The 71,048-nt window shown below is 45.4% G+C and overlaps 4 protein-coding genes across 4 annotated transcripts in view; all 4 read left to right on the plus strand.

The window, feature by feature from the left end:
• Positions 1-10,993, plus strand: part of erf (Ets2 repressor factor) — a 27,148-nt gene extending 16,155 nt beyond the window's left edge. The window contains exons 2-5 of the mRNA XM_030784209.1: positions 2,973-3,207; positions 5,921-6,036; positions 8,837-9,780; positions 10,070-10,993. Coding sequence (XP_030640069.1) covers positions 2,973-3,207; positions 5,921-6,036; positions 8,837-9,780; positions 10,070-10,579 — 1,805 coding nt within the window. The 3' untranslated portion in view covers positions 10,580-10,993. The remainder of the gene's footprint in view (positions 1-2,972; positions 3,208-5,920; positions 6,037-8,836; positions 9,781-10,069) is intronic.
• A 7,266-nt stretch (positions 10,994-18,259) lies between these two features.
• On the plus strand, positions 18,260-39,213 carry cica (capicua transcriptional repressor a). The gene is made up of 21 exons (XM_030784087.1): positions 18,260-18,334; positions 20,955-24,551; positions 26,689-26,820; positions 26,972-27,125; positions 27,326-27,425; positions 27,681-27,863; positions 28,271-28,403; positions 28,604-28,779; positions 28,983-29,112; positions 29,193-29,290; positions 29,712-30,624; positions 30,984-31,123; positions 31,307-31,467; positions 31,745-31,932; positions 32,061-32,468; positions 33,069-33,319; positions 33,683-33,816; positions 34,043-34,194; positions 34,378-34,509; positions 34,639-34,764; positions 36,275-39,213. The coding sequence occupies exons 2-21, from the start codon at positions 21,110-21,112 to the stop codon at positions 36,559-36,561; spliced, it is 7,440 nt and encodes a 2,479-aa protein (XP_030639947.1). The 5' UTR covers positions 18,260-18,334; positions 20,955-21,109; the 3' UTR covers positions 36,562-39,213.
• Positions 39,214-39,706: 493 nt separating this feature from the next.
• On the plus strand, positions 39,707-49,511 carry gsk3aa (glycogen synthase kinase 3 alpha a). Its single transcript, XM_030784445.1, has 10 exons — positions 39,707-39,998; positions 41,583-41,770; positions 42,140-42,223; positions 42,751-42,861; positions 44,260-44,390; positions 45,629-45,833; positions 46,824-46,919; positions 47,200-47,386; positions 48,776-48,850; positions 48,986-49,511. The coding sequence occupies exons 1-10, from the start codon at positions 39,824-39,826 to the stop codon at positions 49,042-49,044; spliced, it is 1,311 nt and encodes a 436-aa protein (XP_030640305.1). The 5' UTR covers positions 39,707-39,823; the 3' UTR covers positions 49,045-49,511.
• A 7,647-nt stretch (positions 49,512-57,158) lies between these two features.
• Positions 57,159-67,235, plus strand: LOC115828225 (zinc finger protein 497-like). Its single transcript, XM_030792214.1, has 7 exons — positions 57,159-57,272; positions 57,666-58,079; positions 58,308-58,551; positions 59,294-59,864; positions 62,914-63,005; positions 64,482-64,948; positions 66,720-67,235. Exons 1-7 carry the CDS (start codon positions 57,159-57,161, stop codon positions 67,233-67,235), a joined length of 2,418 nt encoding a protein of 805 aa, XP_030648074.1.
• The last annotated feature ends 3,813 nt before the right edge of the window (positions 67,236-71,048 follow it).

The following is a 71,048-nucleotide window of genomic DNA, read 5'->3' on the forward strand; positions in this document are numbered from 1 at the left end:
ATGTTTGGGAGTATTCAGTGTGTGTTGTCCCTGAGTTGGGACAGGTGATGGAGTGAGAGCATGGCTGGTCTACACTAATGATGAGGGCTGGAGATCAAGATGTCTCTTGCTTTACTCTCCTCTGGCCACTGTGAAGACTCTTTTTTTTGTTTGTTTGTTTTTAAACAGAAATGACACAGTACACAGAATTGACAATGCATTTTACAATCTATGTTTTTTTCCTCATAATTAAGTTGTCTGGATGACAGTTTTACTGATATTTTAACTCGGTAGATCAGCGTTTACTCAGTGTCTGTGATCGTTTTCCTTTTGAAAGTGATTCAGTGCGTCAGTGCTGAACAATGCTTTATCCTGGCTGTAAAGAGCTAGAGTAAAAGTTTCTCTCCTGCTTCTTTCTGCCTCCTCTGAGAATACATGAGAACAGTATCAATATCATACTCTCCTATACACTCTATGCACTCCCATACACCCATTACACTCTATGCACTCCCATACACCCGTTACACTCTATGCACTCCCATACACCCATTACACTCTATGCACTCCCATACACCCATTACACTCTATGCACTCCCATACACCCATTACACTCTATGCACTCCCATACACCATTACACTCTATGCACTCCCATACACCCATTACACTCTATGCACTCCCATACACCCATTACACTCTATGCACTCCCATACACCCATTACACTCTATGCACTCCCATACACCCATTACACTCTATGCACTCCCATACACTCTATACACTCCTAAACACTCTATACACTCCCATACACTCCATACATTCCCATACACTGTGTACACTCCTAAACACTCCCATACACTCCCATACACTCCATACATTCCCATACACTCCCATACACTCCCATACACTCCCATACACGCTATACACTCCCATACACTCCCATACACTCCCATACACTCTATACACTCCCATACACTCTATGCACTCCCATACACCCATTACACTCTATGCACTCCCATACACCCATTACACTCTATGCACTCCCATACACCCATTACACTCTATGCACTCCCATACACTCTGTACACTCCTAAACACTCTATACACTCCCATACACTCCATACACTCCCATACACTCCCATACACTCCCATACACTCCCATACACTCCCATACACTCTATACACTCCCATACACTCTATGCACTCCCATACACCCATTACACTCTATGCACTCCCATACACCCATTACACTCTATGCACTCCCATACACCCATTACACTCTATGCACTCCCATACACTCTGTACACTCCTAAACACTCTATACACTCCATACACTCCATACACTCCCATACACTCCCATACACTCCCATACACTCTATACACTCCCATACACTCTATACACTCTGTTGGATTTTATTGTGATTTTACAAGTAAACGAACCGGAGCAAAAGTGCGCTTGGAGAAAAGCTTTATTCGGTGGTGGTGGAACCCGGCAGCAAGTCCGCTTGTGCCGCAGCTTAACTCAGAGATCTGTTACCGTGATCGGCCTTTTATACCATGAAGCAAACAGACAACAGGTGTACAACGTTGCTTGATGCAAATCAGAATCTAGGTGTTAATGCTAAAGTCCCCTTTTGTCTGTGATGGCTGCCATTCGCCCATTACCGGTTGTATTTTGCCTTAATCAATTGTTCTTGGCTCCAACAGTAATGCGGCGCCAAAGGTGTGAAGCTTTCTTTGTACCTATGGTAATAAGACCATCAGGTTAAACAGTTCTCCTATCATGAACCATGTCTGTTCAGATGTCACTATAATCTTACAACTCCCATACACTCCCATACACTCTCTACACTCTCATACACATTAAAGTTAAGCCTCCTGGCTAGAGTGCCTGGACCACAGAGCCCCAGTGGTTTATTACACTGGCCTTCTACTGTAAGAGTGTTGAGTCTAAGACAGAGAACATGCCCCTGAATACACTTGCTCTCTCTCTCACACACACACACACACGCAAACACAGAGTTGTCTGTTCTTTCACTGCCTTGAGGTGTGTGTATTAGTGAAGCACTGCTCCTTTGTTTTGTCTGTGGCATCAAGGACACACTGAAGTGTACAGGTGCCCAAAACTGAGATGTTTTTTATTAGTACTATTTCGGGACAATTTTCACTTTTTATTATTTTTTTATTTTATATTTCTAATCATTGAGACTGATCCATAACCAGGCTTGAAGTGTTTCTTGTAAATGATCCCAGTTTGATCTTAGACACGCCCTTCTGCATGTCTGTTGACTACACACATCCACACACATACACATGCTGAGGAGACACACAAAATTGAATTGCTTGTGAGTCATCATGCAGAGACTAATGAGAAAGATTTGAGATCTCATGCACTTAGTAAGACAATAAAACTTCCAATGGCTAAGACATCGGTAAAGCCAGGATCCTTCACTTAAAGAGACTGTGTGTCAAAAGTCAGGACTTTTGCATGGAGACTTGGGAAGGAATGTTCTTATTGGCTAGTTCTGACACCTGCTGACACTGACTGACTGAAGTCCTCTGACGCACTCACAACACCTCTTGGTTTTGACTGTATGAATATGTTGTCAGGGATTACCTGAATGTTTGTGACAGTAACAGGACTGCTGATGTTGAAGGAGCTCTAAACTGTTGGCCACTTATTTCAAAATACCTCTGTGAAAAGCGTGGGACTGGGGAAAAGGCAGACACAGTTTGTTAAATGCTCCTCCTGAGGGTTTAATCCACTGTCCGTGAAAAACCCTGGGGCACCTTTCACAGTGCATAATGTTATTGTATTCTGAAAAACACACTCTCCACCACTGGACCACAGGATGTCTAACTATACTGTTTTATATATGTCTGTCAAAAAATGTCTGTATCTGTCAAAAAAAAAAAAGTATATAGAGCCTAAACTGTGGACCTGATGACTTTAAGGATAAAACATGCTAACTTGTTCTCTCTCTCTGTCTCTCTCAGGGTTTGCTTTTCCAGACTGGGCCTATAAGCCAGAGTCTAGTCCGGGCTCCAGGCAGATCCAGCTCTGGCACTTTATCCTGGAGCTGCTGAGGAAGGAGGAGTACCACGATGTCATTGCCTGGCAGGGGGACTACGGAGAGTTTGTCATTAAAGACCCAGACGAGGTGGCCCGACTGTGGGGCGCGCGAAAATGCAAACCACAGATGAACTATGATAAGCTCAGCCGCGCACTCAGGTACACACAGCTCGTGTGTGTGTGTGTGTGTTGTTCGTCTCTGGAATCTGTTGTTCATTTCTGCCTGATTCTGACTCTGATTTTGTAGTTATTACCCTCACTCCCCACCCCCCTTTTTTTGTCAGTATATGTACCCTTAACACCCTTAACTCTCACTTCCGCAACTACCTTTCTTTCTTTGTGATCTCTCTTCCTTTCGCAATCATTTTGACTATTTCTGTTTGTGTCTGTCTGACATTCGTCTGCGTATCTGCGACTTGCTCAGCTCTCAGTGCCCATTGCCGTGGCAACTGAGGACGCAGGCTCAAACCCACCGAGCCTGACATGACAGCCTATAATAGTCAGAGCCCAGTTGGCGCCCATCAGCGTAGGTAAACGTGACAAGCACACACATCTGCTCCTCCTGAGAAACACTTTCATTTGCAGACCGTGAGAGAGGGAGAGGAAAGAGAGAAGAGGGTTGTTATTCGTCAGGAGGAGCCCTGTTCAGATGTTGCTTTTATGTGTCGGCTCATTCTGAAGAACAGAGAGCCAGTTTCTCCCTGCTCCGCACATGTCTCTACCCCTCGCCTCACTTCCTGTCCTGCCCCTTCCCCCCCGTCTCTCTTACTCCCTCTCTCTCTCTCTCCCCGTCTCTGTCTGTCTCACTCTCCATCTGTCTCTCTCTCTACCCTTCTCTAATGCCGTCTTTCATTCTGTCTGTCTATCTACCCATCTATTTCCATGTCTCTCCGACTGTCTGTCTGTAGGTCTGTCTGTCCATGTCTGTCTTTCTCTCTCTGACTCACAGCCGCTAAAACAAGGTGGTTTATAGATGTTTTAATATGTCGATCACTGACGGATGTAGATCATGCCCAGTAAGGATCACAGACCCCCCCAATCCACATACATAGACACACACACTCACACACACTCAGTACACATTTACTAGACTCACTCACATTCTCTCCTCACCACTGACCCAGGCTAATGTTCACCAGCGTCAGCGAACCTGCCTTTCCTGTTGGCTCCAGTTCGTCACAACTACAAATGTAAAGGTCACCTGTGGATAATTTACACAGACTCAGGATCCTCAACAATCGTTGCTAAGTTACCAGCTCCGCCACCGGAACACTGGCTAACACGGGTTTCAATGGCTGAATTGTTGCCGAAGGTAGTAGGAGTTTCTAGAAATCCAGCTGCAGATTCACAGAAAAGCTTTAGTCTACTCCACAAACATATTTAAACACACTTCAGTTCTCACTGCAAAGCCTTAGTCTGCAAATGTAACACACGCACAATCATACACACACACAGAAGAATATAGTCTGACAGCCATTTACAACATTGTGTGTGTGTGTGTGTATGTGGCCTTTGTTGTCCTAAGGTAAACTCTGTGGTGTGCGTGACACATGTTGAGACGTGTTCACTGAAAAATGAGGCTTAATGAAGCCAGTGAGAGGAGAGGCTCACGGCTGAGGCTACTGTCTCTCCCTCTCACACACACACTGACACACAGCCCAACATATACACGCTTAAGAGCCCTTTGTGTTCTTTTGAAGTGAGTTCAAATGCTCTTCAAAGAGTATTTTTTGTGAGGCTCAGCATGTTTGACTGTGCATGCGTGCGTGTGTGTGTATGTGTCTCGTGTGTGTGTTTCTGCCCTTTTGTCAGTCGGGATAAGCGTGCTCCTATGTGTACAGCAACTGTGAACAGTATGTGCTTTTTTGGGGGGGGAGGGGGGACTTCACCTGCATGTCAAACAGGCACACACATCTCCTGATAAATCAACTGGGTGTCTGTCAGAATTGACCTGGAGCGCAGACAGACCTGTATCATCCTGTTGTTTCACGAAAACTCACGCAGGCAGATTCCAAACCAACACCAACATCAGCCCACTCTCAGCATGAGTGTACGTGTGAATAACTAGGCACAATCTCTGCTCACACCCTCTGTTTACCCAGCCACACTTTAGCTAATAGTCATTAAAAAAAACACACACACACAAATTGTCAGGCTTTTTGCTTCAGAGACAGGGCTGATTTTACTGTTCACGACTTTGATGAGTTTATTCAGGTCGGCTTCTATACTCTGCTCTCCTGTTCTACGTACGACGCTCAACTGTCTGTGTGGTAACTCTGAACTGTCTCTGTAACACTGGAAGCATTGACCTTATTTTAACTCATACATGTTCTGTTCATACCCCCCCCCCAAAACCGCTTCTACTCTGACTATAAACCTCCACCACCCCACCCTCTCTCTCTGTCAGTCGTTTCATCAGTCCATCACACAGAGGGAAGACAGCAGGGCTGCAGATGTGGAGAGATGGCTTTTGGGGTGGCAGCTTTGCCTGGCTAGTGGTGGAGTAGAGAGGGATTTGGTCTATTTGAGTCCCACACAATGTTGAAGGATGAACTGCTAGTTTAAAACTCAAACCAAGTTTCCTTCTATGTGTAATTTAAAAAATGAGTCGTAAAGACAAAGTGCTTTACCTGGTCTGCCCAGAACCTCCATATGCCTTCTCTGGTGGAAAAAAAGAAAAGAAGAGAAGAAGAACATAACTCAGTGCTCACAAGGTTGAGGAGATAAAGAGACATTGATGCAGGGTCATAAAGCCCAGCAGTACAGACAGAAGTCTCTTGAACTTTCTCTCCTGGCCTTGAGCAGTGTATTATCGTGCCAACGCTCACTCACTCACACTTTCTCTCTCTTTCTCTTTCCTTCCGTCATGCAGATACTACTATAACAAAAGGATTCTGCATAAGACCAAAGGGAAAAGATTCACCTACAAGTTCAACTTCAACAAACTGGTGCTGGTCAACTACCCCTTCATAGACATGGGCTCTGCAGGTAACCATGGCTACAGTGACTGTGACTTGGGGCATGATGCTTAGACTCTTGTCTGAGAGTCACAGATGTTTGAGCCAGTGACTGGAAGTCACTTGGGTGTCCTGCCGCAGTGTTTTAGAATAGTATAATCCACTAAAGCATTTCACTGCGACTGCACACTCTCAACTATCCTTGATTTGGAAATACAACTCTGTGTGTGTGTGTGTGGCAGTGGCTAGACAGATATTTTCCCATATTTAAGTTAGATGGTTTTTAAAATACCAGACATTTGAAAGTGCCGGAGTTTGGCAGACAGAGAGTGGATGGAACACAAGACAAGGCCTCTACTTTCTCTCTTTTCTCTCTCTCTCTCTCTCTCGCTCACAAAAATTTGAAATGGCTACAAAACACAAGTATACTATACACAAAACGCAGAGTTAATTGCTGAGGTTACAGATCTGGAGAGAAAAGATGACAGAATTAGATCTGGTTTTGTGTGTGTGTGTTCTTAGGTAATTCTGGATTGTGAGTTACATTTTTAATAGAACAGAAACAGACGTAGCTGTCGCTGAGAGTATTTCCAGTATAACTGTCATATTCTCATTTCAGAAATAGTCTGCTTGTTCACTGAGTGTCACAAGTGGGTATTTCTCTGTGATGGTGTAGAGTAATGTTGTAGGCCAGGTGGTGTAGGGTAATGTCGTAGGACAGGCGGTGTAGGGTAATGTCGTAGGACAGGCGGTGTAGGGTAATGTCATAGGACAGGCGGTGTAGGGTAATGTCGTAGGACAGGCGGTGTAGGGTAATGTCATAGGACAGGCGGTGTAGGGTAATGTCGTAGGACAGGTGGTGTAGAGTAATGTCATAGGACAGGCGGTGTAGGGTAATGTCGTAGGACAGGCGGTGTAGAGTAATGTCATGGGACAGGCGGTGTAGAGTAATGTCATGGGACAGGTGGTGTAGGGTAATGTCATGGGACAGGCGGTGTAGGGTAATGTCGTAGGACAGGCGGTGTAGGGTAATGTCGTAGGACAGGCGGTGTAGGGTAATGTCGTAGGACAGGCGGTGTAGGGTAATGTCGTAGGACAGGCGGTGTAGGGTAATGTCGTAGGCCAGGCGGTGTAGGGTAATGTCGTAGGCCAGGCGGTGTAGGGTAATGTCGTAGGCCAGGCGGTGTAGGGTAATGTCGTAGGCCAGGCGGTGTAGGGTAATGTCGTAGGCCAGGCGGTGTAGGGTAATGTCGTAGGACAGGCGGTGTAGGGTAATGTCGTAGGACAGGCGGTGTAGGGTAATGTCGTAGGACAGGCGGTGTAGGGTAATGTCGTAGGACAGGCGGTGTAGGGTAATGTCGTAGGACAGGCGGTGTAGGGTAATGTCGTAGGACAGGCGGTGTAGAGTAATGTCATGGGACAGGCGGTGTAGAGTAATGTCATGGGACAGGCGGTGTAGGGTAATGTCGTAGGACAGGCGGTGTAGAGTAATGTCGTAGGACAGGCGGTGTAGGGTAATGTCGTAGGACAGGCGGTGTAGGGTAATGTCATAGGACAGACTCTCCAGTCTCGTCTTCAGTGTCATTGAGCCGCCACTCAGTCATCACATGCGTATGTTTGCTTGAGTTTTACTCATGACCCTGTCTGAGTCGTTAGGCTGTGCTCACTGATGCTCTTCTGCTATACGTTTATTTGTTTGTTTGTTTGTTTCACATTATTCTCGCCCTGTAGATACTATGCCATGCTATATTTCCCATTTTGACTTTAGTAACAGTCCAGCTGGAGGTTAAGAGTAAATGTCTTAGAGAGGGTTAGAGATGTAGGTTATTTTATATTGTTGGTGAGTGAGTTATGGGCAGTGTGCTGCTTGACACATTTTTTTCAATATGATTGACACTCAGTGCTGGATCGCCTGTCTCTCTGAGGGAGCACTGTGTTGGTGGTGAGTAGTGTTGCTGGTGGATGGTGTGTGAGTAAGACTGTTTTTAACCATTGCCAGTGTTTGAATGGCCTTTTCTCTCTGTGGAAACACACAGTGAACAGGCAGCATAGGTTACTTTACACAGTCGATTTGAATATCTTTATGTGTTTGCTTATCAAGAGGTGTTTTTTTTTTTCTGGACTCTCTGCAGCACACAGACCCATATTTCACTGTCCTTTGCATGAGTAGGTCAAATAATTGTGCTGAAAAGTTGAATAGTTCTCTAAATAGTACTCTGTCCAAATATAGTGAGGATTTGGAGTTTTTTTTCCCGGTCTGGGTCAAGCACCAGAAAAAGTGTGGCATAAAAAAGAAAGAAAACAGGAGCTCCCTGATTCGGATCTATTTTTGATTTGAAAAGAAACAAAGTCGCTGGAGAAAAGATTGTTTGATCACAGTGTAAAGTTATTGTGGCTTCTCAAGGAAACAATGGCACAGATTTGTTTATTCTGTTTGTTGTTTTTTAGCAAAAGAAAAGCAGAAAGTCATTTTGCAATTTAGTTCTTAAGTTTTATGTATAATAAGACAGCAAAATATGAATGGAAAGTATGATTTCTGTTAAGTCATATCTGTTAACATCAGTCAAACAAATCACAGATAGTAAGTATCACAAATGACAGCAGTCAGTCCATTTTTCCTGTCCTCATGTCTGTGCAGTCAGATTTGAATTTATGGATGTATTGTCCAGTGAATGGCAGAGAAGACCGTGTCTGACCCTAAGTGATTTTACAGCTATAGCCAAACGTCTCTGTGCATCTGTAGTTAGGCGTAGCTGAAGGTTGGGGTTTTTTACGGCTGTCTTGGCTTGCATGGTGTTAAGTCTTCTCCCCCCCCTGTCGTCCTCTCCCAGGTTCTGGTGTTCCCCAGAGTGCTCCTCCTGTTCCCTCCGGCGTCAGCACACACTTCCGGTTCCCTCCCTCCACTCCGTCTGATGTCCTGTCTCCAAGTGAGGAGCTGCGCAGCCCGGGTGTCTTCAGCACGGTGGCCCGTCGCATGGCCCGCGGCTCCGTGTCCGACTGCAGTGACGGCACCTCCACCAACTCTGAGCTGGAGGAGACCGCCGGAGTGGGAGGGTCCGCGGCGGAGGACCGCCCCGCTGACCGTGCCTTCCGGAACCTCCTTCACCCCCGCCTGTCCCATGACTCCCTGTTCCGTGTCTACGGAGCCCCGCCAAACCCAGCCGGGCTGCCCCGCGGCGCCCCGCACGCACCCCCACACAGGGTTCACCCCGAATCCCTCTCCCCCTTCCCCGTCTCCCCTCTGCCAGGCCCTGGAGGCCTGCTGGCCCCCACCCTCTCCCCAGCCCTGTCCATGACCCCCACCTCCCACCTGCCCTACAGCCCCTCCCCCAGTCTCTCTCCAATGCTGGGTTCCCATTTCTCCTTCAGCCCGGAGGACATGAAGCGCTACCTCCAGGCTCACACACAGAGTGTATACAACTACCACCTGAGTCCACGTGCTTTCCTGCCCTCCTATCCCAACATCGTCATCCCGCAGCCCCAGCGCCCGGACAAGGCCCCACACCTGCCCAGCCACCCCCTACACCATGCCCAGCCCGAAGAACCACACCACTCCCCCTTCAAATTCAAGCTCCAGCCTCCACCTCTGGGCCGCAAGCAGAGGGAGGTGCCGCCCGCCTCTGGACAAGGACACGCCCCCTCGTCCGGAAACACTGCCTCCTCCGGGTTAGGCTCCTCCTTCTCGTTCAGCAACGAGCATGCCTCCGCCCCTGGGCAAGGTTCCAACTCCTCTTCTGGGCTGATGAACAACTCAGGTGGACCGCCCAAAATTAAGGTGGGTTTTAAATCCAAAAGATCTAATTTTTACACTTTACCTAGGATGTGTTGTTAATCCCTTTGTCTCCTCTGGCACTAAAGCTGTGATGTCATTTCCTGTTAATGCAGAGAGGAGCATCCACATGTTTTACCTCAGAGATACACAGCTGATGCAGTATACAGACATTTTCTTTAATTACACTTCTTTCGGAAGTGTGTGTGTGTGTGTGTGTTTAGTAATGCTATGTGTATGTAGTGTGTATGTAGTGTATGTGTCTAAATGTATTTTTCTCTTCTCCTCGACCCAGGTGGAACCCATCTCTGACATGGAATCTGAGGAGGAGGTGGAAGTCACCGATATCAGCGAAGAGGATGAAGAGGGTGACGTCTTCTCACCGCCTTACTCCAATGGCGCCCACGCACCCCAGCCCCTGGCCCCGACTGCCGAGGAAGAGGAGGAAGACCTGGAGGAAGATGTGTTCAAGGCTCCAGCCGCGCCCTCCCCTCGCGAGACTCCCAGCAGCCCCGGCGGCGGTAACAGCGGTGGCCGTTGCATCCCACTGAAGTTGCGTTTCAAACGCCGTTGGAGCGAAGATCAGCGCATGGAGGCAGCAGGAGACGAGGCCGAGGACAAGAAGAGCAGAGCGGAACGGGAGGAGGAGCCCACCCCCAGGGCAGAGCCAAAGGGTGCGGGGCAGAACGGAGAGGGGAAAAGTCCTGAGTGCTTGGTCCCACCCCTTCTGCCAGGACAGAGGAGAGTCAGCTCAGAGCTTCAGAGAGCCACAGCCCAGCTGTCCTTAGAAAACAATTCCTGCTGAACACACACTCACACACACAGAGAGCTGTCCATCATTGGCTCTTGTGCCCATATACTTTCATACACATGCATACTCACACTCACACACACACACACACACACACACACAAGTACACGTACATTCTGACTCAAAGCTGTCGTAGTAAAGAAGCACGCACACACACCCACAGCTGCTGATTCAACTGACATGCCTGTATAGATGAACATATTAACATACACATACACATTCAAATGTGTCCACACATGTAGAGAAACACGTATTCACAGAGGTTCACAAAGTGCCCTGACACTAAGAACGACTATGCGGAAAACTTCTCCCACTAAAAACCATTTGCCAATGGACCAGTCTTACTCCCCCCCTGCCCCCCCTCTCTCTCAATTTCATTGGCCTCTCAGACCCTCCCACTAGCCCCACAAAAACCTCCCCATTGGCTTGACCTCTTTGATGGATAGTTCGAGCCACCTTCAGAAACCCCTGAATTGGAATCAATGGGGATGATTATTATAGAAGTGCCTGCTCTAGCACTCAGTGCCCTCTTTTACAGGGGGGCAAAAAAAGACAGCAACGACAAAAACGGAGAGAACAAGAGAGCGAAAAACTGCCTTTTGATGGACCTAAACGACCACAGCTGTTTAGAGTGGAGTCGGTGACTGTAACCTCTCTCTCTCTTTCTCTCTTTCTCTTTCTCTCTCTTCATCCTTACACACGTCCATGCAGAGCCACACGGTCGTGTTTTGATTGTATTTGATGGGCCTTAAAAGAACTCTGTTTGAGGCCAATGTTCCTGAAAGAATCCCCTCTAAATGAACACGCACACACATGCATGCGCGTGCTCACGGATGCACGGACAGACTGAAAGCCGACTGACAGAGAATGGAGCTGAACACATCAGACTGGATTGAATGTCCCTGCGCCTCTGCCTTCGTAACTCCTCCAAGGGTCCAAACAGTGCTCCGCAGATGGGACCACTCAGCCTCCCCCTCAACCAGTGCCCACCTTTGATCTCTGTGTAGTGGAGTCACGAGAGTTAATGATGAACGGCTACTTGAGGTTCTCTCTCTCTCGGCTTGTCCTCCCCCCCCCCCCCCCCCCCCCGACTCCTAACTCGACCTTTTACTTTTTGCTTGCTCCTTTTCTTAGAATAAGTCTGCAAACAGCTGTGGCAGGCTAGCGTCAGGATGAAGCTGAGATGGTTTGCAGTGAATGGAATATTACCATGTATGTGTTAGGCTTTTTAAATCGGCATTGAACTGGGGCTGAATGAGTTCTACAAGCCCTCCTCGTCCACTTTGTTTTTGTGTGAAAGAGGAAGAAAAAAAAAGTTTTTATGAGCACAAATTTAAACTCAGGCATACCTCACAAAGCCTTTTACCTTGAAATTGTCTGCATCTCTGGGTTTTAAAAGCCTTTTTTTGTAATGAAGAAAAAAAACAAAAAAGAAACACAGAGGATTGTGCCTTTTATACAAATATAGAACACTTATATTTCTGCCCATACTTTTAATCCATCTCTCTCTCTCTCTCTCTCTCTCTCATTCTGTCCACACACACCTGCACACCTGAAGCCTTAGGAGCGCGCACACACACACACACACACACTCTCTCTGTTAAGCACACACACTGTCAAACACACACACACACACAGATGCACACACCGCAGCTTTGCCTTGTTTTATAGCGTTTAAAAGAAATTCTAGAGTCAAATCTTACGGAGAACCATATATTCTCTATGTATTGCTTACAAATAGTGGTATATACATATATATATATATATATTATATATATATATTTGATATAAAGTGGTGTTTCAGAACAGTAGTTTTGATATGAGTGATAGTTGTCTATATTTGTTTAGAGAGGTAAAGCTTTTGGAGGTTGTGTGAGAGAACTTCAGGTTCTCCTCCCCTATATATATATATATATTTTTTTTTACCCTGATGTTTTTGGGTCAGAGGAAAGTCAGAGGGAAATTCTGAAGATGCTTTGACTTTTTAAATTTTTCAAAAAAGCAAAGAGATGAAACCAGCAAAATGAAGAGAGCGAGGTGACAGAAGGTTTTTTTTTTTTTTTTTTAATTGATGTTTGGGTTTTTATATTGCTTGGGTGCCCATTTCTCCAGAAGTACCTGTGAACTGGCCTTGATTATTTCTGGACTGGGCTTAAAGACCACACACACACACACACACACACACACATAGAGTTCTTAATTTTCTCAGACACCATCCTTTTGAGGAACTACAGCGGACTGAACAGTTGAACCGTGTTGACGTCTACAGTGTCTGAGTGTGGGGTGGGGGATGCTTTGAGAGTTTGTGTGGGGCAGCTCAGACTGACCAGAGAACTTACAGGAAGTGACAAAACTCAGATGATGTGAGACAGACTTCCTATCAGCCAAGAGGAAAGGATTTTGGCAGCAGTAAATAGCCCTTGATCAAGATGCCAAATCAGGACCTGGGCAATAGAACACTTACCCACCAGTTTCTTTCTTTTTATTTACTCTCTCGTCCCTTTTTCCAGAACTCTGGTCTTCTGCACCAAACCAGCTCAGTGTCTTGTTTTAAACTGACAGCTGCCTTATTCTAAATCAGTGTAAAAAAAAAAAAAAAAAAAAGAAAAACAAAAGAAAAAAACAAACAAAAAACAAATACTGCCTTTTCCTTTCATTATTAACAATGCCGTTTCATTATACGTAATGTTTATATTAATATTACCATTTGTTATTTTGAACTGTAATGTTATTTTTTTCTTTGTAACCCTCTTCTGCCTTCAGTAGTTTATCATACAAACGTTGGAACGGATCACGTTCCACCGCCGCGCGCGAGCTGTCATTTTAACTGGCGTTCCGTGCCGGTTGAATTTGTAATTAAAATTTAAAATTTTTGAAAAAGCAGGGAAATGCGAGAGGGTTGGGAGCTATATTATCATATTTTTATCTCAATTTTTTTTCCTGTGTATATATATATATAATTTTTTTTCTTTTTTTCGGGGAACTATGTAAGAAAAGACATTGTATCTTTGTATTGCTTTTACTGTGTATGAGAGGTCTCTCTCCTTCTCTCTCTTTCTCTCTTTTTTTTTTCTCTCTCTCATCGGTTATGTAACACACTATCTGAGAGAGGAGAAATGGCATCAGGAGGAAACATCATGTATGCTTTTGTTTCTCTTATGTTTTCCCTCCTGTAATGAAACTGTAATCAGGGTTCATTAAAAACAGGTCAAATGGATCGGACGCGTATGTTGATTTTCATTTCATCTGTCAGTACTTCAATGTGCCTGTTCTAAACAGTGACCAACAACACTGTCGTTAATTTTTAACATTGGTTAATAAACGTTAATCAACGTTTCTGCCTTCGGAGTTTGAGACCTATCTTTAATAATATCTATAAGTCGAGATTCATAGGCAATGTATATTTCACATTTTATGTGGTTTTGTCTGGCTGTCCTTAAAACTAAATCTCCTTTTAAAATGTTAAATTTACATGGCAGATTCGGTATAACAAAATGGTGAAAAGGTCGCAGAGAAAGAGCTATTAGTATGCGGGTAAACTAGTATGACCGTTGTAAATGAGTTTATTGAGTCAGAAACTTCGTAGCTGTATTTTTGCTCAGACGTGGTGATTCGTTGCCGGATGGGCAGCGTGAAAGACAGCTGCAATCTGCGACTGGTGACCCCGCTTAAATGTGGATTTGGCGCCCCCTGCTGACGTTTACAAACGTATTTATATTCGGCTGCTGCGTTTTTTTAAATTATGCGAACAGTTTGGCCAAGTTTGTTTTTCGTCGATTCGGAACAAGAAAATGTATAAGTGACGTGCTCAGTGTCGATTGAGGGTAATTGTAGTGAAGTCCTTTATGCCCAGTGCTGTTGACTAGACGACCGATGACAGCAGATCAACAGTTCATAGCCTAATACACATTGTCATCCCTAATGATTGGAAGTAGTGGAACTTCTGAAACCTGAAAATGAGATCAGTCGGCAAAATGATGCTTGCCATTGTCATTTTTAAAGAGGAAGACCACATCTGTGTTAGTAGTCCTGTCGTTCCGTGTTAAAATAAACAAATGTTTGTTGGTTGATCACTGATACACGTATTCAAACGTAACGCACCGACTGAAATTACTTAAGCTTTAGTGAAGCGGCTGCGCTTCGAATACTCTCTCTGAGTACATTCAGACAGGTAAGAAAAGAAAGGTATGAAAACGGACTCGATGACTCTATTTGGCTGCATTGGCCATGGCCACCACATTACAAGAGTGTTTTATAACAGCCATAAAATAATATTGTGGGCTGAATCTCTCCTCTTGGTTGCAGAAAGAGCATACATTAGTGTTTAAATAGTAATGTTACAACACTCCCGTGTCTCTTAACCGGTTCGCCCCACTCTGGCCCGAAACAGTAGACACCGGACTAGATATGGAATCGGGTGTGTATTAGATGGCACACACTATTCAGTATGTACTGATACGTCTCCTTTTCATTTAGACTGTTAATTCGCCTCTTATTCATGTTGATTCTACCACAAAATTAATCAGATCCCTCGAATCAAAAACAAACAAGTGAGGGCTTCGGGAGTCCGTCCTCTTTCCCCTATCAGAGCGTGTTCTCATCATCTCAATCAGTCAACTATGTCGGACACTTCACCCAATCACAGTCAGCGTAGGGTGGGGCACTGAGGCTGATTGACGCGGGTGCGGAACGCACGCCGTGCGAGTCCGTCGGGTGGCCCCACAGCGGTGGTCAGAGGTCAAGGCTTGGGGGAAGGGGGAGGGGGTAGGCAGGAGGGTTTCGATGACACTGACCAGCGGTCGAGTTTAACAAAGGAAGCTAATTCGTTTGTGTGTCTGCCTACGTGCGTGCCTGCGTGAAAAGGAGAGCTCTGTCGTCAGAGTATTTTCGTTAACGCCCACCTACTTTCCACCAGTGTTCTAGAGCAATAAGCGAGAGGGAGCTCTGAGCCGGTAATGTTTTCTTCAAGCATCCTCGCTAACAGAGAGCGTGTACGTCCGCGTATAGGAACGCACAGCCCCCGACTTTCCCACTCATTCTTAAGGACGGTTTTGTCAACAAAGACTAGTATAATCATTGACGACTGATTGGATTTTTCTTGTGGTTCATCCTTTATTTGTGTTGTCATCTATTCTGTTGAAGCGCTGTTTTCTTCCTCGCAGTCTAGCAAATGTTTTGGATGTTTGACTAATTTTATACATTTACTTAATGACAGTTTAATACAAAATTTAAAGATGCTGCACAATGTAGGCTGTATTTTAAATGGGCATCATTTCTGATGTCAGTTCGTCGTCTTTGGAGTGTACCGTCCAGTCACGCTTCACCCTCTAGTGGACAAATGTGGCATTACGCCATACACCAGAGAAAATCTCTCATGAAGTAGAACGGTTAGTTTAAATCTGAAATCTTCGTGAAGAGTTTGCCTCAAAGCAAAACATTTCATGATCGTTAATTGAATCTGAATTACATCTAATTCAATTTTAAAATGTTGTTATACTACCACTTAGTTTCTAATTAAAATTAGCCTGCTAGATTACAGACGTTTAAGAAGTCACAGAAGTTGTGAAATGGTTGTTTCAGAGTTTTTTTCTGGATGATGCTTTACTTAAGTCCTAAGGGCTGAGCGGATCCTCAGCACTACATTTAAGTGTTTTAATCAATTTTAAAAGATTTTAAAGATCCGTCAAGCTGGATTGAACCTGACAATAAACCTTCCGCAGGGTTGCGCTGACGTGCGCTCTCTCTCTCTCTCTCTCTCACACACACACACACGCATGCACAGAAAAAGACAGTTAGTCGTCGCTGCCTTATATATTCTGATTGGCAGCTGCCAATACACATCAACGTTGCACTTACGTTTTCTGCACTTTGTGCGTTCTTTTTTTCTGTCTCATTTACCTTTTACACATCGTTAGAACGATTAGCTCTTCTTCAGAAAATCTGCTTCATATCACCGGCATGAATCACTTCCCTCATAAGAGCTAGTGTAAGGCCAAATACGCCAGTATTCAAAAAGTGTGGGAGAGTCTGTAGTACTCCAGACTTCTCTGGATGTCAATTCAGCTGAATATTTGTCTGGAGAAACAAGATGTGTTGGAGAAACAAACATTTTCGTTTCACTTTTCCTTTTCGTTTTAATCTCGTCAGTGTTCCTTTACTGAGCTGTTGTAAGAACTGTTCTTTAGTTTGAGTTTGTCAGGCATGAACTTTTTTTGTACGTACATAGGCTAGTGGGTGTGTACGCGCGAAATGAATAGGGACAGCAAAACGTATTTGCAGGACGCCCGAACTCCTCGGTGTAGTCCATATTTTGGGTATGTACCGCACACATAACCTAAACGGGTCTTTGTCATTTCAAAGCCTGTCTGTCACTGGTGCGGGCGTCGTGGTTCATAGTGTAGTATTAGTGTTTGTTGACATCAGGGTGTGGAGTGGAATTGCCCCTCTTTGTATGCAATTGTACACTTATGTAACCTTCCATTACACGTTATAGCTCAAATGAGCTTGCGTATGAATCCGGCTGGCAGTAACACGGACGCACACACGCATACACTCACTAAGTACTGGCCCTCATCAAGGATGTTATCAGCTACATCCGCTAATACATTGGGGTTTACTGTGGTTCACATGCAATAACACTAAAATACATACATATATAAATTAACACACGGTCACATACAAAGCGGAAATAGGTCGTTCGTAAGTAATCCCAGGTTTAGACTAATTTACTCTTGTCCCTTCCTGCTTAGTCGCGCTGATGGCAACACGCATAATGAGCTCACTGTTTTGCCTGGTCATTGGTCTGGAGACTCACTATCACTTGACCAATCACAGGTTGATTTGGTGACGTTAGCCTTATATTCCGTTCAGGTTGGAATTGAAGGCGGGCCTAGTACTACGGCTGACGATGAAAGTAGCTTGAGCAGCTCTGCGATTGGCCAGATTCGTTAAAGTAACACCAGAGTTAGAGATAGACAAGCAAGCGGAGGGGAGGGGCCTTTATAAACTGACACAATTTTGAGGGTCCTGATTAATGTTTTTTTTCTTTTGTCAATTAAATCGAGCCCTTGGTGCGAAAATATCCACCGATAGTGTTTTTACAGTTAGACTTTTAACTGAGCTAGTGCGCGATTTAGTTTGTTAGGAAGACTCTCGATTTTCCTTTTTTCCGCAGGTCATCATTTGCAGATGAAATATAGTTTTACACATACACCCGAATTCCTGTACATTAATGAACAACATGTCCTTAAGTTCATCCGAAAATGGATCGCTTTCTTGAGTGTCGATACTAAGCATCTTGTAGACTGGAGTGTAGTGTTATTTTTCTTCATTTGGCCCTCCCATTCGCTGCTACTAGTTCCCTACTAATTTCATTGGACGCTAAGGTTTCAAGTCTGACCAGCTGTTTCTTGTTTTCCCATGGCGTGATTCGACTATATCTGCTGTCAATCAACCATACTTTGACAGATTGCGCCACCTTCGTCAACCTTACAGCAGTGCCTATTGGCTACTGTAACCGTCTATGAGTGTTGATTGGCTGAGCAGAGTAGTTGTCAAGGCTCTGGGCTTCATTCACCATTTTGCGACTGTAGAGTAGAACCTAAGCGGTCGTACTTTTCCTCGTTTGGGTGGCTTTTGCGGAAGAAAATATTTTGAAAAGCTTTACACTGACAGTCGAGGAGTTGGGCTGGTTTTACTCATTTATTTTCGAATTGCTACCTTTTTTAGGACGTTGTAAATATTCTGTGGGTGAGTTGAAAGCTTGCTACAAATCTTTCTTCTGCAGCATTGCAGTGATCTGCCTCTTTTGCTATGTTGAGCCTACGTCGTTGGGTGTTTATGAAAGAGTTATGGTCAGAACGTATGTTTCGCAAATACTTATCGCAAAGTGGGTGAGTGAAAAATAAGGGGGGAAGTATTTCACCAGCCTTATAGAGAAAGGAGGGAGGGGTGGGAGTGCACTGTCAGCCTAAAACTTTTTTTTCTAGAAAATATTTCAACGCCACAGTATTCACTGGGCAGAAAACGCAATTCTAACGATTTTACCGCCCAGGATTAATTGGTTTATGGTTCATATTATGTGAAAACAGGGACGTTGTTGCCTATTTTACAATGTTTAACTTTGATCTCTTCATAACACGGTGTGGCACACTTTTCCCTGTCGTAGCTACTGTCTGTCGGTCATTTCTCTTACTTGTGGGCCTAGTCTCTTCCTCTTGACGGCCAAAACGATGCATTCCTACCGTAGTGTAAACACAAATACGTATTGATCAACGACTGTAGCGAAGTGGATTAGCCGTAGCGTACGATTTAACACTGTCCGCTGTATCGCGGAACGGTTGCGCGCTTTGGAAATGCAGTTTAAATTAGATGTTGCAGTGTACATAGGTTCTTACGTAAGCTATGTATCAGTATGACACAGCGCTATTTCTCATAGATATAGTGGTTTTAATGTCGGTTCGATCAAGGTTTTTAGTGTTGTACGAATATGAAATTGCACAGAGGCCTTCTAGTAGCCTAGGGATAGGCCTGCGTCACTCGCCTTCACTATTCTTTGTGTAGTAGGCAGTTGTAAATGTAGCGTAGGGGACCACAACCAATAAAACTGCTTGACACAGATACTGTAGTGTACTACTCAGCAAAAGTTTCTTGAGCCGACAACTGCTTGTCTGTTGTTCACGATAAACAGCAAAAATGAGTTTGGACACACTCTTATTGAAGTCTTGGTGGATTTGCATATTGTGCTGCAAATTAGTAACGAAGTCCAATTTAGTGTTTGAGGAGTAACGTGCTTTGACACATCTAGAATGAGTTTGGTAACAACATTGTTGTTACCGACCCTTGATAAATTGTTCTGCCACCATTAAATTTAGAAAACAAACGTAGAATTCTCATAATTTCTTGGATGACCGAAACAACGCTGTTAAAAAGCGTTAGAAATACCTTGGGTTTATCGGTGAATACTTTTCTTTTATCTCTTGGCCTCTTAGTGTATATTGTCGTGTCATTTTACAACACGCACACACCCGCGCACGCACGCACACACACACACACACACACACTAGTTTTATTGTATTTTTTTCTGTGTAAACTTTTCTCAGCGTAACTGAAAGTGTATTTTGTGATAGCGTTTTATAGATGGGAGTAATATTCTGCATACCAAACATTATTTCCATAAGGTTTGTCAACTTGGCATATCAGAGTGTCTGGACATGAATAGTTTGGTTGTGCTTTGTGGTTTGCTACATCAGTTTAGCAATTCTTTACCAAAAGATGCTCTCACATTTACTGGGTGCCATAAAGTTATGTCATAACCATATAATTAACATGTTAGGCATGTTTTAGCACACCCTTTAGAATGGAGCTTACTCTTACTCTTACTCTTTTAGGGATAATTTCTAGTCACACCACTGCTGAGTAAACTCAACATTGACCACCAGTATGTTTGTGAACATAACTCAGATCTTTGTCAGTTAGAAGTAGGTAATGTTGTAATGATGCAACTGGTTGATAATTTCAACTTTTATGCTTTCAGTATGGTTCTAAATATGTGCAAAGGGCCCATACCTTTGCTCCTCTGGTGTTGCTGTGGTGTTGTTTAGAAGTAAAATTACAACTCTGAGAATGACATTGAAAATGAGAGGGTGTGACATAAAGCAGGCTAATCGTATTTATCAAAGAGAAAGAGGGAGAGAAAGAAAGCGAGAGGGGGAGAGATGGCAGTAAGGTGGTGTGAGTCGAAGAAGTACCCTGAGAGGAAGAGAGGAGCGTGGGGAGGATTGGCTCGGTATGAAATGCCTAAAGGTCACCAGGGAGAAACAGAGAGAGAGAGAGAAAGAGAGAGAGTCGCAGAAATATCAGAGAACAAGGAATTCCCCCGCCTCGTCTGCCTCAGCCAAGAAACCAAAGTCTGTGTGTGTGTGTGTGTGTGTGTATGTGTGTGTGTGTATGTGTGTGTGTGTGTGTATGTGTGTGAGCGAGTGTGAGTGAGTGAATGTGACGTGTCTGGGCAAGCACTTTGCTTGTCTTCTCTTAGCTTCGTAATGGTATGTTGCATTCACTATATTGTACTGCGTTATAGTAAATATTTCTAATGTCTTATAATTTTGTAGTAGATTTGAGATTATACATTTTATTACTTAACTATTTGTGATTTATTATATTTATTATATTCACAGTTTAGTCTGTGAGCTATGTTTATTCATTTCACTTTTGTTTCTGTCCTCTAAAAGTTGTTCCTTGTGTTGGTTTTATAAACAGCATTTGTGCCTGTTGTTTTTTCCTCATCATTAAACATGATGTTAATGTTAGTGTCAGTAGTGTTTCCACCATCGCTAAGTCATTCCTCTGGCCCTGTTCTCTATTACAGAGTCAAGAGTAAGAGAGGACGTGGAGCCCAAACAGGAAGAGACAGGAAGACGAAGAAAAGAGAGAATAGAGGGGGCGGGATGACAGACTGTGTGGACTGGCTGGGATGCACAAGGAATCTGTGGAATTAAGGACTTAAGTAAAGAGATCTCAAAGATGAAGCCCATTAAAAAGCAAGGCAGACGTTCCCCCCCTTCCACCAGAGCCAAGGGGGCTAAAAAACGGGGTCCAGCAGATGCCAGCCCCGAGGGAGAGAAGAGAGAGACGGAGGAGAAGCCTAAACTTTCACCCCCTTCCCCCAAGAGACAGACCTCCTCCAATTCTGAGTCCTCGCAAGAGGAACACGTCAAAGCCAGTGGAAGCCCAGAGAGGGAGGGGCAGCGAGAAGAGCCAGCAGGGGATTGTGGGAAGGCGGAGGAGCATGTGGGGAAGGTGGGTGGAGGCCAGAGCGACGGCGGCAGCAGCAGCAGCAGCAGTGGTAGTAGCACAACCAGCGCCAACAGCAGCCCTAACCCTTCCTCCAGCCGCAAGACAGCCACCTTTAAAGCCCGTGTGCCCAAAAAGAAGTACACCTCCGAGCACTATGCTGGCAACCATGGCAACACTCCCGCGCAGAGCAACCAGAGCACACCTGCCACCACTCACACAGACACACAGACAGCTCCCAGCCCCCCTCGCTGCTCCTCTACCGATACAGCCAGTGAGCACTCAGCCGACTTGGACCTGACGTCACCCCGACTCACGTCTGACCCAGGGCCAGTGGCAGCTCCAGCCTCAGAGCCACCCCCCATGGACACTAGCCGCGCTTCACAGGCTTCGAGCCCCCATGCTGGGCTAGCCGAGGCCCTGGCCAAGGGTTTGAAGAACCAGCGGGTGCTTGCACGGCAGGGACCTCAAGCCCCAGACACTGGGCAGGGTGGAGGAGTATTCCGTGCAGGAGTGGTGCGTAGTGTGAGTGGGGATCAGGGTACTGTGGAGGTCCAGCTTCACGGTGAGAAAACACTCCTGCGGTACCCGTTCAGAGGGGCGTCCAAAGCTGTGGACCTGGTTTTGGATGCTGCGCCTCCGGGCCATGCTCCAGTAGCCATAGGGACACGCGTATGTGTTCCATATAGTGAAGGAAGTGGAGAGGGAGCTGGACTGTACTACAGAGAGGGAGTGATTACTCAGGTGGACCCCCACCCTGCTGTGTCCTTCCCCTACAGAGTCCAGCTGACAGACCGGACGGAGGAGAGGGAGGGGGGAGAAGACGAGGGGAGAGGAAGAGAGGGGGATGAGAGGAGCACCAGTGCTCAAGCTGTATGGGTGTCAAGACAGAGCCTTCGCCTTCTGGTGCCCCCCTGGGACCTGGATGTACCCCTTCCTTCTGAATCAGGGAATGAGAGCAGAAGAGGGAGGGAGAGAGAGGGTGAATGGGAGGAGAGAGAGGAGATGGAGGTGGAACCGGAGCTGTGTCGGCTTAGCATGGTACACAGCGTAAGCGTGGGTGGTCCAATGCTGGCAAGGGGGCTTCTTCACCCTGGAACGGTGCCCACCTCAGTACCTTCCTCTTCCTCTTCTTCAGCTATCACTTCTGTGCTGAACATGGCACGGAGTAGAGACTGGGAGACTGGGAGAGAATCAGAGCTGGAAAGAGAGAGAGAAAGGGAAAGAGAGAGGGAGAGAGAGAGACAGAGGGAGAGACACAAGCAACATACACTCCCCCTGCAGACCCCTGAGGAGGACATGGAAGTCAGCCGCTTTAGCATGGCTTCTGCGGTGGGGGGCAAAACGATGGGTGTTGCGGCTCAGCACCGCCCCATTCTCTCCAAGCCAGCTGCCTCTGGCTACCTCAGTCCCCACCTGTCCGTAGTGAGAGGGATTGGCACCCCTCTGGCCCCCCATCTGTCCTTAGCGTCTCATCACAACCCTTCCCAAGTACTACTGGGCCTGGAGTCACAAGCAGGTATCATCTCCTCCGCCCCTCCCCTGCCCCCATTGCCCCCCTCCCGAAGCTCCCTGGACAGCAAAACCTCAACCTCCAATTCCCACGCCACCCCAGGGTCAGGCTCGGGTTCAAGCTCCACCTCCTCGCGCTCACGCACACCCCTCACCTCTGCCCAGCAGAAGTACAAGAAGGGTGACGTGGTGTGCACTCCTACCGGCATCCGTAAGAAATTCAATGGCAAGCAGTGGCGTCGGCTGTGCTCACGTGAAGGTTGCTCCAAAGAGTCCCAACGCCGTGGCTACTGCTCACGTCACCTCTCCATGCGCACCAAGGAAATGGAGGCAGGAGGAGGAGCAGTCGGACGGGACCGGGGTGGGGCCAGCAGCACAGGTACGCTCACACCTTCCGACTTGCGCCTGGGTGGGGGGCGTGCCAGCAGTGAGTTTGATTGGGACGAGACTTCTCGAGATAGCAGCGAAACAAGCAGTCGGGGTGGGGATTCACGCCCGCGCCTTGTCCTGCCTTCACTCTTGCCACAGGAGCTGTCTCGTGACCTGTCCCGTTTCGACTTTGATGAGTGTGAGGCTGCTAACATGCTAGTCTCTTTGGGCAGCTCTCGCTCAGGCACGCCGTCTTTTTCTCCTGTATCCAATCAGTCGCCATTCTCCCCAGCTCCATCCCCCTCGCCCTCTCCTCTTTTCGGCTTCCGGCCGGCTAACTTCAGCCCCATCACTGCACCTGCGTCACTCACCCCACGCCGCCCGCGCCACTTGAGTGGTACCAAGATGGGCACACCAGGCTCAGAGCGTGAGCGTCACCTTCCAGGCATCATGCCCACCTTCCAGACGAGCTTGACCTTCACCGTGCCCATGAGTCCCAGCAAGCGTAAGCTGGATCCTCCACCTCCACTGCCCAGCTCCCAGGAATACACCAAGCCAGAGGCCCAGCTGAGTGATGTCGGACTGGGACTCAACACAGCCGCATTCAGAGTGCTGTCTCCCCAGAGCCAGCCCACCACGCCCTCCGGCCTGTCCTTCCCTCGCCCACGCAGTGCTACTAGCCGCCCCTCCTCTTCTGCAGCCTCCACACCTCCACCCATGCTGGTGTCCCCCACCCCTCCATCACCCCTGCCGCAGGATCCCAGCTCCCGCCGCATCGTACCCTTGCGTGACTCTCCCGTAATAGTACGTAACCCAGACGTGCCACTGACCAAGTTCACCGAGAGTCCTTTAGGTAGGCGGGGAATGGGACGGCCCCATGAGCACAATCAACCTGCCCACTTGGCCACAGGGCTTCAGGCTCCTGTGCCTATCAATGGTGCAGCCACCAATGGAGCTGTCCTGCTTCGCAACCCGGCCTCCCCTCTGGTCTTGGCATCCTCTGCCCAATCATTAACACCGGTGGCTGCTGGATGCCCCACCCAGTCCAGCACTGCCCCATCCACTGTGTCCGCCTCCAGCATGACCTCTGGACCCGCCTTGGCAAGTTCTGGTTCCGGAGGGCGCGAGAGAGAAAGGAAGCCAGGTGGACATGGGGACGTAATGGGAGGGGCCCTGCCTCAACCTGTGGCCTGTCATCCCTCCCCCACTGCCCTGCTGCCACTCATCCTACCCGCAGAGTCGCCGCATCCAGCCCCACGCAAGGACATCATCATGGGCCGCCCAGGAACAGGTGAGACCTCTAAGGGAGACATAGGGGTGGGATAAAGAGGGAGGAGGAAGGGCTGATCCAGTTACTGGGTGAGGAGTAACTGTACGTTCACACTGAGAGCGGCGAGAGCATCAAAAGTCGCCCAAACCTCCCTGCCAACGACGCTGTTGAACACTGTGGACGCTCTGCCGTTGATGAAATAGGCGGGTACAAGTTCCTTCGGAAAGCTTGGTTATGCAAATGTTTTTAAAGGGGCTATAAAGCAAACAAACAGGTCAAGCGGTATCTTTGTGCTGACTGACCACCAGTAGGCTATAAGTTAACCTTATGAGATATTTTAAATGTGAAGGTGCGAAATCGACCGATGACAGAAATAAATAAACAATGCTAATTACATATTTCGTAACAAAATTAACTAATGAAAAACACTACTTAAAAGCTTTTTGTTGTTGTGTGTCTTTTGTGTTAATGATAGGCTAGGTCAAATTCCAGCATGGAGTTTATAGGACACGTTTACTAGCCTTGGTCTTTAATTAACACTAATGTTTGTGCATAACCTACATTACAGTACAACATGGGGAAACCCACCACCGATATAATCAGTTTCTCCTCCATTTTGCTTAGGACCAAAAGTTTTGTGGGAACAATAGTTTATACTGTTGTGTTCTCTACAATTCTCTAGAGCGTAGCACTTCCAAGTTTCTATTGGTTGCCACCCAACCGCGTCATATCTCATTACCATAAAGTTAACCGAACTTCAACTGTATTTTGACGCCCAAACCACCCTCGCCGCGACGCCCTTTGCCGTGACGCTCTTCGCCGCTTAAAGACGCTGGCTCTCATTGAAAATGAATGACTTCCGGTCACTTTGACGCTCTCGCCGCGCTCAGTGTGAACGTACAGTAAGACTGTTGAGGTGGATTCCAGCACAGGGATGATGATACGGTTATTGAGGCTATGGCAGGTTCTAATGGGGGAAAATGGTTTGGGATGGTTAATGAGACAAAAAGAGCTAGTGGCTAGAGACAACATAGTAATTTGCAAGTATGCACAGAGTAAACCATGAGCTGCTTAGGCTTTGTGAATTATACATTATGTGTCATTGCAGTCTCTTACACTGATCTTGGGCTCTCTTGACAAGAGCAGTAGCGGTTAATTAATGCAATTTACAGTTGTCTTTAACTGTAGTTACTGACGCTTTTCACTGTGGTTTTGAATGATAACAGTGATAACCATTGTGAGGTTCTTACTGTAGCTGAGTGAGTTTGGAATGTTTATATGGTATTTACATGTTGGTACATATCATGTACGGTAAATGTTTAACTCTTTGTGTGGTCACTTATATTGCACATTAGTATGTCTGATAACCCGAGCCATTCTACCTGTACATTTTTAAAGCACCCCCCCCCCATTATATATATATATTTTTTTTGTATTTTATATATTCACTATATTTTTATATAGTGTGTGTGTGTGTGTGTGTGTGTGTGTGTTTGTGTTTATGTGGATGTGTATTGTAGTGTATCTGAAACAGGTGGTTAGAGCATGCCTAGGCATGTACTACTGGTGTGGGTGTGGAGGTCTCACACACACATTCTGAGATACACACACACACACACACATTCTCAGACACAAAAAGGGAGTCTGTTTCAGATGCCAAGTTTGCACAGGCAGAAAGTTTATAAGTGCATTAACAGAGATGAAACTGGTGTCCATTCTTAGAAACACTGATTAAATATACAACAAGCACACAGACACACGCACATATATACTCACTCAAATATAATGCCTTCAGCCACATAAATTGTTAACTTTGTACCAAAGACTGCAACTCTGTCTCTGTCTCTGTCTGTCTCTCTCTCTCTCTCTCTCTCTCTCTCTCATGCACACACATGCACATACACATATGCACAGGTTTACGAGGTGGACCTTTGACACTAAAATGAAGATAAGACTTGTGTTTGATGTAGGCTAATGGGCCACCTTTCAGAGAGCAAGATGGCTCTTGGGTTAAAGGTTTTGCACTACACTCACCGTCTCTCTCTCTCTCTCTCTTTCTGTCTCTCTCACTCTCTCTCTCTCTCTCTCTTTCTGTCTCTCTCACTCTCTCTCTCTCTCTCTCTCTCTCTCTTTCTGTCTCTCTCTCTCTTTATCCTAGTCTGGACCAATGTGGAGCCTCGCTCAGTGCCAGTGTATCCATGGCATTCATTGGTTCCTTTCCTGGAGCCCAGCCAATCAAATACATCCACCCAGCCCACTGACGGCCAACCACAGGTCAATCAGAGCAAAGGTAAACTTTGATGACAGGAGTATTAGACTGGTTTTAATAATATTATACTTCCAACTTCAGACACATCACTATTGGTGATACAGATTCCTATGACCTTTCAGTGGAAAATTTTCATATTTAACTGTAACCTCATTTATCACCACGCACGCAGAGCCTCGTTGTGGCATTGCTCTCTTGAGTGAAGAGCGGGTTGGCCAATCAGGTTCAGAGAGAGGCTCACCATCCCGCCCCCCACCCACAGCAGAAGACCCGCCTGTGGAAAGAGAGGGCGGAGACAGCGAGACCGAAAGTGATGCTGATGATCTGTAAATATCTGTGTGCTGTGTTATCTGCTATGAAATTCATTCAGATTTACATATTTTTGGCATGATGGGAAGTGTTGCACATTTTTGTCTTAAAAGGGATTATTGAATCAAATGCTTGTTTGTGCTGTGTTTTGTCTCTGTGCCGGATACACCTGGAACAGTTTTGGGAGATTAAAGTGTCTCTCTCTTTCCAACTGCAGGTTTTTTCCAGGCGTTGCCCAAGACTCTGCTTCAGCCATGGGCACTGTGAAGAGACGCACCCAGTCTCTCAGTGCCCTCCCAAAGGAAGGAGACAAGAAGGTCTTAGCCTCATTTCACTCCTCCTTCACCTTATTTCCACTTCAGTTTGTTTTTCCTTTTTTTTTCTTCACTTCTCTCTTTTTCAAGCATGTTATCCTCAACAGTCTTCAAATGTGTGTGCCTACTTGAGAGATGAATCTGATTTAAAAACGCTCATGTTTTGCCTCATTCTCTCTCTCTCTCTCATTCATACACACACACACACTCTCTCTCTCTCCCTCTCTCATTCACACACACACACACACACACACACAGAGGGAGAAGGACCACATTCGGAGGCCAATGAACGCGTTTATGATCTTCAGTAAACGCCACCGTGCCCTGGTGCACCAGCGCCACCCAAACCAGGACAACCGCACGGTCAGTAAGATACTGGGAGAATGGTGGTATGCACTGGGAGCCAAAGAGAAGCAGAAATACCACGATCTTGCCTTCCAGGTACATTATCACTCCTTTTTTTATACGCTGCATAACATAACAGTTAGTTTTCCAGAAATATTTACACTGCTTACCATGAAATGTATATCTTAACATCAGCCTCATTCCCATTCCTTTATACTAGCCATATTATCATATGCTAGAATTTTAGGCTTATTTATACCGTTTTATATCAAGCCTGTTGTAACTACGCTAACCTTCTCTTGAACTCACTTACTTTAAATTATTGTCAACCATGGCATTCTAAATACATCATCACTCCTCTGTGCTACTTCCGTTTTAATTAGACCTCTGTGTTGTGTGTGTCATATGTGGTATGAATTATGCAGACTTACTGATGAGTAACCCTCTCCATACCTTGTCCACCTCTATGCATGTGTGTGTGTGTGTGTGTGTGTGTGTCTCAGGTGAAGGAGGCTCACTTCAGGGCACATCCTGACTGGAAATGGTGTAATAAGGACCGGAGAAAATCTCTGTCTGAGGGCCGCGGGACACCAGGGGCCAAGGAGGCTCGGGAGCGGAGCGTCTCAGAGAGCACAGGTCAGAGAGTGTCTGCGTTTCTATGTTTGTGTTTCTATGTGTGATTAAATGTAATGTGTGTGTGTGTGTGTGTGTTTGTTTGTGCGTATGTATGTGCGTGTGCGTGTGTGCATATGAGTTTGTGCATGTGTGTCTGTACATGTCTGTGTGTGCGTGTGTGTGTGTGTTGACCTCACTCTCTGTTTCTATCCTCATTTCAGAGACTCAGTCTGCCTCTCAAGGGCCAGAACACAAAGGGGCGGGGTCAAGCTGGGCATCGCCCGGGTCTGAACGTCGTCCAGGGCCAACAGGAGGTCAGCACCCACGGCCTCGTGCTTTTTCCCAGAGTGCAGTGCACAGTCTGGAAAGGAGAGAGAGAGATAAGGATTTAGAGAAGGTAAGGGATTCCCTTGTCACATGCTCTGTTCACCACAGCTGTGAAAACACACATCTCTCTCTCTCCATCAGGCAGTAGGATTCCTGCTTGACAGACGAGTCTGATTTCAAAATGCTCATGTTTTGCCTCATTCTCTCTCTCTCTCTCTCTCTGTCTCTCTCTCTCTGCCTCTCTCTCTCTGTCTCTCTCTCTCCGTTTCCCAGGATGCGACAGGGTCATTTCAGGGTGGCCCACTCTCTCTCCCCCGTTCACAGCGTGGGGCGAGCGAGGACGTGACCAGTGATGAAGAACGCATGGTCATCTGTGAGGAAGAGGGGGACGATGATGTCATGGGTGAGTAAACATCCTGTCTCGTCGTTTCACTGCAGTCACAGTTTCAGTGCTCAGGGCTAATTTCTCCATCTTTCTCCCAGAGGACTCCTTCCCGGAGGGCTCCATAGATCTGAAGTGTGAAGAGAGAGTGACGGACAGTGGTGAGGAGATCGCCTCCGCCGATGAAGCTGATGGACAGGTACGTCTCCGTGTTTTCTCTTATCAAAAAGCTAGCATGTGAGCAAAAAACTAGCGTATTAGCATGTCTTTTTTCTTTCTTTTTTTTTTCCTGTTTTTATTTTTGTTGTTCTTGTTTTTACCGTTAAAGGAAAGCTGAAGTCAGAAGTTTGGATAATGTGTGGTTTGGACACATGATTTCATCAGATCTGTCTTCAGACTGTCTTTAGAGTATACCTCTGCTTTCACTTGAGCAAATCACTGTTCGCATTATCATCTCACTTGACTCAGTCTCCATTCACCTGCTCACTGAAACCATGGAAACCAGAATGTCTATTGTAGTCGCACAGGGTTGACTGGGTGCATTCCCGTCTGATAAACTCTCTGCTCTCTTTCTGGCTCCTCTCTCTCTCTCTCTCTCTCTCTCTCTCTCTCTCTCTCAGCGCTCCATTCAAGCAGCTGTGCCGCCATCTCACTCTCCTTCTTCCTCAGCCGAGCCCTCAGGGGCAGGGGTCGCAGGGGAGAACGCCGAGAAGAAGAGAAAGCGAGGGATGGAGGGAGGAGAAGAACCTAAAGAGGGGAAAGGAGGTGGGAGCGGAGGTGTGAGTGGAGGAGGGCAGGCCCCCTCTCAGTCACCCTCGTCCGCCGTTGTTGGCAGCGTCGCCCCTGTCTCCTCTCTGTCTTTTGGATCGTCTCATGTGCAGGGGGCGGGGCCTGGACGTACCGCCACTACCATGGTAACCAATGTGGTACGACCTGTGGCCAGCACTCCTGTGCCCATTGCCAGCAAGCCTGCAGACGGCAGTGCCAACCTCAGTGACATGAAGCCCAAGCTTCTGATTGGATCAGGCGGAGGAGGAGGAGGAGCAGGAGGTGGGCCCATCACGGGGGGTGGGTATTTGCCCTCATCCTCTCCCAAACCCATCGGGGGCGTGAGCCAAGGAGGCCTCGTCACTGGTCTTGTCCTGGGAGGGGCGTTCCCATCTCAACCCACTGTACAGCTCATAACCCCGCCCCAAACTGTTTCCTGCCCCGCCCCTAGCAACGGCACACACAACAACAACGCCGTCCCACTCCCCCTGCTTCAGCCCCAGTTCCTCCCTGCAGCCTCTCTCACACCCCCCAGTGGTGGCAAGTCTGTCACTCAGGTGCAGTATATCCTGCCCACCTTGCCTGCCACCGCCCACCCCGGCAGTCCCTCCTCCCAGCAGACCCAGCAGCCAACCAGTGTCCTTGCCCTGCCCACTGCCCCTCCCACCCACGTGTCCCTGACGAATGGGGTACATTCAGGGGCAGGGCCAGGGCTAAGATATGCATCAGTACCAGCAGTGGGAGGGGTCAGCCCTGGAGGAAGAGGTGAGATGGAGCAGAATGATTGGCTGACTGGGAGGGAATGTGGGTGGAGCAACAACCAAGAGATTTGAAGAACTTTTGAGACTTTGAAAAGATAATAATGTAGTTTAGAGTTAGAACCAAAGTCATTAGGATTTACGTTATGCTAAATCAGGCTTAGCATATAAAGCTTGTTAAACATTTAGAGTCACGTGTCACTGAAACCCCAGCTAGTCAGCCAGAGAGTCTGCCTGTATTAGCTGTTCTTTTTATCTCATCCTTCTGCTTCGGTGTCTGTCTGTCTGTCTGTCTGTCTGTCTCTCTTGCTCTCTGTCTCTCTCTATTACTCATTGTGTTACTTGTGCTCCATCATTGCTGTGCAGTTCAGGCACAGTCGCCTGTCTTGCCGAGCAAGATGTTGGTTCCTATGGCAACTGTGAGGACAGCATCGACACCTCCGCAACCTATTTCCCTGGTGGCCCCACCCCTTCCTGTGCAAAATGGTGCACAGCCAGGAAGTAAGGTACATGGAGGAACACTTTTGAAACCATAATTATGTTTGCTAACAAACAAACAAATATCAGGTTTATCATAGCTTCTGCCACGCTGGAAAATATGACAATGAAGTTACAGTAGTGATCTGGCTGAGTGTTCCAGTGTGTTAGTCATGTACCAGTGTGTGTGTGTGTGTGTGTTTTAAACACAGATTATTCAAATCGCACCAGTGCCTGTTGTCCAAACCAACGTCCACCCAGGGGCAACGGTACACCCTGGGAACTCTTTCCCCGTTTCCATGGCAACAGCGACCATGATGGCTTCAGGCTCCACCCCTCCACAGACAGTGCTCTTCACCCCGCCCCCAACAAGGTGAACTGGCCAATCCTGAGCCCACAGTAACACTTTGCATGTTTTTCATGTCGTTTCAGTCAGAAGATAACCACTGTTCTTTGGTCATAAAGCTATATGTCTTAACATGATGTGCTAGATGCAGAGATGGTAAGAACAACCTAAAGACAGTGTTTAGGAGTGTAAACATCTGATCCTTGGCAACAGCATGGTCTGTAGAAAATCTGAAACATTAGCACACTGTCTAATATTTACGCTGTCAGAGATTTGCTTACCTCTGTTTACTGTTCTCTTCTAGGATCACGTATGTTCAGTCCACCCCTGGAGTTGCTGCACCTTTACCACTGGTCTCCACGTCAACAGTCTCCTCCCCCCAGCAGGCCCCACCTCCCTCTGGCCCAACATTCTTGCCGTCTCCCGTGGCAACCCTGGGCTTCACTGCCATTGCTCCTGCTGGTCAGACTCTGATGCAACCAATTGTAACAGGTCAGAAGAGTGAGTGATTGAAAAAAAAATTAGTCTGCTCTCATTCGTTTAAAAAGAAAAATGGTGTAAACTAAATAATTAGCTGCTGTTTGACGCTTTGAGTTCTGTCTCCCTGCTCCCTCTCTCAGGTCAGCCATCTCTCCTGGCTTCAGCTCAGCCCTCTAGCTGTCCGCCAGCCTCAGGAGCCACACGCCAACTGCTGACTGCCATTTACCCCGCCCCAAGCGTCACCTTGCCGACCAGTGTTGTTTCCATGGCGACTGTGCCTGCGAGCACAGCGCAGGCCTCATCTGGGCCCAACTCCCCCTCGTCCGCGGAGCCGCAGTCCCACGCTGCCTCTGATGGCCAGACGCAAACCGGCGCAGCTGTAGAGATGGAGAAACAGAACGTGGGTGAGGACAACACAGAGACTGAGGCACAGGCAGACCTGTCGATGCTGAGTGGCACCCACAAGCCAAACACAGAAGCTGCAGCACCCTCTGGTGTTGCGTCAGAAACAGCGCTGCCTCCCAGCCCAATGCAGCCAACACATGCAGGTGAATACACACACACTCACACACACATATACACGCGCACACACACTCATATACACACGCGCACACACACACACACACACACATACTACACGCACACACATACACACACACACGTACACGCGCACGTACATGCGCACGCGCATACACACACACACACACACACAAACACGTATACACGAACACACAAACACATATACACGCGCACACACACACACACACACACACACACACACATATACACGCACACATACTACACGTGCACACACACACACACACACACACACATATGTATATACACAGAATCTCAGGAAAATACATTAATATAGACACATACAGGCATGTACAAAAGCCAGGAGGGATAAAACTGAAACTGATACTCAGTTACATATAGAAACACTACAGCAGACATGTGTAAACACACACACACTCACACAAACTAACACAGATTCAAACACACACAAGAAAAGATTCTCCTACATTTGATGTGGCCACACCTCTTCTTTACTTATCAGTACTCTTGAAACAGTATGATATTGCTGTTTATTTATTTATTCATTTATTTGCTTTAATGTATGTTTTTAATGTGTGTTTGTTGTGTAGGAAGTGGACCTGGCTCCCCCAAACTGCCCACTGGACCCCCAAAAGTCAAAGGTCAACTAGAGAGTACTCCACCAGGCTTGCATTCAGGATGGAAAGATTTGACTTTGGGTGGAGGGAGAGAGAGAGAGATGGAGACAGAGAGTGAAAAAGAAGAGAGCTGTGGATCTTCACGGAGGGAGAGAACACCGGACGGATTCATCAAGGGCCAAAACTCTGAAAACAACAACAACAAAGAGGAGCAGAGCAGAGAGGCAAGATTTTCCATTCTGTGTTTTTATTAAAAAAAAAACAACAACTAAAAAACAATTTTTCATCTTTTCATTCACATGCTAGTTTGTCTGTTGTTGGGAATTATACTAAACCATTCAGATGCTGCTGTAACAAGTCACCAGACAGAATGGATAAAGTATTTATCAGGAGTTAAATAACTCAGTCATTACATTTCGCTTTTAAATATGACAGTGTGCCGCAAGGAAGCACTTTTTCCTTGCATTTGAATTGCTTGAGAGTCTAATTAAGATTCAGATACTGAATTAAATGATATGAAAATATTTTTTCTATAGAGGTTTAACAGCACAACTCACTGCCCCCTTCCATCTCTCTCTCTCTCTCAGGCTGGACGGAGGGATACTCCGTCGGGGTTGGACCCACCGCCTCCTCCCCCTCAGACTGAGAGAGACTCATCCACAGCCAAAAAGACAAAGGCACGTCCCCCACCCCTCAAGAGGACCTTTGACTCTGCGGACAAGTAAGTTACGGTGCAGAATATCAACGTTAAGGTTTTTCTCTTGCATTATGTGTTACCAAAACACACTGGATTTCAAAGTTTAGCTTTGAACTTCATCTGAAAGAATAAATTAATCTAAGATCAATCAGCTTGTTACTGAAGGACATTACAACCCCACCAAGATTGAACAGCGTGGCATGTCTCTCTCTCTGACTTCTGTCTCTCTGACTGGCTCTGTCTCTCTCAGGGTGCTGACGGGCTCATACTTTGAGGAGCGTTTAGCAGAACTGCCGGAGTTTAAACCAGAAGATGTGCTCCCCTCACCCAACCTACAGAGTCTGGCCACCTCCCCCAGAGCCATCCTGGAGAGCTACCGCAAGAAGAGGAGGAACTCCACTGGTGAGAGATAGAGAGAGATTATTATACAGCATAATGTCTTCAATTATTCTGAGGGTTGCTAAATTTGGCTCTGTGGCTTGCAGTGTCGTCTGTTTTGTTTCCATAACAATGTTTCATTACCCCTGCTTTCTTCTCTTTCCCTTTCATTCTCTCCCTCCCTCTCTCTCTCTCTCTCTCTATTAGATCTGGACTCTGCAGATGATCCCAGCTCTCCAAGGAGAAAGAGCCGCCGTCTGTCCAGCTGCAGCTCTGAACCCAACACACCCAAAAGTGCTGCCAAATGTGAGGGGGACATCTTCACCTTCGACAGAGCTGGTGTGTACCCATACACACACACACATGCGCGCACACATGCACACTCATACACAAGCATCCGTACTTCCTCTCTGACTGTATGTGTGTATGTGTGTGTATGTGTGTGTGTGTGTGTGTATGATATGTCAGGTGGAGAGGCAGATGATATTCTGGGTGAGCTGGATCGAGTGCCGTACTCGTCCCTGCGCCGCACACTGGACCAACGCAGAGCTTTGGTCATGCAGCTCTTCCAAGAGCATGGCTTCTTCCCCTCTGGTAACCAATCACATTCCAGTACACTCATCTTCCACTTCTCCTATTGGTCAATTAACATCTAGTTATTTACATTCCTCACATAGCAGTATCTGCACAGGTATTATTCCACTTAACAATATCTGTGGATTCATTGGCTGTCACACATGTCAATAATCAATAATCCATACCTCACTCCTTTAGGGGGCAATGTCTCCTGTGAGTGTTAATAAACTGTTTAAATACCAAAATTAGCAAAGACTGAAAGTCAAGATATTGCACAGTAGTGGCATCAGACAGCCCTGTAATGGCTATACGCTTGGATAAAAGTGTCTGCTTCACAAATACATGTAATTTAAATGTAATTGCACAGACAAAATGTACCACAAATATTTAAGCAAGCATAGTGAAATGTGAATAGAATTACCAGAAAGCAGAACAGTAGAGAGTCCTGTTTTAGTTTGTCATCTGAGGCAGTATTTCCCTGTTCTGACTGGTATTTAAGTCCTACCTGTAGTTCTGGACTTAAAATACCGATAACCAAAGGCCAGACCAGTACTAACGTCTCTGTTCTGCCGACCTTTCCCTTCACACTTCTCCTCACGTTTTAACTCCGAAGTCTCTCAAAGACTCAGTTCAAACAGAGCAGTGTAGCGTAGTCCTGTCCACACAAGGGACTGACACAGCCAAATACAGCTGTCCACTCTGTCCTTTCACTGTCCACACTGTCCACACTGTCCTTTCTCTGTCCTTTCACTGTCCACACTGTCCTTTCTCTGTCCTTTCACTGTCCACACTGTCCACGCTGTCCTTTCACTGTCCTTTCACTGTCCTCACTGTCCTTTCTCTGTCCTTTCACTGTCCACACTGTCCATACTGTCCTTTCTCTGTCCACACTGTCCTTTCTCTGTCCTTTCACTGTCCATACTGTCCTTTCTCTGTCCTTTCACTGTCCACACTGTCCACGCTGTCCTTTCTCTGTCCACACTGTCCTTTCTCTGTCCTTTCACTGTCCATACTGTCCTTTCTCTGTCCTTTCACTGTCCACACTGTCCTTTCACTGTCCTTTCTCTGTCCTTTCACTGTCCACACTGTCCTTTCTCTGTCCTTTCACTGTCCACATTGTCTTTCCTCTGGTCTGCTGGTCAGGTTGAAGTCTTGAATGGGACGTGTGGCTAACAAACGCAGCTGACACGTATCCACCTGGTTTAAAATGACTACAGAATATGTAGAATTTTCTGACTAGTCCTGTTATCCATAGTGATTTGAGTATTAGCTAAGTGCCTTTACTCACCCCAAGACCCTCCATAAACCGATTTGTTTTTCCCCCTACCGATGATAGAATGCTGCTATATTACATACCTTTAATCTGTCTCTCTCTCTGTTTCTTTCTCTGTCTCTCCATCTCTCTCTCTGTCGCTCTCTCTTTCTATCGCTCTCCCTCTCTCTCTATCCACCCGATCTCTCCCTCTCTCTCTATCCACCCATCTCTCCCTCTCTCTCTATCCATCCATCTCTCCCTCTCTCTCTCTAGCTCAGGCCACTGCAGCCTTCCAGGCACGGTATTCAGACACCTTCCCCACTAAAGTGTGCTTGCAGCTGAAGATTCGAGAGGTGCGTCAGAAGATCATGCAGACGGCCACGCCCGGAAGCTCTGACATCATGGGGTCAGGAGGGATCACTGGTGGCACAGACTCTGCCTCTGCCACAGGGCCATCCAGTTCAGCGCCCAGGGAGGCAGGGCGGGCAGAGTCAGAGGAGAGAGGGCGGAGCTTAGAGGAGGCCAAGAGTACAGGAAGCGAAACGCAGGACTCTAGATGAAGAACCACAGAAAAGAAAGAAAAAGTGAAATGAAAGTAAGAAAGACGGATGATGGACAGATGGATGGATGGATGGACGGACGGACAGATTGAAGACATAAAATGTAAAATGTACCATTTGAAAACATAGCGTTCTTTGCTTATGTTTTGTTTTAGTTTGTTTTTTTGGGATGGATTATACAGATTCATTTCCATTTGGGTTCACTTTTTGTCCAGTTTGTAGACACTGTCATCCTGTGGAACAGTCATGATTACTTAAACACACACACACACACAAAACACAGGCACTCAACATACACACACACACATACACACACAAACACTGCTCATTTTAGACACTCTGTGGAACACACACACACACACACACACAACCACACACTCACATATTATGCAAGTACACATAGAAACACTGTCACTCTTGTAATAATCGGCACAAGAACTTTTTTTTTCTTTTTCTTTGTCTAAAGAAAGCTAGATGTGGCACACATTTGCTTGTATATCTGTCAATACGGGGCTGTTATTGGCTGTGTGCTGAGCTGCGGCCGGACTTCCTTCCTGTTTCTCAGTGCCCTGCAACGCTGCATCACCAGCAGCAACAGACCAAGCCATCCTGCACACGTCAGTCTGACAAGCCCCCTGTCCAGTCAGGGCCTCTGCTTAAGGGACTGAGGGTTTTTCATTGGACGGACTGAAGTGAGACTGGACGATAGGCGGGACTTGGCATGAGATTAAAGCACTTTCATTATGAGTTGGAGACCGAAAGCAATAGCTGGAGAGGAGAGGTTTTTTTCGATTGAATGTGATTTTTGACCCCAGACTGAGGGGTGTTCACAAAACGGCTGTTACTGCTCACATTTGTGGGCTGAACACAAAACAGAACATTTTTATGTTTTCTTTTTTCCAAAACAAACAAACAAAAAAAGCAACAAAAATTCAATATATTCACGAAGAACTGTAATTTAGTGCCGAGTAGAGACTGAGACTACTACAGCGCCCCGCCAAAACCCACAATATCAGTACTTCAAGACAACGGCAATGCCGCCACACACCGAGACTCACCAGAGGAGAGGAGAGGATAGGAGTATCCGCTCCAAATGGAGCATTAGTCTCCTTGTCTGTCCCTGATCCAAACCTCCCCCAAAACAGAAAAAAAATTGAAAGGAAGGAAAAAAAACAAGCCCTTTTTAAATGAACAGTGCTTTGTCGTTTGTTGTCGTGTTGTCATCGGTGGAATTGACTGATTTGTGTTAGCCTGCTCCTGTCTCTCTCTCTATCTATCTATCTATCTATCTATCTATCTATCTATCTATCTATCTGTCTGTCTATCTATCTCACTCTCTCTCAATCTCACTCTCTTCTCCTGGTTCAGATGGACTAACACACCTCACCAAGGGAGAGACGGATCGTCTCTTTCTTTTCTCGCCTCTATACGGGGGCGTCCCTCTCTTTCCTCTCAGCCTTTTTCTCCCATTGTGTTAAATTGGGGGAAGGCAAGGGGAAGTGTTTTTCTTTCTTTCTTTTTTTTTAAACAACCTTTCAATCAGGTGTTTGCACAATGCGGGGGTCTTCTGCCGCGCTTTAAATCAGGAAAGTATTGTTTTTAGAGATATTTAATCAAACCAACTTTTTTTTCTACTTCATTTTTTCCTTTTGCCTCTTTCTTTCCTTTTTCTCTTTCCCCATACTTAAGCTTTTTACCTGAAGTATTGATGGAAAGTGCCCCTAACCTCTGGCCCTGGGTCAGATTAAGCTCCGTAGTCTGAATTGCTTTGAATTAGGATTACGCAAGGGAATGCTAGTCTGAGGTCAGTGGGCCGGGGCTTCTCTCAGGATCTCTTTCCTTCTTCTGCCACTTTACGACTTTCATTGGTGCAATAGGACAATGGGGGGCGTTGACTTTAGATGAGTGACAGGTTTGTGCCATAGATATTCATTGTACAGGCAAACAAGCCGTCATAATATTATATATATTGGGAAAAAAGAGAAGAATTCTAATAACATATATAACTGAGTGATACGGAAGTAATCCAACAGAACAAAACTAAAAATCAAAAAATATTAATATAGCACTTTTTGCGTCTTGTTTCGCTATGAGAGAAGGAGTAATTAATATACCAATATTTCTCAGTCTTCACTTGAATGTGTGAAAGTATAAATATACCTATATATTTCTATATGTCTGTAATATTCAGGTGTCTGTGTGTGTGCGTGTGAGCGTAAAAGTTGATATATGCACCCACACAAAATTGATTCTTTCTCCAGCAGTCGCTTATCTCTCTTTCTTTATTTCCCATACCGCTATCGGACTGTTACGATATGACGACTTTGTAAAGAAAGGATGAGACTGTCAGAAACATTTGAACATAATATTGAATATCAGTTCAGTGAATGTTGGCGTTTCAGCTACTCATGCGAACATATATTCAAGACTGATTTTGTGAAATTTGGAACTTGAGTCAATAACGTTCTCCACCAGTCAAACGCTTGCACACACACATGCATACCTGCACATGTATGCGTGTACACCTTTTGATTGTGTATCCAATAAACTGTCCTTACTTTGGAGAAGGAATTTTAGAATGAGAGAAAAGAGTTTAGCTCCTTAACAGGCATGTTGACCATGTGCAATATTTCTAAACAAAAGAATATTGAAAATAATAAAAACCTAACACCACACTCTGTCTCAGTGGTTTTTTGGGGGGGTCAGATAATAACAAGTAGGCTAATTGGCGTGAATTTATCTACTAAATGTGAGCGTATATTACTGAGAGTATAGTGCGCGTTTTCAAGCGCAGTGCGGGTCTTTCAACACAACTATCTCATAAAAATCTTCTTAGGCCACGCTTATGGGACATGTAGTTCTCCCGGAGATCGACGACCGTAATCCTCTAACCAAAGCATTGAGAATCCAAGTAATATAATCCTGTGTCTTTGTGTGCCGCTGTAATATTGGAGCGCCATCTGTGGTGTCAATCGCGAATACGGTCATATCGTTTGTAGTTGTTTTGATTTTTAAAACAAGTCAAGTTCCATAAGGGTGCAGTCACCGTGAACTTCATTTCCCAAGAGGCTTTGTTATTTGCCAGTACGTAAGGTGCTAGGGGCTCCTGCCTAGACCTGGGTGAGCTTTGAGAATCGCAGTGGAACGGTGCAATGTACGTCTTTTTTAAACAATAATAGAAATAAGAAGAGGTGCAGACCAGACTTTCTAGGCCAGAAATCGCGTATCCCTAACCCCTGACCCGCCACACTTTCGAACAGAAATGAGCGGCAGCGGGCGGCCCAGGACAAGCTCGTTTGCTGAGCCACAAGGGGCTCCTGGAGCCGCTTCATCATCCGCCGGATCAGCCGCTGTCGTGGGGAGTAATACAGGAAAATCCGGGGTCTCTCAGGCCTCGGGTAGCAACTCGTCAGGGGGCGCCAATTTAAAGCTGGCCAGTGAGTATAACAGTAATTAGCAGTTGTTATGATGAAACAGCGCGAAGAATACGCCAATAAAGCGTAAACCTTTGAAGATGAAGGCATCCAGTTCACCAGTTTATGTTCAAAAATTATGGTGAATAGCTAGCCAGCAAGATCGTTTAACCTAGTTAACCTAGCTTAGTTAGCCTAGTTTTGTCGCCTGCTGCCAGCTATGCTAAGTTAGCTGGCCAGCAGCTGTTTGGTCAACGCCTGTGATGGTAGCTAAGCTAGCTAAGCAATACTTTATCTACCGGTGTCTCTTAACGACACTGTACCAAACACAAACTGACCGGTTACCTGAAGTTCTTACCAACACGGCGAATTAATTATTACTGTTAACGTTACTCTAGTAACGTTGTAAGAATTGATAGACTACACACAGGGCAAGTTCGGATACTCTCTTGTTAATCGAACTGTGTTTATGTTACCCTCTTACACACTATCAACTGTCGGTTGCTTGCGAAATGAGATGTAAATGTATTCTCGCTTTATGCTTAATTGAACACACTTCGCGGTCATTTATCTGACCACTGCTGAGGTGCTAGATGCACCACGCGTTTGCGTGCCCCTGGAGTCCCAGTACCTGCGCTTCATGACAGTTCAACACTAACTGTTAGCCAGGTATTGATGATGAGTAATTAGACGAAGCGGTATCAGTACTATGTGTTATTGGCTAGTTTTGTTTAAGGTACTAAGATTTTGGTCTGTAAATTGTAGGTTATGTGCTTCATGTATCGCACGTCCCCTGTCAACTAGCCAGCTCATTCTTTGGTTAATGACAGATCCCTGTCGATCATTGTTGATAGCGGTTTAACAAGACTGCGATGTGTGTGTCGACTCACTCACTCATTATCTAAGCTGCTTATCCTGGTTAGGGTCGCGGAGGGTGCTGGAGCCTATCCCAGCGCTCATAGGGGGAAAGGCGGGGAAACACCCTGGACAGGTCGCCAGTCCATCGCATGGCAGACACACAGACAAAGACCCACGCACGCACGCACACATCCATACCAAGGTGCAATTTAGTGTCTCCAATTCGTCTAATCTGCATGTGGAGTGTGTCGCAGTTATTCGCGACCACAGTTGCTTCTATTTTTCGTTTACCCATTGTGTGCTTATATAAAGAATTTCAAGAAATAACTGCACTTAGTCGGTTACCTCTTAGGAAGCTACCGGTCTTCCAGAGCTTACAACTATTTATGTCACCTGAGGAACTTGTTAGTTGGAGTGAAAACTCTTTAGTCTAACTTGATGTTTTGGGGAAAATTTTCTCTGATAGATGTAATTATGCACCTAGCGAGCTGCGCCTGGATAGGCGTAGTTCTGCTGGCTAGTTTTAATGTTTTGGCCTTCGGAGTTTTGATGTTAACGTTCCGTCATTCGTTCTCTTGCACTGGTCCAACTCTTTCACGTTTGTCATGCCTCAAACTCCTTCATGGTTAATGTTATGTTTCTTGTCATAGTAGAAGAGAGACTTTTCAGTGACTTCCCGTGGCGCAGTCATTGATAATGCTGGTGAAATTTTTAAGCTCTGCTTGTTTTTTCCCCTGTGCCTTTAACCAGGAGACAGTGGGAAGGTGACCACTGTGGTGGCCACGCCTGGACAGGGTCCAGACCGTCCGCAGGAAGTGTCATACACAGATATTAAGGTGATCGGAAATGGATCGTTTGGAGTGGTGTATCAGGCACGACTCATGGACAGCCAGGAGATGGTGGCAATCAAGAAAGTGCTTCAGGACAAGCGTTTTAAGGTACAATTCACACACTCTCTGAACACCCACACACACATTTCCAAGGTGCTGCGGGATAAAAGATTTAAGGCATCCCATACATACATACCTTTTCACACGCACACACAAACTCACAGAACCACATACAACAGAACGGCCATTTGGCTTGGTCCATATAAATGACACTTGTAATCCTGGGTCGAGTAAAGTACTGAGCGGAGGGATTTAATAACAATCTTGTTTAAGTCTGTCCAGTTCATTTCTGTTGATGTAACGGGATTCATTCCAGTGTTCTTGTACGTTTACAGTTAAATGGGAAACTGGGAAGTCAGTGAGTTGTGGAAGTTGTGGTCTCAGTCCTGTGTCATCCTGTGTGTGTGTGTCTTACAGAATCGAGAGCTCCAGATCATGAGGAAGCTGGACCACTGTAACATTGTGAGGCTGCGCTACTTTTTCTACTCCAGTGGAGAGAAGGTGACACACTCTGAAATGTCCGCTCTTTATTTCTACTCTCTGTATTTTCCCCTCTAATTTGAAATAGTTTTTAATTTTTTTTTTTTTTCTGCATAACAACCCACAGTTTTTGTAAGTGCACACAGATTTGTTGAATGCATGTAAAAACCCAGGTACAAATGTGTCTGGGTGGTTTTTGGGTGTTGATGTTTGATGTTTTACCCTGTTTAAATGGCTCACACCACATATGGTGCTTCTGTTTGTATTGGTCGAGAAGTCAAACAACATGACTTGATAAAGATTTCTGACAATACAGCATTTTCTCCCCCCCTTCCGGTTATGGCCTGTATTTTGCTGCCACACATTCTGTCGCCGGACCCCTCATGACTCATAGCGAAACGGCAGCTGACGGCAGCGCTGTTTTCTCAAAGACACCAGTCAAAGTCTCGCTCTCTTGCTCTCTCTCTCTCTCTCTCTCCCTCCCTCTCACTCTCAGTGGTCTGTGTGGTGCTGTCTGAATGAAAGCGTGACCTGTTTTTGCTCTATAGAAAGACGAGGTGTATTTGAACTTGGTGTTGGACTATGTGCCTGAGACGGTGTACAGAGTGGCACGACACTTCAGCAAAGCAAAGACCATCATTCCCATCATATACGTCAAGGTAAAAACACTCAGCCTGCTGCTCAGCTGAACAAAGAGTTATTCCAGTCAGCAGAATTTTTGACAGGGCTCATGAATAACGATAGAATATGATTCCATTAAAAACAAACAACGACAACAAAAAAGCCCTCTATGGTAAAATCGTGGTCACAGCGGTTCAACAGGGACATAATTGGCTGTGTTTTCTGACTGGGTGGAGTCCCTCCCCCTCTCAGTGCTCATTGGTTGTCATGAGTGGTCATGTGACCATGTAGATGTAGCTGTCATCATGCAAGTGGCAATTTTCAACAAACACATTATGTAGCTCATTGACAGTGCACAGACCATGGCGTGAAGAGATGCTATGACTGACTTTACAAATAGGAAAGGGTGTGTACAGTTATACACTGCCTGTCTGAGCTGATACCACACTCCTGCAGGCGGAATCATCTGTGGTTACTGTACAGGGTTCATCATTGCATGAAGTCACACAGAAATATTTCTTTATGCACCCAAAAAATCTCACTCAACATAATTACTTATCTCTAAAGGTTTTGTTTTGTGCACTGCCAGTATAAATGCCTGAATTTTAAATGAATCCAGAAAATACCCTTTTCCCCTAGAGTAGCTAGAGTTTCTGTTAACCCGCACATGTTAAGCCAAAAGCTTAAATCTTTCTGCTGCTGTGGTCTCAGTGGATGTCTGTTAGGAGGAGATAGCTCAGAGCTGTAAGGGAAAAAGCCACGATGATCTCACTGCTGTTTGAAATCTTTCCTCAGAACCCGTGCACAAATGTAACACGATATTCTTTACATCATTGCTGATGGAACACGATGCAGGATCTTAGGGGCAGCTGGTATCATGTGTCAGTCAGTCAACTCTGTTCTGAACAGTTCAGAGTCAGTGGAACAGTCACCTCTGTTTTGAACAGTTCAGTCAGTGGAACAGTCACCCCTGTTTTGAACAGTTCAGTCAGTGGAATAGTTAGGTCTGTTCTGAACAGTTCAGAGTCAGTGGAACTGTTAGTCAGCTATGTTTTGAACAGTTCAGTCAGTGGAACAGTCAGCTCTGTTTGTGATAATCTATTTAGTCACATGCAGACTTCAGACAGGTCACATGACCTTCATCACTGTTTACTATTTCAGTGAGTAAGTTCTAATTGTACAATATTGAATTTCTCTCGACATGTCTGTGACTAAAATCATTGTGGTTAAACTGGTATGTAAAGGTCCGTATGAGACTTTTGGTATGGCCTGTTAGGCTGACAGGGTTTGCAGTAGTGCAGGATTTACAACTCTCTCTCTCTTTTTGAATATTGTGAGGCACAGTGTTTCGTTCTGTGTGACATTTGCTCTTTCACTCTCTCTCTCTCTCTCTCACTCTCTCTCTCTCTCTCACTCTCTCTCTCTCTCACTCACAGGTCTATATGTATCAGTTATTTCGCAGTCTGGCATACATTCATTCCCAGGGTGTGTGTCACAGAGACATTAAACCTCAGAATCTGCTGGTGGATCCAGAGACAGCCGTCCTTAAACTCTGTGACTTTGGCAGGTGAGTTTGTGCCTGTGTTTGTACACAAGTGTGTGTGTGTTTGTGTTCTGTTTACAGGCAAGAGCGTTCACTTACAGAAATTTTAATATTTCTAATTGTTTTCATATAAAAACTTCTGTCACTTCTCTCACAAAACGCCTTTTTTACAATAAGGCCAGAGGGTATGACAGAGGATATTTTGGCTGAAAGCTTTGGCTCTGTTTCTGAATACACACACACACACACTCAGTAATGCGTATAAATCCTGCCATGTATGGCTGCACCATTTTCCTCAAAGATCACTGTGGTATGACGTGACCAGCTGTGAAGGGACACGGTTTAATTTTCAGTTCAGGAAATTGACAAGCAATGCGGCTGACAACTCAACATAAGCCCTTCTTTTTGCTACAGAGTGAAACTGAGGTTCATGATTTTGACCTTCATTCTTAGATTGACCAAAACAACGAACAGAACACTGTTGTAAACTAGATTTGACACGGACGTTGTTACTACGATACTGAATCGTAGCATCCTGGATCAGGCTTAGTTTTGACCAGGGGGATCTGGACCCAGACCAGTAACATACACACATTAAATCTCCTCCTGTCTCCTGTCAGGTTGAGATCAGTGCTGTACTCTGACTGTACATTCCCTGTGCTTATACACTGGAGTTCAGTTACCCTCTGTCTCACTAGGATTCCTAACAGACTCACTGACCAATGTCCATGTCTTTTTTTTCACATGAGTTCAATTCATTTTTACCGTTTCATGTTGTGCAGTCAGCTCTGAAGACGGGGACGTCACTCAGTGAGGTTAGCTTGTCGTGTTAACTATTTACGAGATGAAACAGTTAAAGTGCTTTGTTTTTTCCTGGCCTGTGTAAACAGTCATTATAGAATTCGAACTCAGTTTAGTTTGCACATTATTTCCTGTTTGTTTGTGTCATGTGGTCTTAAGACTGCATGGGCTATTACCAACCTGCTGGGGAAACATTAGTTCCCTCTGTGATTTACAGCAAACAGTGAAGTATTATCTTCCAGGTCCCCCAGAGGCACCACGATGGTCTCATCTTTATTGTAATCTGATAAGACCATTTAGTCTTTGCGTTTAAGTTTCAGGTCACATTTCCAGACTTGACGAAAAATATCATGCCGCGTTCGTGCGGCAAAGACGCTTTGCAGACTGAAATTGCACTTGTGGAGTCGGAACTCCTAGGAGAGGCAGTTAGCGAGAGATTTACCGTGTTTTCTCTTGCGCAGCGCGAAGCAGCTGGTGCGGGGTGAGCCCAATGTGTCTTACATCTGCTCGCGGTACTACCGTGCCCCGGAGCTCATCTTCGGTGCCACGGACTACACGGCTAACATTGATATCTGGTCGGCGGGCTGCGTGCTAGCGGAGCTGCTGCTAGGCCAACCCATTTTCCCCGGAGACAGCGGCGTCGACCAGCTCGTGGAAATCATTAAGGTAACGGAACAGCTCAACGCTGGTTCTCTTAAAGCAACAGTCCGTAGCATTTCCCACTGTTTAATTATAATGATTATATATATATAAGTAACTGGGATGGACTCCAGTGGCCTCTTGAATGGTACAATTTTTATGAACTTACTTCAACTCTGTTCATCTGTAGCAGTCTTCATAATTATTCAGGCATTTGATACCAATGAAAAACATAAGTACAGCATGTGAAAAGTAACAAGTGGTACGTTATTAATGTAATTTCCAAACATGCACGTGTGTGTGTGTGTGTGTGTGTGGGGTGGGGGTTGTTCCATGTTATACATTTATTTAAAAGTGTAAAAATCACATAAATTCGCTGTTGTTTTTGACCATTTCTTCCATAAAGAATCATTGAGTGTGTGCTTCGGGCTGTGGTTGTGAACTCTTCTTTTTCTCTTCAGTTCCAACCACAAGTTTGCGTTCCGACCGTGGTTTGACGTCACTGGCACAAAACAATTGTTTTGCGGTCCGATAAACATATTACGGATGTTTTTTCTTCTTTTAATCACCATCGATTGATCCATGTGTTGCCAAGTTTCATCCCCCCCAGCTGTGAAGCAGGACAAATCAACCCCACAACATATCTGTCACTGAGTCTGACTTCTTTTCAGCACACAGTGTCTGTTAAGCCCCCTAATTCATTACTGATGTGCGTGACCAAGAAAAGATCACTTTTGACCCTTGTTCCATTCTGTCTCACTGTGAAATAAAATTTTAGCCTGTAGTAAAATGGCAGCGAAATGACATTTAAAAAAAAAAAAATCCTAATTACTGGGATTTGGGGTGTGAGTTTAATGCGTGGGACGGCTGTTCCACTCATTGAGAAGAGAGAAAACTGGCAGGCTGCCATCACCTTGGCTGTTTTGTCTTTTTCACCCAGTCCTCCCACTCGTCCATAAGTCAGTTCTTAAAGCTGGTTTTAATACTTATGTTTTTAATATTTACCTTATCCCACAGGTCCTCGGAACCCCGACAAGGGAGCAGATCAGAGAAATGAACCCCAACTATACAGAATTCAAATTCCCGCAGATTAAAGCACACCCCTGGACAAAGGTAAACACTGTTCCCTCCCCCTTCACTCAGATCCATGGTTCTGTATGGGTCAGCTTGGCTTTGGCATTGCCAGTTTGAGATGTTTTCATGCAAGGGAAAGCCCACTTCGTAGAGCTCCTCTTTGGAGGAATGTTATGGAGTGATAAATTGCCATGAGTTTTTTGTTAAAAATGCTTTCACTTTCTGCCTCTGTTGGTCCTCCATTAAGCCCTCTTTCAACTCTCTCTGTCTCTCTCTCTCTCTCTCTGTCTCTCTCTCTCTCTCCCTCTGTCTCTGTTAGGTGTTTAAGCCACGGACCCCTCCAGAGGCAATCTCGTTGTGTTCTCGGTTGCTGGAGTATACCCCAGGTACGAGGCTCTCTCCGCTGCAAGCCTGTGCCCATGCTTTCTTTGACGAGCTACGCCAGCCTGGTGCCCGCCTGCCCAGTGGACGCGATCTACCCCCTCTTTTCAACTTCACCGCAGCCGGTGAGTCAGCCTGAACCCAAACCTTAACCCTAACCTGCAGTCCCCCATCACTAAATAACTCCACACCCTTACAACCTAACTCAACCCACTGTACCCCAACACTAAACACCACCACACCCTTACAATGTAATTCAACCCTCAGTTTTCCATCACTAAACACCATCACACCCTTACAACCTAACTCAACCCATAACCCCATCACTAAACACCTCCATACCCTTACAGCCTAACTCAACCCACAACCCTCTCACCAAACACCATCACACCCTTACAGCCTAACTCAACCCACAACCCTCTCACCAAACACCATCACACCCTTACAGCCTAACTCAACCCACAACCCTCTCACCAGACACCATCACGCCCTTACAGCCTAACTCAACCCACAACCCTCTCACCAAACACCATCACACCCTTACAGCCTAACTCAACCCACAACCCTCTCACCAAACACCATCACACCCTTACAGCCTGACTCAACCCACAACCCTCTCACCAAACACCACCATACCCTTACAGCCTAACTCAACCCACAACCCTCTCACCAAACACCATCACACCCTTACAGCCTAACTCAACCCACAACCCTCTCACCAAACACCATCACACCCTTACAGCCTGACTCAACCCACAACCCTCTCACCAAACACCATCACACCCTTACAGCCTAACTCAACCCACAACCCTCTCACCAAACACCATCACACCCTTACAGCCTAACTCAACCCACAACCCTCTCACCAAACACCATCACACCCTTACAGCCTGACTCAACCCACAACCCTCTCACCAAACACCATCACACCCTTACAGCCTAACTCAACCCACAATTCCCAACAACAGCTCCCAGTCCTGACCTCACCCCAGTTCAACATAAAGAACATTCTCTTCATTAATGTCACTTACATTAATGTTACTCTGGTAATTGCTGTGGTAAACTGCCATCCCACTTGTTCTGTGGCCTCAGGTGGGTTTGATAATTTGTCTTGACTAATTTAAGTGTAGAGATTAAACGGCAACTATTGTAAATCAATAATCAATCAAATCAATCAGAGGTCAGTTTATCCTCTTGGTGCACATTGTTTGTTCATATGGTCAGTGGCTCGTAGAATTTCTCTGGCCACTTGATTTGTTTTATTCTAGTTTAGTTTCATGTTGTCATAAACACTCTTGTGTTCTTAAAGCTTTATCAGACAGCAAAGAAAGAAACAGCTATAGACAGTTAAATACAGCTGACAGTGTCTCTCTCTCCCTCTCTGTCTTTCTCTGTCTCTCTCTCTCTCTCTCTCTCCCTCTCTCCCTCTCTCTCTCTCCCTCTCTCTCTCTCCCTCTCTCTCTCTCTCTCTCCCTCTCTCCCTCTCTCTCTCTCTCTCTCTCTCTCTCTCTCAGAGCTGTCAATCCAGCCGCAGCTGAACAGCACGCTCATTCCTCCTCACGCTCGTGCACAGACCACGGCCTCACATGGTAACGATCTCACCAACTGATTGGCTATTTCAGTGTGACACTCAGGGCAGTAGAGTCGGGAGAGTTGTCTCATCTAACACACTTCCTCTTTGTCACACACTCTCTCTCTCTCTCTCTCTCTTTTTCTTTTCACAGAGGGATCAGGGTCAGACGGTTCTGTACAACCTGGACCAGTTCTCAACAACAGCTCCTGAAGCACTGACTACCCGGCAACCACACACATACACACACACACTCTTTCACAATCAATCAGCAACAGCACCTCAAAATTCCACCTCAGTGTTCACACTCTGTCCGTCTAACCTGAACTGCGTACACAGACATGAACACACACAACCACACAATTACCTCACACTTTTCCTCGGACACACACATACACACACAGACACACACACAATTAACAACCCCTTTAAGTTGTACCTAGCATGGAGACATCTCTGACTGACACCTACCTTACACAATCTGTGCTCTGACCAAGCAGGCTCTCTGAATTGTTTTGACTACTACTGACCCAGTCTGTTTAAGCTATAGAACACACACACACACACACACACACACAGATGGTGATGATGCAGTTCTTCATATGGAGCGAGTGTTACGAACTGCCTGGCTTTGATCAGAGTACCAACAGTCCTGTCTTACGGGCATTCAGCTGTGTGGGCAGTGGTGGGAGGGGCAGGTCCTCTTTTCTTTTTCTTTGGCTTTTTTTTTTTTTTTTAAATAAATCTTAATTTATTCTGCTGCACTCTGACTGACCATGCCAGTGTTGGCACAGCATCGTTTTCCCCGTCACATGTCGCACGTCAGGACGTTTTAGAAAAAACAGCGCTTCTCCTTTGTGATTCTCCTTCCCCCTTTTTTTTCCCCAGATAACAGACAGATCGTTTGAATGAGCATAGGTCTGGTTTTAAAGCTAAAGGATAAACCTGCAGTTTTATATGTTTTATGAAATCATATTTAAAAAAAGAAATTCTTTTACTTTCGTGTAAATTTATTTATTGGTGTTTTTTTTTTTTTTGTTGTTCTTTTTTTGGATGTGGATGAACGAAGTGAAATTTTTTTTACACATCAAAAGTGGTTGGATGGTGGAAGGCTGTGCATTTTGATTGGGAGTTTTTTGTTGCTGACTGTCTCCCATTGGTCAAACATTGGCAATGAAGTCTTAATGTTTCGTAAGTAGGGCAGGGTCTTTTTCTTTTCTTTTCTTTTCTTTTCTTTAGCTGCAACTATAACATGTAAATATACCGTGAATAAAATGTTTCACAGACTTGTGGGAAACTTTTTGAGCTTTGCACAGGTAGAGAAGGGAAAATATGTTTAAAGAGAAAAACAACAACAAAACAAAAGCAAAGAAAGGACTACAGGGATTTGTATTTAAAATGTGCAGATTTTTTGTGTGGGGGTGGGGAGGAGGGATTGGGGAGTGTTATCAAATTGCTTCATGCCACTAATACGTTGATTACGTACACAAAATGTAGTGTGTGTGTGTGTGTGTGTGTTCATGTGCGTGTGCGTGTGTGTTTGTAAGGCTCAAGGGGATTTGTTCTTCCTGCTTTTGTACAGTAGTGTGCAAGTGACTCTTTAAGGCAAGATGTTCCAGTACCTTCCAAAGGAGGTGACTATACAGAATCACTGTCCAGCTTAGACAAGTCCCCACAGTCATTGTGTGTACTGTACCTCTCCAGGTGGAAGCACACCTTTAAACAGCTCACACCTGACATTTCCAGTGCGGTGTGTGCTTCAGTGTAGAAGAGTGTAAGCAAGATGTTAAGTGGAATGCCTGGTGTGATATTGTGTGTGTGTGTCTGTGTGAATCCTCTACACACGCACACAAATCCATTTTCATATGTCGATAGATCAGATCTCAGACTGCAGTTCGGTCAGTAGAGAGTTTGTAGCCGGTCTAAGAAAAAAAGAGAGAAATAAATAGTAAAGCTGTCCTTTGCCTCCACTGCCGAAGCAGAACTAGTGCTGCTGATAAAAACATATCATTACTATCTCTGTCAACCCATCTCTGTCCCCACAACCCCTGCATCCCACTGCTGTGTGTCTGGATGTCCAACTCATAATAGTCTTCAAGTACTTCATTACTATTTCTCTCTCAGTTTTTCTGGGTTGTTTTTTTTTTTTTTAAATAAAGCATTTCCCTTTTGTTATTCTGTCTTCTGTGTCACTAAGCAATGTGTCTTTGACCAAAGGGGTTGTCGGCATAAGGAACTACTATTGTGATTTCTCACTTGGCCTGATAACTTGAGTGGACACACTGCCAACAAGCAGGATTATCCGACTGGAGAAAAGAGAGTTTTAGTTTTCCTGTTGGACAAACCAGATCCTTTACAGCGTGTTTACTGAAGTGATCTGTTTGCTCAAGAGATTCCCCCTATCCCCAGTTGGCTCTAGATATCATAATGTAAATATATTTTTGTGTTAAGCCCTTGTTCAAGATGTAAATACAAAACTTGTACCAATTCTCTTTTGTTTGTTTTGTTTGTTTTTGGTTTTTGTTTTTGTTTTTTGTTTGTTTTTTGTTGTTTTGGTATTGTTGAGTTTTTCCCTGATGTTTCTCTCCCTCTCTCTCTCTCCTTGGGAATGGATTTTTTCCGCTCTCTGCTTTTTTTCTCTCACCCCTGGACATGTTTGGGCTGAAAGCACCTTTAGCGTTCTATGAGTGAAGTGTTTCCCTGTTTGAAGATGTATCTCTGTCTCCTCAGCTTGGGGAATTGTAAACTCAGTGTAAGCTTGAATGGGTTAAATGGTGAAACTAGTGTTGGGGAAACATTTGGCTGGACCACTGTGTCGTCTCAAATGCTTGTTTTTTTTTTTTGGTTGGTTTTTTTTACTTTGTGAGGTACATGTCCAACTGAATTATTTCCTCTGCTCATTTCCACCATATTTTGAGCACTTTGATGTGTTGATCATGGACATTTCAGCTAATAGACACCATTCTGAGAAAATCCTCAGAAGATCCCTTGTGTGAGAATGTGTCATCATGTCATATGGTCATCTCTTGGAGTCTGCTGTGGGACACATTTGCTTACACTGTAACCTGTGGGTTGTTGTTTCTTATTGCTGTTCTGCAATTGGGCTGCTGTGACTGGCAGACCTTTGAGCCAGAATGGCGTTGTCCTAGTGACGGTGGCTCAGAGATGTAGAATACGTCACATTTCCTATACTGTATCTGAGAGGCCTCAGAATGTGTTTTTTTCTGTACTCTACATTGTTTGCGTGTGTGTGTGTTTTTTGTACAAGTCTGTTGTATATGTTGCTGACTGAGGGTTACTTAGGACTGCAAGGGCTCTTCCCTGTCTGCTAGCTCCACCCCCCCCCCCCCTTTTCCCTAAATTTTGTGTTAAATTCCCAGTAATTGAGACTGCAAATCTTATGGGATGTTTTTGTTTGTTTTTAGTCATTTTTCTCCCCAACCTCCTGTGTCATGTGAACATCTGTCTTGGATGTTTGTTGGAGGAAGAGAGAGAGAGAGAGATAAGGAGGGAGAGACAGTGTTTGTCAGTATAAACTCATTAAATAAAGTCATAAAATGTAAATGGGTGTCGTTGAAAATGATGTTCACTCTGATTTTAAACATATCTTTCATACAATCTTTTTATAAAGATGGTAAACTTAACATAGTCCATATTCTTCCAGCCTCTATGAGCATTCATTACACTTTAATATGAATTAAATCAGTGATAAGTGTTTTTTCTCTCTTCAGTTGACCAATTTTTATTGTTCCTAAGAGAACACTAGGTCAACTAAAACGTTATTACAGATATTATTAAAATATTAACATGTCAAACAGGGAAGAAAACAGCCCATTCCAAACTTTTAACCGCATTAGTTGGAAGCTGAGGTAGTAACGCAGTGACCAGTACTGAAGGAAAGAACCAGGCTGATTTCTCATTACTCTTTCTACGGAAAGACCATGACGTGAGTTAAACTAAACGATACAATGGAGATTTGCGGATTTTTGTGCAAATCGCTACCTAACTCCAACAACGATTTCCGTCGACAGCTTCAAGCAAAAAACCAAACTTCATAAACACACACAAATTAATGAAAGCAACAGATAAAAACGTGGGACATTTCTCTGCTGTGTTCAATGCAAATAAAGATAATAATGCCTACTATACAGCTCGTCTTTCCTTTGAATAACTGAAACCAGACTCTCTTAGACTCTCTTTGGTATTCACCCCGTCCGCCAGAAAAACCGTGTGTTGCAGCTCTGCGTTTGGTGTAACTTTATAGGCTTGAATATTAATTTTGCATGGAATTTATATGTATGTATGTATGGAATGATTTGCGCAGCATGCAGGCGAAAGCAGTCGCGGCGGCACGGAGATGCTGAGTTCACCTAGGACAAGTAACTGACCAATCTAACTGCATTAATTAGTAACCGTTCAATTCTACTGCAAATATCTAATTTTGCGACACCTGATACTGTTTGACAAGTTTGCCTCTTAGGCTAACGTTCAAGTCTTACTGCTACAATCCTAAATTTATAGTACGGTTGTCAGATGACTGTGAGGCAACAACTTCTACCCACTCCAATATGTTTGAAGCAGGAATACGGTGATTGGTGGATACTTATCGGCATATCAGCCAATCCAGAGGAGTGTTATTGAACGGCGCACGTTGACTCCGAAAAACGTTGAGATATTTTCTCTTCACAGTAAGTAAAACGTCCTTATATATTTATATATAACGCGAAGTATAATTTCCCAGCGCATTTTTATCGTATTTATGCTGTCGGACTTACTAACAGACAGTATTATTTCTGATGGGTCTGTAATTCAAAGGAGCATAGATACCAATCCACACAAACAGAGCGGCCATGACACCATAGATAGCTGAATCTACTTGAGTGTTGGATGAATTCACTGGCTTTGCGTATGCCTGGTGACACACGGATTTACAAACTGCAACATTACTGCACAGCTTCTTGATCCAAAATCCACTAGAATGTGATAATATATGTACCATACCATTTGCTATAACTACCACATTAGAACTTACAAACTGCTAATACGTTGTTCAGGCTATTCTGCAAATACCACAGAAAAAAAGCATTATGAAACGACTCTGGAATTTTCAAAATGTTTGCACTTAAAGAGAAGTCTGCAGTCTAATTGTGAAGTGATGTCACGTACACCAGGAGGCGACATTGTATCGGCAAACAGAAAATGACGCGCTGCCATTTGTTGCTGAGTTAAAAAAAAATGTCTTTCCAAAGGTTCCTTTTTTTCCTTTTTTCAATTGAGGTATCATAATTGACAAGCATCTCATTTTTGTTTCTAACATGTTTAAGTCTTTGATTGGAGCATTTAACGTGACGAAGCACTGGTTTTGTTAAGAATTTCATGACCTCAGCCGTGCAGACGCATCCAAGGCTTTCCTGGCTGATAAGGGCGAGAGCTCGGGCTGTTGCCTGGAAACGACCTGCACATTAACTGCCAGCATTTCCCCCTAATTTGTTTTAATCAGTAAAGAAAGATCTACCCCTCGAGCGCCTTGTGCAGAGCACAAGCACAAGCACGTCTCCGTGCCAAAGCTTTTAGAGGATTAAAACCCAAAATGGTTCCATCTTCCTTGGAAAATCCTTGCCGTTTGTACATTACATTAGACGCCGTCTCTTCAGTCCATCAGTCTGCGGTTCCCCGTTAAGCCGCCTGACGTTGTTGCTGCCTGCCAGTGCCGCTCTTCCCGCAGTTCCATCAGTTCAGGTGCAGCTGCCACCTGCTCCCCCGGTTATTCTTTGCCGCCTTAATTCAGTGGCTCCTATCGCCCGCCCTCAGGTAGACATGCAGAGGCCCGTAATAATAATATTCACTCTCTCTCTCTCTCTCTCTCTCTCTCTCTCTCTCTCTCTCTCTCTCTCTCATGTTTTGAAAGTAATTCACTGCACTTTAAGCAAACATTTCCAAAGAACGTGTTCCACTATCCACGTATGGATGCGAGTTGATTTCGTCATTCCCGAGTGTGAAAACCTCTCCGCACGACTCATTATGACTCCTGCCAGAACCGGGAAGACATTGTTCTCATTGCTGAGTTGCAGAGACTGGTTCTTAATCCTTGGCTTCCATTTAACAATCTGCCTTGTGCAGAAGACATAGATTTTCTGGTGGGGGAGGGGGTGGGGGGAGTGCCTCATTTGGACCAATGTGGGTATAAGGGCTTCTTTTGCACAGCTAGTGAAAAGGGACTAAACCGCTTAAAATTATCCATGGTGACTCTGTCTCTAGCCTTTATTGTTCTACCTCAATCCAACACAAATTTAGAGGGTATTCTGACAACCCTAGGAATCAATAGGGCAACATGGTAAAATTTTGTGGTCAGTTGTTGGGGGGGGCAGAACCCTTTTGAACAAGAAATTTTAAAAATCGAAACTAAGCAAGTGTTGGTAATGATATTTTTGCCCTTTCGTCTTAGAGCAGCAGAGACTGTGGTTTAAGTAAAAAAAAGTTCTGTTATGTTAGTATGGGTTGAGTTTTGAACACTGACTCTCTTTTGGAGGTTATCTGTGTCGCATCAGTCATATCCCGTCCATAGATTCATATCAACTTTCCCTCTCACTAATATTTGGACATGTTGACACAGGAAATTACACCATTTGATAAGTCTCAAACCCACTTGCTCTTGTGTTCTGAACGATAACACGCCAAGATAGTGTTTATCAAGGCAATATGCTAGAGAACAGGGATGCATACAAACACACACACACACATACACGCACATACAGTTATGTGTTTTGCATAAATCCCTTCTACTTTCTGCATATTGCGTGTGTGTGTGTGTGTGTGTGTGTTTGCGTGCACCACCAAAGTGTTTTCAAATGGCCATCTGTCTACAGCCCCTGCCTCTTCACATTTGCACACAGTCCAATTGGATTCTCACTGGCTCTTTCACACCCTGGTGCCCCTAAGGGAGTATCACAGGCTGCAGGATGCAACCGTGCCCACCCTCATAACCAGTGCGTGCTCAGTGAGATAGTCCTCCTTACCACTCACAACTGCCTGCCTGCCTCTGCGTGTGTGCGTGCATGCATGTGTGTGTGTGTGTGTGTGTTTGTTCTCTGCAGGTCCACAGACATGGCCAGTGACTCTCTCTATATGTGCTCCCCATGCTGCTTGTTGTTTGGGACTTTGGAGGAAGTGGTAACACACCAACTCGCCTTCCATCCTGCCGAAACGTCAACTGGACCGCAGGCTGAGGTAACAGTGCCATAACAAACGACAGCTCTTATATCTGTAGTCATGTTACATTTAAACATTAAAAAAAAAAAAAACAACAAAAAAAACGGAAGTTGGCCAAATCACACTTGTGTCATTGTCAGTCTTGAGTTTTCTGCCCTGACAGAGTCAGTTCAAGGAGAACATCTGTGGCCAATTCCTTGTGGGCAATGAGATGATGATGATGATGATGATGATTATTATTATTATTATTTCAGTATGCCTGCAGCCAGTGATCTGCAGTACTCCTAAGACAGAGTTCTGTATCTCTGTTTGAGACAGTAACTGGATATTTTACGGGACTTTTGAGCTGTATGTGGGTGTTTGATCCGTGCCAAGTGGAACTTGTGACATGAAGGATAAACTGCTGACTGTCAAACCTTCAACATTTTTGGTCCAACTCGAAGTCTCTGACTCATACAGTTTCATCACACACCGAAAGCGTTTCTTTCTTTTTTCTCCCTGAAGCAGCAGATTCTCTGTGTTCCTGTGCCTAAAATGATAGGAAACTACTGTCATTGGTTAAATATCATTTGTGTTGTTTGCGTTGAATTTGTGCTGTTCTGAGGTCAGTTTGACAAGTCTCTGTGCAAAGCTTTGATATGAAAGAGATCTTCTGAATGGTCTAGACCTCAGTGATAAGTGGATAAGACCACTCAGACCAGATAGTTATGAAAAGTCAAAGCAACCAGTTTTAGTCTGTATAGAATGTCCTAGAAGCAGGCCACTTTGAGATGATAGAACATTTTGTATGGAAACACCATAATAACAACATTCATGTTCCGTCTACCCTTGAGATCACTGGACCCGTGACAACCTCCTCTCGCTTTAAGACTTACAGATTAATATGTTTTTATAAGCAGTCATAAAGTTCTTTTGACAGTTATGAAACATCACATACCAACCTTACTGTCAGCAGTGACATATCAACAATAAATGCTCACATTCTTCTTTACACGGTCCCTCATATCTGCACGGGTACTATAGACTTACTCTGTTGACTCATCCACCAGTTCACAGAGCTGCAGGTCAGGTGGAACAGAGTGTCGTCTCAGAACAGAATAGCAGTTATACAAGTAGGCATGCAGTTAAGCACAGGGTTTGCTCCCAGTGCACCAGCAACATCACTGGCAAAATCGACATCTATACAGCCAATGAGAGTACACAAAGAATGTGAGCATGTGAAGAATGTGAAGGTCAGAGCATGAGTGAAGAATCAGAGATTGGTGAGACTGTTACAAGATTCAAGATTCTTTATTGCCATGTGTAACAAGTACAATGGGATGCTTACTTCCCACTTACTCCCTCAGTATCACTTATAACTTAAATTCTACACACTAAGTAAGTATATAATAAGTACAATAAAAGAGAAGTAAGTACATAATAAGTACAATAAATACAGTAAAAGTATGATACAGTGCGATACAGTAAACGTACAATAAAAAGTGACTAGGGAGAGTTATGTGACGAAGTAGGAGTTATAATACTATGGTGGGTGGTGCAAAAAATGTGATATTGAAGCAACAATATAATGAAAAGGTGTAATGATAAATGATCATGATACATACATACTGTACATCTTTGTTTAGCTTCAGAGTTCTGCAGACTCAGACGTTTCCCAAGATGATCCTCCTCAACCCAGACCACCCCCTGAGCCCCCCTTAGATGCCTCACCTCAGGAAATCCAACCCACAGTGCCTCAGAACCCTTCCAGAACCCAACCCAACTCCTCACAGACGGAGCTCAGCAGTCTACAGAACCAGGAAGATCGAAGCCGAACCAAGAATCTGACGGTGAACCTTAAGCGGACTCTGCCAACCGCCCAGAGTTTGAAGCTGAGGCAGGTTCCGTCCGCACCACTCATTCGTTACCAGTGCGGAGAGTGCAAAGCTCTTTTTGTCTCGCTGAGTCTCTGGCAACGCCATAGCAAACTGGGCCTGTGCTCCACCACTGGGATAGAGGACAAAAGTGATGAAGAGAAAGTGGAGGACGTCAAAAGTGAGGTGAGGGAGGAAAAAGAGGAGGAGGGGGAGAAGGAGGAAGGAGAGAGGACCAGAGGTAGTGTTGATAAGATGGATGGATCATCTTTGGAAGCAGTAGAGAGAGAAGAGGTTGTGCTGATGGAGGAGAGAGCCAGTTCTGAATCGAGGGATGAAAAAATGGAGGAAGACAAAAAAAGGGATGAGACGTTAGATGACAAAGACATGGGCTCATCGCCATCTTCTCTGCAGGTTCAGACATGCCTGTGTATTCAGTGTGGTTCCAGTTTCAACTCCGAAGAGGCATTAGCCACTCACCGCAGTTCCCACCACGGCCTGAAGGGGGCACTACACCGATGCCCCATCTGTACACAGGAGTTCATGAACACCACGCAGTTCCTCTACCACCGGCGGCAACACCGTCAGAAAGGTGAGGAGGCTGTACCAACACACAGCGCCAACCCTATGCCGGGATCACTCCGACAGAGGACAACAGGTGGGTATTTTTCTGTGTCAATGGAGGTTAGAGGACACAGATTTGTGGGGGTCGTCAAAAGTGCACTAAAGATAAATAAAGTCATGGTGTATTTCAGTGTTTTTTCTTTTCCATTTTTAACCCCCTTTTCTCGTAATTTCGGAATTTTGAAATCCCTAGTCCCTGCTCCCTGGATCTGGATGGGTGAAAACCGGCGCTCTACGTCCTCTGAAACATGCAGTCAGCCTTGGTGGTTGTTTGAAACATGCAGTCAGCCTTGGTGGTTCTTTATATTTGCCTAGTTTACTAGTGTTTCCATGGGAACGTAGCGTATGCGGAGACCCACACCATCACACCTGCCTACACCTATTACGGCCTGCATGCCGTGTGTAATAGGTTTTAATTCATGACTCATGTGTTGCACAAACCCAGCATCGCCCTGTTCAAATACCATTGTTCTTGCACCAACAAGTGCCTGCTTCAATGGCTAATGGTCCCACACAGGATTAGACTATTTTAAACCCTGCGAATTCGCCCTGCTTTCCACTCTGGTTTAAAATTGTCTTGTGACTGTGTTACTGGTTTTACATCCTCTTGTTGTAGGAGAGTGATAGTGGAGAGTACAACAGAGCCAACATTATAACAGTCACACAGCCTAAAGCAAAGACATCAGTGTAAACATTTCACTGTTGTTACTGGGACTCTTGCAGCTGACTCTCCAAGTGTATGTTATTTAGGTAGTACTTCCATTCTTGTTTTTCAGAGGGGGAGAGGTGGAATTTGACAACAAAGGATGGGAGCTCTGAGGAAGATGGAGGGAGCTCCGCCCCTGGCATGCACATAGCCACGCCCACAGCCACGCCCACTGAACTCACCCCTTTGCCCCAGAAATCCTCGTCTTCGGCTCCTGAGCCATGCCCAGTGTGCGGGCAGCTCTTTAAACGCCGCTGTCACCTCCGTGCCCACCTGCAGCGCCACAGCGGCCAGAAACCCCACAGATGCCCGCTCTGCCCAAAAACCTTCGCCTACAAGAGCAACCTGGGCCGCCACAGGCTGGTCCACGGTGCCAACCGGCCATACTCGTGCCAACGCTGTGGGAAGGGCTTCACCCAGTCTGGCTCACTCAAACAACACATGCTACTGCATGCCCGGAACGATGCCAACCAGCAGCACACAGAGAGAGAAGAAGAGGAGGAAGGGGAGGAGCAGGAGGAGGGGAAGGGAGGGAAGAAGGGAGAAGAGGAGAAAGGCAAAGAAGAGAAAGCACTGTTGTCTTTCTCCTCTACTGACTGTTCCAACACCTACTGTTCTCACAGCAAGCTGCTAGAGCATAGGTTAGCTTCAGTCCAACACAAGACAGCACCAGGGTGAATAGTTTTGGGTTATAACTGTTGTAACAGATGTGATAGTTTTGTCACTGTTGATATTTATATTCTCTGCAGTGGTGCTGATAGCAGCAGTGACAGTGGTGCGTGTGATGGTTAATAATGTAATAATCACAGTGATATAAGTAAACATGATAATGGTTACGCCTGCAGAAATCTTTAAGGAGGATATGATAATATAACTAATAATCAAGGTAAAGCTCATGGAGAAATTTGACATTAACTGTGTTGTGTCTCTATAAGAATGGGGACACTGTTGACATTTAAAGTGATGGTAACAGAAGTCAGAGTAAAAGCAAGGATAGGAGCAGTGATGATAACAGTAGTAGTCATGGTAACAGTGATGATGACGTTGCTTGTGATAATAATAAAAGTGTCATTAATCATTGCAATAGCAACATTTGTAACCATTGTAACCATTGTATTGTGATGGCAGTAATTGTAGCGATAATGTTAACAGTGAAGACAGCAAGATTTACGATGATGATGGTAACAACGGAAGTAATAGGAGTGGTGATAACCATAGTTGTGATGATGTAACAATCATGGCAATAGCTGTGATGATGTAACAGTTGTTGTAATAGTTGTGATGAGGTAACAGTGCTGTGATGGTAATATGCTGCATCCAAAACCGCATACTAACGTACTAAATAGTACGTCAAAACAGTACGCCACCATTAGTAGTACGTCCAAATACATAGTATGCATAGAGTAGTATGTGAATAGTACCCGGATGACATACTACTTCCGTTGGAAAAACGAAGTATGTGAGCACTGGACACTTTTCAATCCCATAAGGCCACACGGAAAAAAGGGGCGTTTCTGACGCGGTCATTTGTGACTGAGAAGATTTTCAAGTGTAAGAGACAACCACTGTACAGATCTTAAGAAGCTGTGTTAAAATTACTAAAAATATTTGTCCAAGTGTAAATAAATAGTTGTCAGGAATCTTTCAAACGTTCCGTAAACGTTATTTAAATGTTAGAAGTCTTAGTATAAATAAAAGAGAGGAAACTTTCCGTAAGGAACAAGTTGGCACAGTTGGGTTTTTAAATGTACAGCTGTGTCTGTTTACGGGTAGTCGTCATTAAACCGCGATTATAAAGCTCACGTGCAAAAATGTTGCGCAATTTGATTGTCTCATTAGTGCGTCCAAATTCTAGCGTACTTTCTGTCTACAATCCTTTAGTGCATACTGCTGCAGTACGTACTTCAATGCAACATTAGTGTGCAGTATGTAGTATGTGGTTTTGGACGCAGCTATAGTCTTGGTAGATACAGCAGTAATGATAGTAGCTGTAATGGTAACAATGGTAACAGTGGTAGTAAATATGGTAATATAGTAATATAGTAATTGTCGTGATGGTGATAGTAGAGGTTATGGGAATTATGGTAATTGCAGTGATGCTGGTAACAGGAGTAGTGACTGTGTATTTGTGATGATAGTCACAGTAGTTATGGTAATAGTTGCGATTATGTGGTGGTGATGTTGGTAACAGTGGCACTGGCGGTAGTCTGGAGGGCAATATTGGTGATGGTAATGATTTATGTGATGATATTATTACTGATAACGGCAATAATAGGTATGTATGGGAATAATGAGATTCATTGTGTTCTTATTAAGAAGTTCATGTCCAGTGAGGTCTTAGGGTATTCCCCCAGGCAGCCTGTCTCTCTGTGCTGTCTTATCATAATCCACGGTGAACCTTCGCGCTGTCTGGGCAGTCATTCTGCTAGACCAAGCTCTAGATTGTGCGTCTAGTCAAGCAAACACAAGACCAGCAGCAGGCTGTAGTGTAGGTCACTGGAGGTCAGACATAACATATGTCCCAATGCTCATTCGCTGACAGGCGCACGCACACACGCGCACACGCACACATACACTCGTACAAATGCACAGTCACCAGCCTGCGTGCCAGCACTGTCACACACACGTGGCCCACGCCCAGACCGTGCCTGCGTGTACAAATTAGGGAGCAGAAGCAGAAGTAATGACGGAGTGACATATCTCATTAGTTTACAAAGCCACCATTCTGATGGCAAGACTGCAGTATGCTAGGCTCTCTCTCTGTCGCGCACATACGCAAACACACACACACACACATACACTCTCACATACACACACACGCACACATACACATGCACACACACACACATGCAAACACATGCACATATGCACCCACACTAACACACACACGCGCACACATGCACACATACTTACACTCACACGCACACACACACACACACAGATCGACAGTGAGTTGAGCATGGGACATTTGGATTCCATACCACACACAAAACAGTTTTCAGTATACAAGCTCATGTGTGTGTGTGAGCATGTGCCTGTGCGTGTTTGAATTAGATCAGTGTCATTCCTTGTTTAGTGTACATTGTCAAACTGTGTTGTGATAAAATTCCCATAGAGAGAGAGCGAGAGAGAGGGGGAAAATACGGTGGGGGAAGTAGAGGAATCCTGTGGAGAGATTAGTAAAGTTGGTGACAGAGTTAACCCTGAGGACTCACAAGTCTGTCTCTCCACATCTGTGTGTCTTTGTGTGTCTCCTACAGCCGGTTAAGATTTCTTATGGAAACACACATACAGACAATCTCACATGCACACACCCACACACTCACACATACTCACACGCACACACACGCACGCACACACACGCGCATACAGATACTCACACAAACATACACACACACATACAAACTTATGTGCACACACACGCCCACGCACACACATACTCACACACACATATGCTTTTGGACAGCAAATCCCTCAGGTCTGTGTGTTGCTCCAATAATCATATAATGGTAACGTCTCTCACACACACACACACACACAAATACAAAAAAAAACATCTTGACGTCTTGAGGCACATACAAAAAGGAAAGACGCTAGTCGGTGATATGTAATCTAATAATCAGAATGTGTAATCTGTCAAAAACAAAAATGCTGATTTGATTGGTTCTGTCTTCTGTCACTCTTGTGCAGGTCTGTTCACACCGGTCAGTTCTCCTGCTCTGTCTGTGGCCAGTACTTCCCCCGGAAGAGGAGCCTCCAACTTCACGTACTGTCACACCAAGGTCAGGGCGGTGTGTGTGTGTGTGTGTGTGTGTGTGTGTGTGAAAGATAAATTTACTGTCCCAGAGGTACGCTTACTTTTCAGTGTGTGTATGGTTGTAGGGATGAGGTTATTCTTCATGCTCTGCTTACATTCACTATGTCTGACATTCTGTATGTGTGTGTGTGTGTTACACACACCTCAGTGCTCTTGGTCTTTTGAAATCGTGTATATTTATTATGTGTGAGAGTTCTACTTCTCTCTCTCTGTGTGTCTGTGTGTTTGTGTGTGTGACAGAGAGAGACCTAAGCATTCTGCAGTCTTGCCATCAGAGTGGTGGCTTTGTAAAGTAATGAGATATGACACTCCGTCATGTGTGTGAGTGTATGTGTCTTTGCCCTTTCTCTCTGTACCTGCCATTTTGTGCATTTGTGTATATGCAGAGGTGTGCCGTATCTTCCTGGCATTTGTTTTTTTTCTGGTGTACTTTCTCTGAGTCCTGATCTCTCTGAGTCTGAGAGAGAGAGAGAGAGAGAGAGAGAGAGAGAGAGAGAGAGAGAGCGAATTTGAAAGACAGACACAGAGAAAGAAACTTAGAGAAATGGAGAACAAGTTGAGTGAGTTAGACAGAGAAAGACAGGGGGAGACTTTGTTCCAGCTAATAAGCTCTGACTTAGCTGCATCTCCAGACAGCGGAGGACAGTTGACGTGACGTAGCAGAACAGCAGCCAACACCCCCCCCCTCCTGCCACAACCCCATTACACACAGCCCCCCCCCCCCCCCCCCCCCCCCCCCCCCCCCCCCCCCCCCCCCCCCCCCCCCCCCCCCCCCCCCCCATTACACCCACCACCCCCAGGCCCCACCCCATGTCCACAGCCAGGCCATCACACCACTGGCTCTCTAATGGATCTGAGTGATCCGAACGCTTTGGCTTGCTCCTCTCGTGTTAGGCACCACTCTGCCCGTCGCTGTTAGCACGAGGCAGTCGCCACAGCGAGCGTGTCAAGGGCAACAGAGGCTACATGTGAACGTCGCTAAGTATGATGGTGATGACTAATGAAGTCCCCCATCTCCTGCGCCATTTCTCACTCCATTATAAAAGAGGTTATGAAATAATGAGGGAAGGATGATTGGAGAGAAGGAGAGAGGGCTTGGGAAACCGGGCCTTGCATGTCAGTTTGACAAATCTGTGTAAGATTATTGTAAAGCAGACTCTTCTTGTTTTTTCTCCTCCTCATTCTTGAACATTCTGGGTGAATTCAGTTGTTTAGCATTTTTGTTAGTAAAAATGCTTTTGAGCTTTTATCTTGAAGAGGATTTCTTCAAGGCGCTGATGAATCAGTTCAAGACTAATTATTACTCAAGAGATCAGATTTTTTTATTTGTTTCACAGACACATTTTCTCAAGGATAATCCCAGTGTGTTGTAATCTGAGTGCATTAAATTCCGTGCTATTCTCGCTATGCTAATTTTGGGTGTTGCCTTTTGTGTCTTTAGGAAAACAGCCACTGACCTGCCCTCATTGCTCAGACCAGTACCTCAACAGGTCCCAACTGGATGCTCATTTGCCACGCTGTGCAGGGGGGGCGGGGCTATGCACAGAGGAAGGCATGGGATTGCCTGGGAGGGGTTTTGGTGGGCGGGCCGGGCGTGTGGGCAGGTTAAGCTGTGATCTGTGTGGGCATCGCTGTGTGACTCAGGAAGGGCTGGACCTTCACCGCATGTCTCACTCTGGCCAAACGCCCTTACGCTGCCCGCTGTTGCCGTGCCGACGGCGTTTCGTCACCGATGCTGCGCTGCAGGATCATTTGCTCACCCACTGCCCCTCCCCCTCAGAATCAGGCTCCGTTGACACCATGGTTAAGCCCCGCCCATACCACTGCCAACACTGTGGGAAGGATTTCACCACTGCTTCATCCCTCAACGTCCACCTCAGGGTGCACACTGGAGAACGACCCTTTCAGGTTAGAGCCTAAAAAAAAGCCACCTTAGGGTTTTCACATTTTAATAATATAATTTTGGATATAGGAATATCTTCAGAATGTGTGGTGTGTAGAGGGGGTTTCATTAATCAGATCCGAAAGATTTATAGACTGACTGATTTTTCCAGGTCTGTGTTCTTCCCCTACTCCAGTTTGGTTGAAACAATGTGAATAACTGCCTTTTAGTGGTTACTTTGGATGTCTGTCATATTATCTGCACCAATCAGGGGAGTGCCCATGTTGTATAACACAGTGTTTAGGCCACAAACATAGTGTTGAGTCTGATCTGTGAACAGAGTATTAAGATCTTATTTACAAACACGGTATTCAAGGCTGTGAAATGTGACAGAGGAAGGTGTTTCCGGGAGCACACTGGTGCAGAAACACTATGACTGAGTAGTCACTTAATAGTTCACACTGCAGCAGAGCTGTTAGCTGAACAAACAACGATCAAACCTGACAGGGCAAGCCAGCTGTTCAGTCGTCTTTAAAAACACAGATTCAGATTTTCAACCATAAACCTGCAGTTTCACGCATGCGGTTTTACCCACAAATGTCCTGGCAATTTACTAGGGTAGGATTATGTGTGAACGGGACCCAAAGTTCAAATACTGAGAAAGTGGATCCAGCAATTTGGATGGAATGAGATTCTAAATCAGTTAAACAAAGGCTCGCAGACCAGTGATAAGAGATGAACAAAGATAAAGCGAAACCTTAAAAAATCAACATCAGTTATCTACAAAACGTCTAATAAATTAACAACTTTGTCAGCAAATCGACGCTCGAGAGAATGTGTCCACCCGTCATTTGCTTCAAGTCGTTAAGTGTCTTCTTAAAGCTGCATATGTTTGACATCCTATCTTGCCTCCCGGGATTTTCACATCACGTATGATCATGCCTGGACCTGGCAGCGTTCCGGCAATGGGCTGGAAGCACGGAAATGGTAGAATCTGCTGAGTTCAGTTACATTTACAATCACAGTGTTTAGTCATATTTACAAACACAGCATTGAGTTTTATTTACCAACACAGTGGTCAGGTCTTATTTACACACACAAGAGTGCAGGTCTCAGCTGGAAAATGACCAGTGAGAGATACACTGACGTGACTTGTTAGGCACCTCTGTGAAAACAAAGTAGCTAAGCATCGAGACATGACAAAAAAAAAAGGTTTCTGCGGTAGCACATTGGTGCAAAAACACTATGACACAGTTGTCTTTTAATAGTGTACATTACCAGAGAGCATTTAGCCCAACAAATGTTGAACAGAGCTGACGGATCAAACCAACCGTGTACTCCAGAGTGAAGGGGCACACTGACAATGAATAAACAGCAGCGGGTAAAAAAAAAAGAACAACTTTTACAAAAGATTTGGTTTAAAATTTTCTTGGTTTTTCATTCTCTCTGAAGAAGTATTTGTCATTTCTTTAAGAGGTGAGAGAGGTTCTGACTTGACTGGCGTGACCTAATTTTCGTTGAAACCTAAGCCATGATTAACCAGACTGGAGGGCTCGTCTGATGATACATCAGTCCTATCATAGTACAATACACCGTGTGTGTTTCAGTAATACTGACACATCCTCATGTTGTCTTTGTGAACAGTCAGCCTCTGTGTGTAACCAGAAGAAATGTATGGCTTCTTCAGATTTTCAGTTTTCTGCATAGGTGAAAAATTTATAGAGCGACGAAGGAACAGCGGAACTATGAGAGTGAATCTCTCTCTCTCTCTCACTTTCTTTCTCTGTCTTTCTGCAGTGTGGCCAGTGTGGTAAGTGTTTCCGGCAGATTCCACACCTGCGGGATCATGAGCGTTTGCACAGTGGAGAGCGGCCGTTTGTCTGCAGCGTATGTGGTCGGGGTTTTGTCCTGGCTGCTCGACTGGCAGAACACGCTCGCACCCACAGCGGCGACAAACCCTACCAGTGCTCCCAGTGCCACAGGGCCTTCCGTTCCCTCTCCAACCTGGGCAAGCACCGCAAGACTCACAGTCGTCCTGGCAACATCCCTCCCGATGCCCTGGGTGCCATAGAGGGGCAAGATGGGGGCGGAGCTCTCTCTAAAGGAGACGGAGGGACGACTGTTCACACCATCTTCCTGGTTCAGCCTCAACAAGCTCTGCCTCCTGTTGACACCGCCCCCTCCTCCATCACCACCGTACCCTCTCCCGCCCCCTTGGTCCTCCTGCAGCCTGTAGTTACTGTTAGTGATGAACAACAAGGGACAGTCATGCATCATGCCATTGAAGTCATTGTTTCAGAGACAGGAGATTAGAGAGAGAGCGACAATCAGGGGATGAGAGAGAGAGAGAGAGAGAGAGAGAGAAAGAGAGAAGAGACTAGAGAGGGAGATGGGGACCAAAGTGAGACAAGTGACTTGAGAGACAAGACACTAAAGAGCAACAGAAACAGGAGGCCTTCTTTTAAAAATACTGTAATAAATGGTGGGGAGGTGAAGCGGCTTTCTGTGTGTGAATGGACAAAACAAGGAGACAAAAGATACAAAGAGAAAAATTTGTCCCATAAAGTCCGTAAACTTAAAGCTCACCTTGTCATACCTTTATGGGTCCCAGTCTGACATTAGGCACTGCATTCATTTCATTCCCAGTAACTGGACGCAACTGGAGCCAGCAACAGACAAAGTCAGTGACCATCAAAAACCTTGTCTGGAAATGGTTTTACTTTCTAATAAAGGCACATCTGTGTGCGTCATCAAATCCAATGTCCTCTTTGTCTGTGTTTCTTATGCTTCTACCAGTTTTCTTCTCAAACAATATGTGATTACTATAATCTGTTTCTTCTGAGCCAGTGTAATTGGTTTTTATTGGCAAAACGATAAGGAGGAGTCAGTTGCCAAAGTGCTTACTTTAAACGATGTCTTTGTAAATCCATAACACTTAACTATGAATATATCAGTGGTCAACGGTATTATCCATATGCCACGTTCATCGTTCATTTCACATACACTTAAAACTGAAATTATAAAAGCCACCATAAAGACCCATTACAAAAAAAAGGCATCCTATTGGTAAGCGAAGGTGATTGGCCGCTTGGGCGCCGTTGGCGTAGTAACTGGTGCAGCAATTGAAGAGGGGTATTATGGGATGACAGGTGTATGCATGTGGACAGTTGGCAGGGCGGTGGAAGAGGAAGCCAAGCTGTAATGGTGTGAGGCTGGCTCCGTCTCCTCGTCCTAATAGCCAACACAATGACCTCTCCTCGTAGCTCTTAGCCCAGGCTTGGGGCTGCAATGCAGTGGAGAGAGGATGGAAAAAAAGAGAGAGAAACAGAAACAGAGAAAGACTTCTACATTGAGACTATGATATACTTTCAAGGGAAGCCCTGAGGCACACAGAAGATCTCCTGTAACATCTGATCCCAGCTTCTAGCTGCAGCCAAATAACATTAGCCTGCACTAGTGCTGTCCTTGGAGGGGATGTCTCAGTTGCTATATCAGACCCCAGGAGATCAAATCAAAGCTCTGTTTTAAACTGTTATAGACCATGGAGTACAATATTAAATGGCTCCACTCTATACCTGAATAGAGCTCAGAGAAGGTTCTGGAAAGCGTTAGCCTAAACCCATTCTGGGCAATCAAGAGAGAGTTAAAACTGCAGACTAGTGTTAAACCAGGGATGCTCAAGCCAGGTCCTCAGGAACCAAAGTCCTCGTTCTTTCTAACCTAATCACGTAATCCAGGGCCTGATCCTGTACCTGCGCCTACACATTCTTCAACATGTCAGAAACATGTAGCCATTTGGGAAAACAAAATCCAACAGGACTTACGGATTCAGGTGTGTATCCATTCTGGTGAACCAGTGTAGTCTGACATGGCTAAAGCCTGACACAGATTCTGTAAACTGTGCTGTACTGGGAGGAAGAGAGAGGAAGAGGACTGCTCACAAAGAGCTCCATGCTGAGACACCAAACCGTCTCACGTTTTTCTTTTCTTTTTTCTTTCTCCGTCTGGTACCGCTGGCTGTGATACATAAGGGCTTTGGAGAATTGACAGCTAAATGTCTCAGTCCTGTTAAGAGTTTGATTAGAGCACATTTGATAATTCAATTATACTAATTGAATTAAAAGGTAATTTCGAAACCATTTTTCAACCATTTCATATCACAGCAGTGGGCTAGTTTAAAAAAATTAATTTCATCAAATTGTGGTGACCGCCTCCTTTTTTACTTTTCAAAAATGAGGGCAAACGTGGCAGGTCGCACTAATTGCGTGAACCGTTGCATTCACCTACGGATTCATCTTTATATATCTTTATCTTTACATATATAGGCCTCAGACTTTTGTGAACGTCCCCGCGCACGAAAGCTGCTGATTCCGGTGACTTTTGTTTCATGTCCTCAGCGTGCTGAACGCTTCGAGTGTCTGGACGTGGCACTTCATGTCGCTTGGCCGTAGGTCTCCCCCCCCCCCCCCCCCCCCCCCCCCGCTCCCGCGGCGTCTGCGATGTGTGACAGCGGTGACAAGGAGAGAGGCAGAAGAGCGTAAGCCACACTCGTTTAGCGGGCTGAAGGAATGAGTGTAAACAGGTGAGACGGAGCGTTTAACCTTGCGCTGTTTCAGGTTAGAGGCGACCACCTGCAAGTCAGACGCCTCCGGCAGTCTGTCAGTTCCTCCCGTCTGATTTTCCTGGCGTTCCGGTCCAAACTGACCATGCCGCTGTCTGCCGAACGACAGGAGAATTTTGTTTCCTCTCCGAGACTGGCACTGCCGAGTTCATCCGACGTGTTTTTTTATTTCAACGCCTTCCATTTCTCCTTGTGTTTTGTGATGAACTGCTGTTGAGTTCCTCTCAACCCTGTTTAACCACTCTGCGTTCGTTTACTAACAAAAAAAAAAAAAAAAAAAAGGGAGGGGGTGGGGGTCCTGTTAGTTTGAAGGACACCGATGGTACAAAGAGGACAGAGAGAGAAAGCAGAAAAGGGAATCAGAAGTCAGGATGTACGCTCCTCGGGGGCAAATTTGGGTTGAGTGTCGTTGTGCTGAAGGGCAAACTGAAGGTGATCTGTGCTGCAAAGTTCCTCTCTCTCGCTTCTGCCTCACAGCAGTCCAGGTGTCAGTCAGTCAGTCAGTCAGTCACGTTAAACACTCAGACAACCCCGTGAGTAACACCGCTGGTCGTCTTGCCAATGTCCAACGCCGCTCGCCACTAACGGCCCAACGGTGTAAAGAGATTCGAAACTAGTGTTGTTGTTGTTGTTGTTGTTTTTTACGAACAATGAGAATGGTTGTAAATGAGATTTGCATAGACGACAATCTAAAAGACAGAAATTTCTGGGTGCTGACCAGATGGCGAAGTTAATCAGCTGCTCCCTCAGGAGTCTATAGGCTATGGGTGCGAGACTTTAGCTTTTAACTCTTTAACTCTGCTCAGTTTTAATCATTATCTTGAAGTGTGTTACGAGCTTCTTTAAAATCGCAGTTTTCACGGTTTGCTAAAGATGTTGCTGAGGACAGTGGAGTGGGTAAACCCAGGTACAGGCCAACATTTCTGTGTGTGTGTGTGTGTGTGTGTGTGTAAAATAGCAGGCCATTCTGGAGGCATTTTCTCTCAGTGCTTTACTGCCACTCCTCCCTCCCCCAGATCCTTATCCCGCCATTCATCACCACATGCAGGATATATACTACACGTGATGGATCTCCCTGCACACACTCTCCTCTGTGAGTTATCGTTTTCTCTTTCTCTCTCTCTCTCTCTCTCTCTCTCTCTCTCTCTCTCTCTCTCCTGTACATCCTTGTGGTCAAACCTTGCTGAGGTAGCTGTACCTGTAATGACTTTGACAGTGTGTGTGTGTTTAAGAAGCGAGTTTGGGGGGACAGAGTCAGGGCATATGCATGTCAACAGGTCAGAAAAACATATGCGTGCACGTGTGTGTGTGTGTGTGTGTGTGTGAGTGTTTGTTAAGTAACCTATATTTTAGCCTGAAGTTGCATGTCTCTCTGTCGCTCTCTCTCTGTTTGTGTGTGTGTGTGTGGGTGTGTGAGTCAACCCATACCCTTATGACCATACGTGTTTGTGAACGTATGAGCCATTGCTGCATGCACTCCCATGTGGCATTATCTGCGCTCTGTT

This window comes from Chanos chanos, chromosome 1 (assembly GCF_902362185.1).
Source record: "Chanos chanos chromosome 1, fChaCha1.1, whole genome shotgun sequence".
NCBI classification, from domain to species: domain Eukaryota; kingdom Metazoa; phylum Chordata; class Actinopteri; order Gonorynchiformes; family Chanidae; genus Chanos; species Chanos chanos.

Excerpts from the sequence above, each read along its gene's own strand:
- LOC115828225 (XM_030792214.1), top strand. The coding sequence starts at position 57,159 with ATGCAGTTAAGCACAGGGTTTGCTCCCAGTGCACCAGCAACATCACTG. Across the intron at positions 58,552-59,293 it reads ACTCCGACAGAGGACAACAG|AGGGGGAGAGGTGGAATTTG; the intron begins GTGGGTATTTTT and ends CTTGTTTTTCAG. Across the intron at positions 63,006-64,481 it reads TCACGTACTGTCACACCAAG|GAAAACAGCCACTGACCTGC; the intron begins GTCAGGGCGGTG and ends TTGTGTCTTTAG.
- cica (XM_030784087.1), top strand. The coding sequence starts at position 21,110 with ATGAAGCCCATTAAAAAGCAAGGCAGACGTTCCCCCCCTTCCACCAGA. Across the intron at positions 33,817-34,042 it reads ACCTTTGACTCTGCGGACAA|GGTGCTGACGGGCTCATACT; the intron begins GTAAGTTACGGT and ends TGTCTCTCTCAG. Across the intron at positions 34,195-34,377 it reads GAAGAGGAGGAACTCCACTG|ATCTGGACTCTGCAGATGAT; the intron begins GTGAGAGATAGA and ends TCTCTCTATTAG.
- gsk3aa (XM_030784445.1), top strand. The coding sequence starts at position 39,824 with ATGAGCGGCAGCGGGCGGCCCAGGACAAGCTCGTTTGCTGAGCCACAA. Across the intron at positions 41,771-42,139 it reads TTCAGGACAAGCGTTTTAAG|AATCGAGAGCTCCAGATCAT; the intron begins GTACAATTCACA and ends TGTGTCTTACAG. Across the intron at positions 47,387-48,775 it reads TTTCAACTTCACCGCAGCCG|AGCTGTCAATCCAGCCGCAG; the intron begins GTGAGTCAGCCT and ends TCTCTCTCTCAG.